This window comes from Sus scrofa, chromosome 9, assembly GCF_054392235.1.
Source record: "Sus scrofa isolate SSC_HxYL_T2T_F1_AM1 chromosome 9, Sscrofa_HxYL_maternal_Yorkshire_Landrace_v2.0, whole genome shotgun sequence".
In the NCBI taxonomy this organism is placed as follows: domain Eukaryota; kingdom Metazoa; phylum Chordata; class Mammalia; order Artiodactyla; family Suidae; genus Sus; species Sus scrofa.
This window is the reverse complement of record NC_139391.1, coordinates 5,459,751-5,529,982: the sequence shown is the minus strand read 5'-3', so window position 1 is coordinate 5,529,982 and position 70,232 is coordinate 5,459,751. Positions and strand designations below refer to the sequence as shown.

The window sequence follows — 70,232 nt, the reverse complement described above, 5'->3', positions numbered from 1 at the left end:
CATCTCTCCACACATCACCATGCAGTTTTGGGGCCCAGAGGGCCAGTAAGGTCATGATCAATCAACTGCCCCCAATGGCAAAAACAGCGGTAGTGGCCACAGCCCTTTTCTTGTGTAGTCATGTGAAATTACAAGGATGTGGTTATCTACAGTATTAGGTATCTTTCCTCTGTAACAAATTACCCGAAATCAACAGCACAGACAACATTTAGAACCTCAGTTTTTTGGGAGTAGGGGTATTCAGGAACCTAGATGTGGCTGAACCAGGTGCCTCTGTCTCAGGGATCTTACAGGCTGTGATGAAGGCGATGGCCAGGACGCAGTCATCTGAAGGTCCACCTGGAGGAGGACTGGCTTCTAAGCTCATTCACTTAGCAGGCAAGCCTCAGAAGAGCCACTTCTGAACTCACCTAGAGAGATAATTTTCTTGCCATGTGAATCTCTTCACAGGGCAGCTTATCACATGGAAGCTGGCTCACCTCTGAACCTCAGAAAGAATGAGAAAGACAGCAAAACAGTTAGCAAGATGGAAGGCACAGTCTGTTGGTACCTTAATCTCCAAAGTGAAATCCCATCACTTTTTTCTACTTAAGAGAAGTGACTGGTTAGGTTGAGCCCACCCTGAAGGGGAGGGGATTACAAAGGACATGAATATCAGGTACCTCCTGATGAATCTCAGTGATGTTGGGGGCAGGGGTTTTGGGAAGTGAGCTTCTGCATCAACTAAGGGAAATAACAAGTTAATAAATACAGATGATATATTCCTAAGGATGGATCTTTTATCTATTTCTGAACACTTCCTTCTCTACCTCGGAGCAGAGCACAGGAGAGCAGTTTGGGGGAAGGGTTCTCTTGCAGGCTTGATGATTGGACGTTCTGACGGATACTAAGCCTGGTAAACTGAACCTAGACCAGCTGGAGAAGGCACGCAGCGCCAGCATCTCCCTTCAAAAGGCAGCAGGATGTCTCACCATTCATGTCACTAATAACTCTGTCTGCTGAGACCTGGAGGACTGGGAGCCTGCAGCATCACCTCTTGATTTTTCCTATTTCCATGTGTCTCTGTGTCTTTTGCCATAATAAATCCCTTTATGTTTTGCATCTGGAGGCTTCCCCCTCTCAGCTTTATTCCTGTCCCATCGTGATGCCCGTGCAAAGGTCAAGACCTCTTAAATATGGCCCATGCACTCCCCTGGCCTCATCTATTTGCATTCTCTTTCAAGTATCCTGCATTCTACCTTCTCTGGTTTATCTTTGGTTTGGAGAATAGTTTGTATTTTCACGTCGTTGTGCTGAGGTCTGTGTCCTTCTCCCAGTTGGGAAAGATTGTTTCTGTGGTCTCTCTTGTATTCTGATGCCCTTTTATGTTCAACTAGGTCTTTATAACACACTGCTAGCAGATATATTTAACCATAAAGCCCGACACGATTGCCCTGGCAGGATGGAGAAGTGGACAAAGAGTGGCCTTTGAGAGATTAAGTATGCTGTCAGTGTGATGAGTTCAACAAAGCTAAATGAATGATGATGGCTAGAGTTTGAATCATGACTCTCTGGCTTACTAGCTTTGTGTCAGTCTAGGCACCTCACTTTCATCTATAAAATGTAGATGTAATCATGGCAGCTTACTTCAAAGGATTGTGAAAATTGAATGAGATCATCTTTGAAAAGAGTTTAGCAGGGTTCTTGGCACATAACAGGGTTTCACAAATCTAATTAATCTCAGGTCTTTTGTTTTCTTTCCAGAATGCATGGTATTCTCCTATGAATCCTCCGAGGACGTAAAGAAATAAGGCCTCTTCATTCACTAAGCATCTGCCTGTGGGAACACTCCAGGGGCCAAAGCACAGAGAAGAATCAGTCTCTGGAGGGGTTACAGTGTTTGGCTGCTGAGCAGAGGCCAAGGAGGCTGGGGTGTCCAGGGAAAGAGTAGGATGGTAGAGAAAATAAAGAGGGCAGAGGGCTCCCAATGGGAGATCTTGAAGGTGACAGTACTTCACCATGACCTCATGTTGTTCACCTTTGATCTTGGGTTGCTCTTCCTGAAGGGTCCTGTATAAATCACCCTTCTTTTGAGCAAAGGACATTGCACTACCAGAGAACGTCAGCCGGAGACACCTCAGCGATGTGGGTAACTGATCTGGCGACTGGTTTTGGGCTTGATGGGGTCTCAAAGCCATCCCCTAGAAAAGAGGATATAGGTCCTCAATCCCGCTAAAAAGGTTTGGCCCAGTGTAGTGGGTGCCGCTTCTGGAAATGATTGGACAGTTGGGGAGAGGAAAGCATCAGGGAACACATGACCACTCTGGTTGAGAAGAGAGAAAAAGGGATAAGTCCAAACTTGGGGTGATGGAGAGACAATTTTCAGGGACCAGGGGGCGCTGAGAGAAGAGCAACTGGACAGTAGGGCAGATTAGGAGCATGTGCTTTTGGTTGTAGAGGAGGGACATAGGGCTCAAATGAACCATGCACTACGGCTTTTGCCTTTAAGACAATTTTACTTTGAATTGTGTAATTCCCATCCTTTAAGTAGGAATTAAAAATCGCCACATGTCCTACGACTTAGTTATTCAAGTTAAGTGCCTTGTCCAAGCTTTTCCTTAGAGATTAGCTCTTCAGGTCTCTGCAGAGTTGAAGACAGAGGTAGGCTCTGGGCTGGAAATGTCTTAGGAGAGCTGAACTTGAGCTTTCTGAACAATGAACCTCATCAAGCAGGAAGCAACCATCTCTGTGTCTTAATCTAGCCATGAGGCTGTGTTCATGTGCTCACCTTGTAAACTTTATCAACTGTACACCTTTTGTGTATTTTACAATGTGTATGTTATATACTGCAATCGAAAAGTTAACCAAAAAATGAGGGGCCAGGTAGGGATGCTAAATGTTTTGGGTAGGTTGAGTAAAATAAAGAATGAAAAGAAAACACTGGTTTGGCCACATGGAGATCATTGATCTTAGCAAGAAAATTTTAAGTAGCAACAGATTGAAGAGCGGCAAAAAAAAGACCAACCAAACTAACTTTCCTGTCCTCTGAAAGGACGAAGATATGTAAACCTTGAGCAGTACTAATCAAGAAGAAAAAGGGATGGAGGGGAAAAAGGAGAGAGAAAGGTATGACCAGCTACAAGGTGTCAGGGCTCCAGAGAGGAGGGCTGGGCGGGCACCAGCTGAGAGTGGCCCCTGAAGAAAGTGGGATGTATACAGGGCAGTGATGCAGAAGAAGACCCTGGCTCAGAGGTGGGGGTGAGGGAGGTGTTCTGATTCCTCAGACTCTTCTTCAACTCGAAGGAATGATGCTCAACCTTGAGTTTGTGGCATCCAGAAAACACACAACAGCCTTAAGGGCATCCTGAGTAATTTTCTTCCGCTTTACCCTATCATTCCATTTCAAAAAGCTTTCTCGCCTCCTCAAATGATCTATCGCTGAAGATGTCATCCAGTGGCTATATGCACTGAGGTTCTCCATGAAACAGAGCTCATTACTGTATTCAGTCTCTTCCATTATAAGGCATTTCTTATGCTTAGGGTTTTTGTTTTTTGCTTGTCTAATTCAATAAAGACACCCAGTTTGCAATCACATCCCAGAAATTTGGCTTTTAAAAAACTCCCAAGGACTTTCGTCAAGGCTGCTATTGGTACCTGGTGTGGAGTCATTTCATGGTAGGTTCTCCAGGAGGGTAAATGGAAGGGGTAAATGTATGTCACCTAGGTAGAATTGAGAACCAGGTAAATGTCTGCCTAGGGCTTGGTTAACAGAGAACATGTTACTACAGCTAAGGGGATTCCTGAGGCCAGTACTCCATCCATTTGATCTATTCAATTTTTCAGAGAGGAGCCAGGTCTGATGAAAAATCAACAAGGGTCAAGAAAGAAAACATCCAAGAATATGGAAGGTTCTTAGCCTGAAATTCTCTTACCAAGAGGAGGGAGAGAAGGTGATAGTTAAGTGCAGGTTACTTTTGAGGCTTGACAAATAAGCCCTCTTCATGTAAGTCTGGACACCCAGGAAACAGTTCTTAGACTACGTATGACTGCTGTAAGGTCAACACAGTCACACAGTGGTGTGACTGAGGCGTTCAGAGTTGCACCATTAGGGCAGTGAGAGTTTGAGGAAGAAGAAGATGCAAAATGTGACTTGTTCAATCTTGGGAAGTTCACTGTTTTATTCGACAACTTTTACATGTTAGGAACATATAGAAACAAAACTTTCATCTGATTTCTCACTCATTTGGCTGTTTGGTATGATGAGCACACACACCTTCTTTTAATGGACTCGTGCACAACAGCTACGGGTCGCACACTTGGTATAAGGCTGTGAACGAGACACACAGGATTGAGTACAGGAAGAGTCCGGGAACTGTCCATTTAGGTCCCTCAGTGGTCAGCATGGGAGATTCCACAAAAGCTCTGAAGGCATCTAGTCTGGTTTTGGCGTGAGATGGAGGAGGAGGTAGAGAAAGGAAGAATGCCCAAAGGACATATCATGAGCTGATCTTTGAACAAGGAATAGGAATTAGCAAAGCAAAGAATACTGAAGATGGGAGGAGCAGGATAACCTTGTCAGATGTCAGTTTTAGTCCCTTCGTCCCCTGAGCTGAAAACACCATCAGGCTCTCCTGACACCACCGCTGGGAATGAGTCTTACAGGACTGCATCCTTTTCTTATATCACTTTATACATTAACAGAAAAGCAGTCTCGTATGTGATGCTGGGCCCATCCTACAACCATGCAATGGAAACCCCTGCAACCTTCATCCTGGTGGGTATCCCAGGTCTGCCATCTTCACATGTCTGGCTGGCTGTCTCACTGAGTATCACGTATGTCGCAGCCCTGCTGGGAAACAGCCTCATAGTGACTGTGATCTGGACAGACTCCGCTCTGCAAGAGCCCATGTACCACTTCCTATGTGTGCTGGCTGCCGTGGACATGGCCATGGCTTCCTCTGTGGTGCCCACGATGGTGAGCATCTTCTCCTCCGGGCACAGCTCCATCAGCTTTCCTGCCTGCTTCACTCAGATGTACTTTGTCCATGCAGCCACAGCTATGGAGACAGGACTGCTCCTGGCCATGGCTTTCGACCGCTATGTGGCCGTCTGTAAGCCCCTACACTACAAGAGAATTCTCACGCCTCGCGTGCTGTGGGGGATGAGCGTGACCATTGCCGTCAGAGCCATCACATTCATGACACCACTGAGTTGGATGGTGAGTCAGCTCCCTTTCTGTGGCTCCAATGTCGTTCTCCATTCCTACTGTGAGCACATGGCTGTGGCCACGTTGGCGTGCGCTGACCCCAGGCCCAGTTGTCTCTACAGCCTGATTGGTTCCTCCATTATTGTGGGTTCTGATGTGGCCTTTATTGCTGCCTCCTATATCCTGATTCTTCAGGCCGTATTCCGCCTCGCCTCAAAGAATGCTCAGCTGAAAGCATTAGGCACCTGTGGCTCCCACGTGGGGGTCATGGCTCTGTATTACCTACCTGGGATGGCATCCATCCACGTGGCCTGGCTAGGGACGCACGCGGTGCCTTTGCACACTCAAGTTCTGTTAGCAGACTTGTACCTGATCATCCCACCCACCTTAAACCCCATCATCTACGGCCTGAAGACCAATCAACTGCGGAAGCGAACATGGAGCTTGCTGATGCGCTGCCTACCGGAGCACTCCAACCTGGGTTTATGAACACAGAGTCTGAGCCGACTTGGAGTGTTCCAGCCAAGTTCAGAGTTGCTTTAGAAGTCTGTGGAGCTGGTCTGGTTCACCTGGCAGCATAAAAGTTCCAAGGTGAAGCTGTAAAGGGTATCTTGGCCTAACTTTTCAATTTCTAGCAAGGATGTGAGTGAAATGATTAATTTTCTGACACCCTGAATGGTTTCAATCAACTAGTATCTGAATCAGAGATAAGTCTGGGCAGAGAATACAGATTTTTCTTCTTTCCTTAGATTCTGACCTGTACTTCCAACTTCGTATCCTACCAGTCCCTCTGCAGAAAACAACAACTGTTTGGTCCCCCCAGATCTGATTTTTCTCACAACTACTCATCTCCTTATGTGATCATATGGAAGCAACTACTAACATACGACCTTGCCGCCTGGCCTAATCCCACCGATGAATCCACTCGACTTGCGTCGTGTGCTCACACCTGGGCCACAGTCCTTCTCCAGCCAAAAGGGATTACAGTTTATCTGACGAGACAAAATTGGGGATCACTGATGACCAATTTCCAACACAGGAACTTGGGAAGAGAAATCTGCTCCACAGCAAGAGAAGCAGATGAGCAGAACGGGAGGAAGAAACTGAGTCTCTGGTTCTTTGAACACCCGGTATACCCGTTATTATGTTCTCTAAGATGAATCTCTGTCCATCTAAGCTGCCCACTACTGTTAAGCTAGATGGAGTCAGGGGACTAACCGCCAGCTTTTTACTTCTAAGCAGCAGAAGCTAAGGCAATGTGGGTTTGGCTGTGAACATCCTTCTCTTTGCTTTTGAGTCCTGCTCATGTAATTTAACTATAAGATACAAAATAGAGGGACTGAATATAACACGGGTCTTTCTTCTTTTGGGTACCTCTAAGGAGGTGATGCTCTGGGACCAAAAGGTGAACAGAGAAGAGTAACAAAAATGACGCCGAAATATCACTACTCACCCCAGGTCATCAGAGATCTAGCTGGGTTTTGTTTTTTATTTTCCCCTTTCAGAGAACCTTAAATTGAATATTCAGTATATGTTAAAACGGAGATTTCATATGTAAGAGACACATATATCTGACTCTGGTACATCCAAAAATCTTAATAAAAGAATTTCCTATTAAGTGTTGACAGCAAGTTATTGTGTCTGAGTCTTTTTTCCTTTCTGCTGATGGAGGAAACAATGCTAATTCATAGACAGTATTGCGATTGAGCAAAATAATGAATAGAAAGCACACACCACCACATCTGGCCTAGTGTGCACACTTACACCAAACCAAGATTGTGAGATGGTCAGGCATATCCCATAAGATTTCCATCAAGTCACACCACTCTTGCTCCACAAACAACTCAGTGAATTGGCTATGCCCACTAAATCCAAGAACATCAGATGCACCAAGAATGTGACGGACTGTGGCAGAGGGACAGCTCAGGCAGCCCTCAAAGCAAACTTCTTCCCAGCATTTCCATCAGAAGCCTGTCCTGCCAGCTTTATGTTTCATTCATGCTGGTATTCACTCAACTAGCTGAGACCCATTGCTGGTCCTCAAATACCGAATGCCGTACTTCCCGAAGGGGACTGCCACGGAGACCCCGGGCAGAAAACCCCATGCTGCCTCTGATGTGTTCAGACACAATCTCTGCCCTTTCACTTGAAGCAAAGCATCTCATTTAACTGGAGCCTAGGACCCAAGGTAGTTTCTCAGTGTTTGGATTTTTGGAGGTTACAGCCAATCCTGCTTGAATGAAAGGGAGACTGGATTTTCCGTGGGGAGTTGGGAGCCTCAGGATTTGCCCTCGGTCTCCACTGTCTCCAGAACCAAGCATTCTGCCCTTTGAATAGCCTTTCCCCTCAAGGCTCAGGCACCGTGCCCCTTGGTTTCTCTGCCAATAAAACAAGGGCAAAGCTCATCCCTGGCTTGTGGAGAACGATCACACCAAGTTAGGGGTAGAGCCCTAGGCATTCCAGCGAGCAGACACGCTACATTCCCCATGGCTGCCTGCCTCATCCCCCTCTGGACCACGTTTGTAAATATCCATCAAATCAGGTTTTCAATAGGATTACAATTAAATAACGTCCACTTTAGTGGCACTCTTTCATGCCACTATAAGGCAAGAGCTTATTTTTGTTTAGATACTAGTTATCTGAATAAAAGTTCCCTCACTGAGTTATTTATACACGCACACAGACACACACAAAACACTAGACTGGGGCTCCAGTGGTGAATCTGACAAATAAGGTCCTTGTCTTCGTGGGGTTCTCGGAAGGGGGTGTAAGCGACTACCCTGGAGAAAAGTTTTTCATACACCTAAGCCCTTCAATCTTCTTGTCTGGTCTTAAAAATCAGACAATATATAACATATAATGTTTACCCTTGTAATTCTTTTAACACTCATCATAGCACCTAAATCAGCTTATAAATGGAAAAAAACAAAAACAAAAAAGCAACCCAAAGAACACAGTACAAATGAAACCATTTCACTCCTTAATTCATTCCAGTCTGAGTGAATGCATCACCGAATAATTTTATTTTTCTAAGGAACTTCCAAAATTCCTAATAAAACCACAGTAAAAGAACAGCATTGATAGAGCCTCTAGCGTTGGATAAGTTTCCATGGACAAAAACTGGAAGCACTTCCTCAAGGCCTATTTCTCAAGTCTGTAAACACCTCCCCAGGCACTTCCCCCCTCCACCCCCGCCAGCCCCACCAAGATATAAGGTCCCTTCAGTGTAGGGCAGCTCAACCCTTTGCCAAGACCAAGTGCGTGACTTACCAGTTCCTTCCCCTCCAAGCAGATGAGGGAAACCTCTCCCCTTCTACTGCTAACGCTTAAGGAGCAACCTGGAGACATGGTGGGTGGAGTAAGTTTGTTTCTCCATTTTGGCCTGTTTTGCCTCCTTTGTATAGAAACAAACAATACAATTCAGGTAGAAAGACAATGTTTGCTATTCTTTATCACGGGAACTATTTTGCTTCTGCCTGTACCTCAACTAGTATCTACTTTGCTGCCCTGTCCTAACTCAGTCACTACCTTCAACCACACCTGAGGCTGTGTCACACAGCATCATGGTGACAATACCTCATGTACAACATTGCAGCTCCTCACAGCAGGCAAAGCCAAGAGCTCTCACATGCTGACCTTGCAGTTTGTCTCCAGCACAATCATCCCCACATCGCGCTCTTAAGACCTAGAGCGATTCATTTCTGCCACACACCACACTCTCTCTCCAGGGCCAAGTGCCCAGATACAGAGTCTTAGTTCCCTTTCGTGATCACATATGGCTTTTGTGCCTAGTTCTTTCTCCCCACACGTCCCATCTGCTTCCCCTTCTGTCACAGATTTAGAGAAAGGCTATACCATGTAGTTACCAGAACCATGAAGATGCCTCTGGTGACATATGAAGATCGAAGCTTCAGCCCAATGAGCCTGGGGGGAGCCTTCCTTTCAGTGCATTTGCTTACAGTTTTCTCTGCATTATTTCCATTCCCTACCCTGTCACAGTCCCTGTTCTAACCCAAAGACAAACACACGCACTAGATGCACAGTGTGTTTCTGTAGCCAGGAGTTCTTGCCAGGGCACAGGCGTCTTTCTGTCTAAAGGGCTCTCGACTGTCAGGAGAGGCCCTACGAAGCTAAGGCAGTGCTGCAAAGACGCTGTAAGGCGAGCTCGGAAGGTCACCACGGGCGAAAGCCCTGGCTTGCCTTCCTCGACCCTGAGAAAGGAACAACAGTACGGGGTGGATCTGAGATCTTCACAACAATCCTGCGAGGTAGGAGACTATGCATTTACTGTACCCACTTTCCCACTGAGGACACTTAAAATCTTGCACACACTGGGGCGGTGCAGACCTGAATGTAATGAATGATTTGCGGGCATGAGGCCTGAGAAGTGAGGTTTGTCGACTGTGTTTCATTGGAATGCGAGAAACGCTTTGTAATGTTTACACCCTTCCTTCCACAGCTTCGGCAGAGACCCTTTGCTGCACTAAGGCTAGTGAAGTGAAGACAGAAACAAAGCTCACGCGTTTTCTGGTCCCGACATTAGAGGAACTGGCAGGACCAGGACACAGGTGGCCTTGGAGTCTGCCAGAGTGACTTGCCAGCTTGTGCTCAGGGAGGGACAGCCCCTGAGGTGGTCTGGGCAGGGGGTGACACGTTTCTCTAGTTGGGAGGTCAGAGCTGGGGTGAAACACGGGTTTCTGAGCAGCAGCAAACCTCAGGTGAAGCATCTTCCTGCTGGCATCAGCATGTCATCTGGCAACGGGAAGCATCCTTTGGCTTGCTGGGGTTTCCTGAAGACCGGATCGATGTCCCCGTCCTCCTGACTCAGCTGCGGCGCTGACAGGGATGGGAAGCGGGTGTGAGCTGCAGAAAGGACTGTCCAGGTCCTGGGACCGCTCTGATACTCACCACAAGCCTTGTCACACTTCCTTCAGGGGAACAACGTTCCCTTGGCTGAGCCGCAGCTTTCTTGTGTGGGTGCTTTATGGGAGACTTGGCCCAGCCGTGACAGGCCACCGGGTCAGGCAGATTCCGGGCTCTGCTCAGTTCCAAGGGGTCCTTGTGGGGGTGAGGTCCTGCAAGATCCCTGCGGGCCAGGCGAAGTGCCGAGGCCTGTGGCTGGAACGGTGGCCCTCCTAGTCCTCCCCGTCCAGGGAGCAGATGGTCAGGGGAGCGGTGTTGTTGGCCCCGATGCTGTAGCAAGGACTGAAATAGGGCAGGAGGCGCCCAGGGAAGGGGTAGTGGGGGAAAGTGAAAATGTGGGCGCCGTTGTCGGTCACGTTGTAGAAGGAGATGTCGTGGGCCTCGTAATCCAGGAAGACCCCCACCCGGCGGGGCGGCACGGGCAGCGACAGGAGCGGGTACTCGTCGGTGCCCGCCCGGTACTCACTGCCCTTCCGCAGCCTGATCACCCAGAAGCCGTAGTGGGGGGACAAGTAGACCACCTCCTTCCGGTCGACGCTCTCCCTGCACACCCCCAGGCCCCACTCGGACCTGTCTCCCACCTCCACCTCCCAGTAGTGCCGGCCCGAGGAGATGCACTGGCTGCCCAGCACGATGTTGTAGCGGTAAAACCGCTCGGGATTGTCGGGCAGTTTCTGCTTGGTGTCTCCGTAGCGCACGCATTTTCTGTCCTCAGACACGATGAGGCGAGAATAAGCCGTGTCCGGATCCAGGCGCACGTCCGCTAAGGAAAAAGATGCTGGTTGGGACCCTGACACGGGGCCTGGGCGAGGTCTCTGTGATAAACACAGCCACCGCTTCCTTGCTGGAGGGTGGCGAGCGGGGCTAGATGGGGCGAAGGGAGGGCACTGGGCCACTGGGCGACCCCGAGAGCGGTCCCACCCCTGCTCCTTGGTGGCGCCCAGCACCGTTACCTGCAAACGTCTTCAGGATCTCTCGCAGCCCCGGCACTCGGCAGTCTGTCTTCAGCTCCAGCGAGACGGGTTCGGGTCGCTGCAACCTCCAGGACTGGCTCCTGGTGGAGACGGGGAGGCCTTGGGGCCAGAAGCCCTGGCTCTGCCACGCGAGCCTGCCCTCAGCACGGGGAGGAGGCTGGGCCAGGGGGACAGTGACGGGCCCTCCCCACAACAGCAGGCAGAGATGTGATGGTCATTTGACCCAGCCCCAACATCTGCGGCCCGGAGGGGCTATTCACATCCCTAGGCTGTGGGAGGGCTGGGAGTGACCCTGACGCTGGAAGAGGAGGAGGTGTGCCAGAGAGGAGAAAGTCGGCCACCCAGACTCACGGCACTGGCCCTAATGAGACGTGTGCACTCTTGCCCCTCCCTGGGCCATGGTCTACTTGAAACCATGCATTTTAGAGCTTTACCTGAAATGCTTACGGGTAATACCTGAAATGAATCTGGCCAAATACAAGGAAGAAAAAAGATGTTCGAAGCTTCATTAGCCAATACAATGGAAAAGGGAGATGACGAGAGGCCAGGACCCACTCGGTCTAAGTTCCTTCCCTACTTCCGGTCTGGCCAGGTCCCACTACCCCTCACGGGGCTGCCCGGGGCTCCAAAGACGGACACCTACCTGTTTAAGACGTCCTGGATGCCCTAGGAGAGAAGACAGGCAGCGCGTGAGGAAGCCCTGTTCTTCAGAGGGACCAGGCAGACCCCGAGCTCTGGGAGGGCCTTTCTCTCAGGTAAAGGGAGGCAGAGAGCAAGGATGGAGAGAAGGCACGCGGTGGGGGGGTGGCGGGGGGTGCAAGCTCAGCGCTGGCTGGACCGGCTGACCTCCGGCTCCATCCCAACGCTCTGGTATGAAGGCAAAGCTGCCGAAGCCCTGCCCGAGCAGGAGGCCTCCACTGCCGTGGGCCAGGTCCTCCACCCAACCAGGGCAGGGCAAGGGCAGCGGGCAGATGGGGTCCGTGTCTGGCGAGCAGAGCTACAGGCCCCCCTGAAGACTCGGGAACCCTCTCTCCTGGCAGCCCGGGCCATCCCGGGCGCCTGCTCCGCGGGCCTGGTGCGCCTCACCTGCAGCATCCAGCGGACGGGCCTCTGAGACCTGTCCTCCAGCTCCGCGATCATCCGCCACAGGACCCGGCTCTGCTGGATGAGCGCGTCGTGATTCAACTCCAGTTTGCGCGCCGTCTCCCCTTCCTCCTGCTCCAGGCTGGCCAGAGCTGCGGCCGCCTCGACCTCCAGCCGCCGACCTGGTGGCTGCTTTTTCTTTAGTAACCGCCGGTATTTCTCAAACTCCCACATGATGCTCTGCTTTCGGGTTTCCACCTGTATCTGCAGAGTCAAGGTCAAAAATCAGCACTGACACTGGTCACCTAAGGGCCACCCAGGGTGCAGGACACACACACACATTCTGGAATGTCTCGGTCCCAACTGCGAGCCAGGCACTGCAGAGGCAAACATGCAGGATATACGTGTTCCTACCTTCCTGTTCCCCAGCTCCAGTACAAGCTCCTGCGTCCTTATTACGAACTCTTATTGCCCCTAGGAGTGCCCATATTACCTTGGCACTGCACGCTCTAGAGCATTTTTCGTTTTTATAATAATATATTCTATTTTCCAGAACAATGACTGGGAGCGTTAGACTTAGGCCTCTAAGGCAGTATTAAAACTACACTGTTGGATGCTTTCGCTTTGCATCAATAGTCTATCAATTCAACATGCCGTTTTAGACTGATTCAGGGCTACCTTCTGGCGATTAAAAGTTCTGATAGTTTGATAGTTATGGGCCCCGAGTTCATTTCCAAAGTGATTTTCTGGTATCTTAATAGCTTAACTTTAGTAAACATGCTCCAGCTGGGGCAAGAGAACCAGAAACTGCTTTACCAAGCATTACACAAGTCATGCCGCCACGAGCTAAAGTGCGTGTGAGGCCCGGGGTAGGTGCTTTTCCCTTCTCACATGGGAGGCCCTAAGCGTCACACTCAGGAAACTGGAACTGAGTGGTTCCAAGGCCTGCCCCAGGCTGCACGCCTGGGAGACGAGGCTGGAATGGGGAGCCCACATTCCACATTCCGCCCCACAGGGATGAGCAGGCTGCCGTGGACAGCTCCGCGACGACACAGGGGCCACAGACGCCTTTCCCCAGGCGGCAACTTGCCTTCCAGTTGGCAGTTCGCTTCCTCTCACCCACTTCCAGCTTCCAGGCCTCTTCGTGCTCTTTCCTCAGATGCTCCAGGGCCTCGTGCAGTTTCCACTAAAGAGAGAAAACCTCATGAGGGCACCCGGGCAGCCGCAGCCGACAGCCAGGCTTCCGGCCTTGGGAGGTGCTGGGCAGACAAGCGCACCCGAGGCCATGGGTGCTGGGAGGCAAGGGGGCGTCGGGCGGCCTCGGGAGTGGACCCCTGCCCACCAGACATTCGAGATCTCTCCAGCCGAGAATCACCTCAACGTCCGGTCTCTAAGCTTCTGTAAAGTGGAAGAAAAGGTCCATTTCCCACCTTTCCAGAAAACCACCTTGGACTTTCCTGTCCTTGCCTCCCTCCCCTCCCCCCATGACCAGTGAAATCACTAAGAATTTATTACAGTGGAATTAAACCAAAAATCAGTAACTAAACTTGGGTGTGACGTTAGCAAGCTTCTTGGCCTTTTGGCTAAGACCAGGTGTAGTATTTGTCCTCATCCGCTGAATATCTGACACGCTCTGTATCCCTTCTTTGTATGCTTATCTGCCTTATTATCGCACAGCCTCCTAAAACCTTGTTATTCAGAGTGTGGTCCACGTGAGTCGGCAGCACAGCATCACCTGGGAGCCCGTCAGGAACGCAGAATCCTGGGCTTCACGAACCCAGACCTCCTGAACTGGAATCTGAATTTTAGCAAGATTCTTGGGCGGTTCATACGCACATTAAAAGTAAGAAGTACTAGCATAGATACTAATGCCAGAGATGACTCCTGGAAAGTATTCTCTTAATATGAACCATTTTATTAAAGATTTACCCACAAAACTGAGGCTTCGAGAGTGACTGATCCAAAGTCATTCAGCTAGTAAATGGCTGGGCTGAGATTTAACCCAGCTCAAACTCTCTCACCTATGTTTACTCACTCTCTATTCTAATACTTGCAAAACAAAGTCAGTAAAACTTTTAATTTTTAAGAAATTCTTCTTGCATAGGAAAACAGCTAATTCAGGGGGTTTATCTTACACTGTTACCCTCTAATCTCAACTTCAAGAAAGAGAACTTAGGCCAGTATGAGATCAATGGATCACAGAATCACTGGGGTTAACGATTCTGATAAAGATACGTCAGCAGGACATCTGAGGAAAAAAATGAGACGCCAGAAAGCCAGTAAGGGTAGGTATAAAAAAGGAGCAGCGGGTGTGCCAGAGATGGCTCTCCCTCCAGGTCCCCCAGTAAATAAAAGGTCGGGAGGGAAAGAACTCTGGCTAAAGAGCAAGAAGACCTGAGTCCCAGCCCTTCACCTTCCTTTCACCGACTTAACCTCAGGTCAGAAGGGACCCTACAACACTGGATCAGACACGCGCACTCAATCCTAAATGCCTCAGCCATGGTCCCTTCCAGCTCTAAACCCAGTGACTGCGACCTCGTTCCTACGCCTTCATCGTGCCTGTGTGACTCAGCTGATGTCAACTGAGTGTCTGTGGCCCTGCTACGAGTGTGTGGGTTCTGACAGGGCAGCCTTACCACCTCACCCAAAGCACCCAGAGCCCCCGCTACCCCAGACTGGTCTCCCTCGCATTCTCAGCAGGAGAGCGAGTCTGGGCCAGGCCCTGAGGCATGCTGGGGTGGGGGAGGGAGGTGGGGAAGTGGGAGGGAGGGAAGTCAAGGTCAAGGAGGTCGTAACTGCAGGCTGAGCGCTCGCTGGATCAGGCACCGGGATCTGCAGGTGTGAGAAGCCCAGGCATCGGTTCTCGCGATGTCTCTGGGGCCCCTGGTCAAGTTCTCGACCTAGAGACAGGCAAGAACGGGCAGGGAAGAGACTGGGGGGTGGGGTGGCCTCCACCTCCCTACCTTATAATCCCAGGCGACATCCTCCATGGGCAGGACCCGGTGGGCCTCGTGCTCGGGGGCCCGGCTGCAGGCCTCGCACATGAGCAGGCCATCCTCTTGGCAGAACATCCTCAGCTGCTGCCCGTGGGGCTCACACACGTCGCCCTTCAGCCCCATTCCGGGGTGCAGCCCTAGCCGTCGGATCTTCTCTGCGACGTTGGCCAGCTGCCAATTAGGCCGCAGGTTCCTTGGCTGGACGGGGGCCCGGCAGAGGGGACAGGAGTAACCCCAGTTGGGGGCTTCCCCTGGCACCTCCCAGAGGCCGGAGAGACAGCTGTGGCAGAAGCTGTGGCCACAGTCGATGCTCACGGGCTCCTTCAGGAAGGTCATGCAGATGGGACAGGCCACTTCTTCCACAACGGCTTCCATCAACGCTGCGGGATCCATGGCTCCTGTCACACCCTCGGAACATGAACACAACCCGGCGGAGGCACTGAAGGCTGAGACGCAGAGAAAAAGGAGTAGAACTCAGTAACAGGGACAAGTAGGGACCAGAAAAAACAACTCCCTCGTTTGGATCCTTTATCGGCCTTGTTTAACGAGCACCAGTCTTCCCAACCGAATCAGACTGGGTCACATTACTCTCAGCACAGAAGGGCCACCTGGGGACCTCTGAGTGTTGGGATGCTGGGGATTTTCAGTTTCCGGTCATCTGGCCATCTCTGACCCTCCTCCGGGTTTGCTTGCCAGGCCATTCTCGCTCTGCCTCCTTCACGTTCTCCAAAGCAGCACTTACCCCAGTTCAAGAGAACCTCCCCACATGGTGTTCCAGTCTCCAAAATAAGGCCAGAAATACCCCAGCCTCTCTCTCTAGAATGTTTCTATGTATATTTACATACGTCAAGGTGAGGAAAAGGTAATTTGCTACCAGCCCACTTTCTGGTGCTGCACACTGAAGTGTAAGGTATAAAGGAGCCAGAAATACTTTTCCCACTTCCTGTAAACCCCCTGCCCACTTCTCCAGCTCTAACACCCACTAAGATGCCAAGTCACGCCCCTCAGTGATATGTTAGAAGCAGTTACGGACAAACACCCCTTGCAAGAAAAAATCAAAGTCATCTGATGATAATTAAGCCTGTGCTGATGAATTCATTACTCTAGGAAGAAAGCTGAGATTCCTGCCAGGGCCACATGTGGGCACAGAACTTCAATGATCAATGGCAGGCTCTTGGCACAGTTTGCAATGCTTATTTGTTCACTTTGCAAGTTTGTTACCAATTAGTCTTTAAAGGGAACAGCCCTGATGCTCTGTGTTGTGTTCCCAGCACTTAGTGCCTGCCATGCGATTACTGCTAAATATTTATTTGTTGAATGACTCAATCAGTGAGACACAGAAAACAGGTCCTAAACCCAAAAGGCTTTTATAACGTGTTAGGTAGTTAATAGCATATTATACATTAATAATAATAGCAAGCACACCACATGCGAGGCCCTGCTGTGAGCATTTTACATGGATTGATTAAGTGCATTTCACAACCACAAGCAGAAACCATTATTCTACTGTTCTCATTTCCCAGATGCTTGGTCCTGGGCTCCACCACCCTATTGTGGGCAAAGCAGTTAATCTCTCTAGCTTCAAGGTGTAATAAATTTCAAGGGGAAACAGAAATCACTGTGGTTTAGGGTAGTCCAGGAAGGCCTCCCGAAGGAAGTGGGGCAGTAAGTAGATTTTGCAGGGCACTCTGTCACGGGCCATCAGCAGGTCCTGCCTTCTCACTGGCTCCCCTGCCTCCTACTTTTCCTCCTCCCACTGTCACTACCAAACTGTAGGATCCAGTATCCTAAAACCTTGTTTTACCAAATCAGTAACCTACTGCAGAGCCTATCCTGGTTCCCCAGCACTCAGTCTAATAGGAAGCTCTGTCTTCACCCTGAACAGCCCAGACAAGCAAGAGGAGAAACTCCCACACCTTCTTGCAAACTCCACGTCGCTTCATTCCACTCCACCTGATTCCTGCTCTTCTCCCAGCATGAAATGACTTCTCCAAATGCCTGCCGGTCAGATCATCGGACATGCATGTATTTACTGTTCTTCCCACAGGAGAAGTTTCATGCAGAGAGTGACATCATCTATTTTGCTCACGACCATATTCCCAAGGCCAAAAACTGTGCTCAAACATTTCTGAGTACATAAGAATTAAATGTAAACGTTGAGGTCGGGCTGGAAGTAGGTGGATGTGGAAGAAATGCTGATACCCTCACCTAATACAGAGAAGCAACAAGCGCTACCATCCAAGGTTGAGACGACAGAGGCTGACAGCTATGACTGAAAGCCACGAGGATCAACAAAAAAAAAATGAAAACAGCTATTGAAAACTGAGTGGCAGTAGGAGCATAAAGAAATACCGAAATGAAAAAGCAAAAAATGCCACGGAAGCTGAGGATTTAGATTTAGTAGGGTCATAAAAAGCTCTAAACACGGCTAAGTTAAAAGTGGAGGCCTCTGCAAAAGGGCTTAGGGGCAGGGAGCTATTGACTTAACGTTTCATTTTTTATTAGGCACAAATTACTTTGAAAAACCTTGAATCACTAAATATTTCATTGCTTCTACCGCGCATGTGACGGAGTGGGGAGTCTTCCAGGAAAGACATTTGGGGGGAAGGGGCGGAGTCTGGAACAGGATGGAGAGGAGGGGCCAGAGTGGGATGAGAGGGAGGCGGTGACCTCTGGGGTTCGGAAACGGAGGGGGATGGGAACCTCCCGGCAAAGGACGCCAGGCAGGGCCCGCGGGCTCCGGGCCGGTGCGGGCAGAGCAAGTCTGGCCGCCTGGCGGGCCCTCTGAATTCGAAGAGGCACAACCGTCTACCCACCTCCCTCATCAGCCGGGACTAGCGCCCCGGGGCGGAAGCCGAAAGTGGGGGCGTCCGGTTCCCAGAGCCGAGGGCCCGCAGCGCAGCAGCAGCCGGCCCCGCCCGCGCGGCACTTACCGCCGACCGGAGACGAGACCCCAGCCGCGGCCGGCTCCTCGGCCTCTCCCGCTGGGCCCCGAGGCCCCGCCCACAGGGCCGGAGCCAATGAAGGGCGGGCAGGGCCCGGCGCCGGGACCCGCCCTGCCGCCGGCGTCCTTGTGGGAACAGCCAATCACAGACAGGGGTCAGGACAACCCTAGCCAATCGGGAGAGCGGACAGGGCTGCACACACCTCTGCGCTTGCAGGCGTATTTTCCGTGTTCTTGGGTTTTCCGGCCCCTTCCCCCACTTGGAGCCCTTTAAACCGTAAAAGGGCCGAGGGCGAGGCTCCTGGATGGGGCCTTTCAGCTGGCCCTCGGCCCACAGAACTCCTGCCTTTCACGCTTCCGCCCCGGATGACTCGAGGCTTTTCAGGGCGAACTTTGTTCCTTCGGGATGGTAGCACCAGATCCCATGCTGTTCACTTGCCATTTTTCCAAGTTAAATTCAGCACCTTGTGAGATCACCCAGGTCTGGTTCTGTGACCCAGTTTAGGACAGGGCTAGGCACTCATAATGCAGCGGACTCCACAGCTCCTGGATGCAGGCTGCAGGTGGTCCCTGCGTTTCCCTGGCAAGCTCTGAGCCTTCATTACCTCAACGGGCAGCGTATCACTGGCCACAACCCCTCTTTACAGCTAGAAGCAGTTGGAGGGAGCTGGCCGAGTAGCAGTGGTCTTCCTGGTCAGAAATTGCTTCAGATGCTAAATTTTTTAAAACAAGGGGTACTCGTCCCTCGCCTAAACACACAAGACATGAACACACACAAAATGCTACTCAAGGCAGAGACTGGTTTTTCATTTGTACTCCCTGCTTCTTGTCCTCTTGCTGAGACTTAGGTGTTTGACTGAATATTGAACAAGCAAAGACATCCTGTCTGCAGGACAAATTACCAGGAAATACTTCAGCTGAAGCCTGGTTGGAAATGATGTCCCTATTGGGACGGGTACTCTTTGAATCCTATGCCCACGTCAGGGCTCAGGCCATGTTTGAAATTCTGAAGGGTGAGGCCCAGAAAATTCCTGAAACAAATGGGGCCGTAAGCAAAAAGAGAAGAAAAGAGTTAGCTGAGGTCTGAGCTGTACCCTGTGCGTCACCTGGATCTGGAAAAATAGCTGCTTAAACAGAAGAGTAAATGGATTAATTAAAACAATCTGCTTTAAACGTTTACGGAGCATCAACTTTTGGCACTTTGTGCTGGTTGCTGGATTTTGAGTTAGGGAACTCTGCATCAAGTTGGTGGTACAGCTGGCCCTTAAACATGTCAGGGGCCAATTCTACAGTCAAAAATCTGTGTATAAGTTTGACTCCCCCAAATCTAACTACTAGTAGCTTCGGTTCACACGAAGTCTTACCAGTAACATAGACAGTCAATTAAAACATATTTGGTATGTATTAAATACTGTATTCTTATAATAAACTAGAGGAAAGAAAATGTTAAGAAAATTATAACGATAAGAAAATACATTTACCGTATGGTTCTTATCAACATCATTAATTTACATCTTCTGTTTATAAGATGAATCATCTATCAGTACCTACATCAATTATGGTCGTATATGATACAAAACACTGTAGATGTTATACATATTATTAACACTAGACATAAAAAATGAAAAGATAATGTGAAAAAGAAATTCATATTTATTTATAGTTATAATGATTCATGCAGTTCCTCCATAGATAATGAAGAAGCAGCAGTATGACTGCTTTACGGTAGCCTAGTGTAATCGATATGATAGCTTCTCCATAGCCTAGCCTACACTAATGAATGAACCATTATAAAATTTTTAAGGCATATAGTACTACAGTCATATTAATGATACAGTATTGGAAACATTGTTACATTTAAAAAACTACTTACATGTGATAATAGGCAGGTATGCAGTCTCTCCAATTATGAAAGAGACATACTATAAGGTTATGTAATTCTTTGAAAACAAAGTTATGAAATAGTAAGAAAACTAACCAAGTATTTATATTAAATATCATTCATCTTATGCCTATGTAAGTATAAACTAATATCTAATTTATGCATTCATGACATATTTAACTTTTTCTTATTTTTTTCAGTATTTCCAGACTACATGGTTTGTCTGTGAGATTCTTCAAATTGTTGAAAATCTCCACAACATTTTCCAATATATTTCTTGAAAAACATCTGTGTATGAGAAGACCCACACAATTCAAACCTGTGTTGTTCAAGGGTCAAAGGAGCTTCTGTGAAGTTAAACCAGTTAAAGGGAAGATCCTTTTCATTTGTAATTTGGCAATTTGTCCATAACTATGATTGTCTTTCAAGGTCTCTAGCAAAAGGGCACCTTGAAGTTGCTGGGAGAGGGGGCTTGTGCTTTTGAGGAGGAAGCTGGACAGAGCACTTCTGAAGACACATCAGCCCACTGCACAAACATAGCAGCTCTCCTTCCCGGCCTCTGTCAGAGAGGTGAGAGGCAGACAGGTATGTCTAGGTGAGGTTCTGTCTTGGATACATCCTATGGCTGCAACTGCAGATCCCAGCTCTCTGGCTGAATCCTGGATGGAACAGGAAGCAAGGGAAGTGGCCACCTGTGGGATGGTCTCTATCTGTGCTGAGGGAGAAGAATGGCAGGGAATTGAGCCCGACTTCCTATGGGATAACCTGCTTGATAATGTACATTTTATTGACTTCCTTTTCTCGCTTCCCTAACACACCTACTATTTCATCCTGGGATCACCTCCCAAATAAGGTACGGGAACTCAGATCCAAGGTTCAGGTTTGTTTCTTGGGCATCCAACCTAAGAGAGGTCAGATTATCTGCTAAGAAAAATCTCAAATAATCTCCCCATGTTATCAGAGTAATTAAGACAGTGTGATATTGGTGCAGGGTACACAATTGGGCCAATGAGTAGAACTAAAAGCCCAGAAGCATACCTGGTCATATATGGCTGGTTATTATATGAGAAAGAAGGATTTTTTAACAAATGGTATTGGGAACATCAAATATACATATGGAAAAAATAAAACATGACCCCTAACTTCACACCACTCACGTATGGATTGTAGATATAACTGAAAAGGCAAAGCAATTAAACTTCCCAAAGTAATTTAAAAGAGTATTTTCATGATCTCAGGTAGAGATTTATTTCTTTTTTTAATTCAGTGAATTTTATTATATTTATAGTTGTACAGCCATCATCACAACTTAATTTTATAGCATTTTCGTCCCAAACCCCAGCCCACCCGTCCCTGCAACCTATCTCCTTTGGTAACTGTAAGTTTTTCAAAGTCTGTGAGTCCATTTCTGTTCTGCAAATAAGTTTGTTGTATCCTTTTTTTAGATTCCACATGTAAGTGATCACATATGATGTTTGTGTTTCGCTGTCTGACTAACTTCACTTAGCATGATAATTTCTAGGTCCATCCATGTTGCTGCAAATACCATTATTTCATTCCTTTTTATGGCTGAGTAATATTCCATTGTATGTATGTACCACATCTTCCTTATCTACTCCTTCGTTGATGGACATTTAGGTTGCTTCCATGTTTTGGCTATTGTATATAGTGCTGCGATGAACATGGAGGGTCCATGTATCTTTTCGAGTCATGGTTTTCTCCAGATAGATGCCCGGGAGTGAGATTGCTGGGTCATATTGTAATTTTACTTTTAGTTTTTTTGGAGGAGATTGATTTCTTAAGGCTGGCTAATTCATCCATGAATATGGACTGAGTGCCTACTATGTAATGGGCACTCTTCCAAGTGCTGCAGATATATCAGTGAACAACAGAAAAATGCTTTTGTGGAGCTTACTGCTAGCCAGTATAATTTGTCATTACTTTTTAGGCATGCCTGTCCAAGTGCATGCCAGATAGTTTATTTTTTACTGAAACTCAGAAATTTCATCTGAAATCATCAAATTATGTATAGCTTTTATTTTATGAATGAATGAGCATGTTATATCCTAGAACTTAGGCTTTGGGATTTTGGAAATTTTTCTCCTAGTTGTTTCCTTGATTGTTGATCTTTCCCCATCTGGCCCATCCCCCACTTTCGTTCCTTCCGGAATGCCTGGATTTGCCCTCCATGCCTCATACCTTTACTTGCCCAAGTCTGTATATTTGCTGAAAAACAAAGAACTGAGCGCGGTCAACTTGAGGGGTTCTTCCAGAATGTTGTGCAGAAACAAAACAGGGTTTCTATTCAGCGATTTGGTTTTGTTGTTGTTCTTACTGTTGTGTTTTAAACCTTAGGGATTTAGGAATTCAAGACAATATTCCTATCTCTTCCTCTTCTTGGTTAACAACCAACCAAGTTTTTCCCATAAAACTTGCACACTCCCATTTTATTGTTATTATTTCAAATATCTTTTTTACTTGCAGATTGTTTTTCGTCTGTAGCCATGTGTTCTTGTTTTAACACGAGAGGATTTTCACACGTCTCACTCATGCTACGAATTTTTTTCTAAGTTCTTTCTTTTCTGCCCGGTTTTTTACTGGGCCAGTAGATATGATTTCTCATGCTTGTTCCCTTTCTCCAAGCTCTGACATTTTCCATATTACTTGCTTTCTTTGTTTGCTCATGGCTGTGAGTAAGGGTTTGGCATATCACTGTTCCTAGCTGATGTAGGTTCTAACAGAGTTCTGCCTCCTCACTGAACAGCAGATTAGGTATCTTCTTAGGAAGGTTAGCACAGGTATAAGTATAGCACAGGTATAGCACAGGTATAAGTATAGCACAGGTTAGCACAGGTATAAGTATAGCACAGGTGAGCTGGCCAGCCCATACTCTTAAGCAAGGTAAGACTCATGGAGACATGAGGCAGAGATCTTTCAACATGGGATAAATACTGGAAGTTCTGAGGTGAGGCCCTCCCAGCATGGTTTCATGAGAGATTTCCTCCAAGGACAGTTGCCTTCTATCTTACTCTCAAGAGAGTCATAGGAATCCCAAATTTTAGAAAGAACTTCTGCTCTTTTTCTGTGACAGGATCATAGGTTCTTACTGAATTTTACTTTCTTACTTGAAATTTTGGCACACAAAATTAGAGAGAATCAAAGATATGTTCCCATATTCCCAGAACCCTATGAGTGCAATGCTGAATCTTTTCTTTTCTTTTCCTTTTTTTTTTTTTTTTTGTCTTTTTGCCATTTCTTGGGCCGCTCCCGTGGCATATGGAGGTTCCCAGGCTAGGGGTCAAATCGGAGCTGTAGCCACCGGCCTACACCAGAGCCACAGCAACAGGGGATCTGAGCTGAGCTTGTGACCGACACCACAGCTCACAGCAATGCCGGATCCTTAACCCACAGAGCGAGGCCAGGGATCGAACCCGCAACCTCATGGTTCCTAGTCGGATTTGTTAACCACTGCGCCACGACGGGAACTCCTGAATCTTTTCTTATCAGTTATTTTATAATTGACTCCCTTTTTGATATATTGCCTTTCATGATCCCAAGATATATAGATAAAAAGACAGAGCTATCCAGGCACAGTCCTGGCGCTGAGGAAACACTGATGATCAAGGTATTCCCTGACGTCACGTGAGTTTATGTTGAACAGGCATAATTACAAAAGAAACAATCAGTACAATAAAAAGGCAATCTATGGGACAGGAAAAAATATTTGCTCACCACCTGTGTGATAAGGGGTGATATTCAAAATATGTAAGGAACTCATACAACTCAATAGCAAAAAACAAAAACAAAATAATCCCATTAAAAATGACTTGGGCAAAGGACTTAAAAGACATTTTTCCAAAGAAGACACACAAATGGCCAACGGGTAATGAAAAGATGCTCAGCATTAGTAATCATAAAGAAATTCAATGAGATATCACCTCATACCTGTAGGCATGGCTATTAAATCAGAAAGATGAGATAACAAGTGCTGACAAGGATTTGGAAAAAAGAAAATCCCTGTGTACTGCTTGTGAGAATGTAAATTAGTGGCCATGATGGAAAACAGTATGGGGGGGGGTCCCTCAAAAAAATCTGAGTTACCGTATGATCCAGAAGTGCCACTTTTGGGTATATTGCTAAAGAAGATGAAATCACTATCTCAGATATCTGCACCACCATGTTTAATGCAGCAATAATTACAATAGCCAAGACATGAAAACAACCAAAATGTCCATTGATAAAGGAAGAAAGGAAGAAGGAAATGGGCTTTCATATGTGTTCATTGGTCCAACCGTCTACCCTCCCTACACAGTTATAATTACTACAGCTTTATAAGCCGTCATGATGTTTGATACAGCAAGTCTTCCCAAACTGGTCCAATTCTTCAAGGGCGTTGTGGCTATTTTCAGCAATTTACATTTTACTATAAATTTTTAATTAAGCTTACCAAGGTCTACAACATGACCTGTTAGGATATTAATGAGATTGAATTAATTCTGTAGAGAAACTGGGGGAGATAATTAAATTCAATGAAATTCTTAAAATTATTGAGTTTTCCAATAAAAGAACATAGTTTATTCTTCCATTTATTTAGATCTTCTTTAGTTTCTTTTAGGGATTCCTTCTGGAAGTTCCTTGATATTTTTTGTTAGATTTATTCTTAGATGTGTGTGATATTTCTACCTTATTATAAATGCTGTTTTAAGAAAACCATGTTTATTTTATAAAAAAATACAATGGATTTTTGTATATTGACCTTGTAGTTAACAACCTTTATGTACTTATTAATTCTAATTATTTATCAATTCTAATTATTTATTTATCTAATTATTTGTCTTTTTATACACATACAATCACTAATCCACACATTACGATTATATATTTTTTTCTCTCACAATGTGTTTCTTTTTCTTGCCTTATTACAAGTTACAAACATAAAGTATCATTTCTACAGCCAGGTCCTCTTTTCACAGGGGCTATTTGTGGTTTTGTGTGGAAATGCCCATTAGTGTTCCCTTGCACAGAACCATGGCGTTACTCATCTGCAAATGGAATTTGGATACCTTTGGAAACAAGACAACACCTTCTTACAGGAAAGATTTCCTTGTAGAAGCAGCCCCTAAAATGGAATCTAAAGATGGTTAGTACGTAGAGAAAGGGAACAAAGAGATCGACTAGTCCAGACAAAGCCAGAATCTGAGCAAGTCCTCAGAAGTGGGTGTAAGGAAAAGACACATTCCCCTTTCATCTGAGGGACTGAAAGAATGCCAGTGTAGGAGCATACTGAGGGACAGTTGGCGTGAGATGGGGCTGGAGAATTATTATCAGCAAGCTCATATAACTCAGGACCTCCTAAGCCAGAAATCTGAGCACATTCCTGGCCAGAGTTCTCCATTATTGGCTGGACCTTTTAACATTGTGCTTACGCTGAATGATTTTTTTTGTTTGTCTCTTGTGAAAAATACTGAAACAAAAATATAGGGATGTACTATTATTTTAAAAGTTATACCTTGGTTCACCTTACTCAGTAAAATGCTACTCTTATTACTGTAACTAGTGAAAAAAAATGTTTGAAGATTCCCCATGAAAAATTTTCGTTCAAAAATTGTGCCAACTTGGTCCTTGATGTTGCTACCAAAAATTTAAGGGGACCTGCCCATTAAACAAGCCTCAGTTGAAGTAACTGAATTGTGAGTTATGAGTGAACTTCAAAAAGAGGTCCAATAATTTCTGCATGAAGAGTGAGTGAAAAAGGACTCTGCAAAGTTCGCTTTTTAAATATACACATACAGTGTCCATCCCCCTACGGAAATAGAATGATAAGATCGTCTTAGAAGTATGAAGAATAATCTCATAATGTTAAAGCCTTTAAGTGAAACAAAGGGGGAAAAAAAGAGAGTAACATGATTCAATAAAAATCATGGCTCAACTATGGAGAACAGTTTGGAGATACCTTAGAAATCTATACATAGAACTTCCATATGACCCTGCAATCCCACTCTTGGGCATCTATCCGGACAAAATTCTACTTAAAAGAGACACATGCACCCGCATGTTCATTGCAGCACTATTCACAATAGCCAGGACGTGGAAACAACCCAAATGTCCATCGACAGATGATTGGATTCGGAAGATGTGGTATATATACACAATGGAATACTACTCAGCCATAAAAAAGGATGACCTAATGCCATTTGCAGCAACATGGATGGAACTAGAGAATCTCATCCTGAGTGAAATGAGCCAGAAAGACAAAGACAAATACCATATGATATCACTTATAACTGGAATCTAATATCCAGCACAAATGAACATCTCCTCAGAAAAGAAAATCATGGACTTGGAGAAGAGACTTGTGGTTGCCTGATGGGAGGGGGAGGGAGTGGGAGGGTTCGGGAGCTTGGGCTTATCAGACACAATTTAGAATAGATAGATTTACAAGGAGATCCTGCTGAATAGCATTGAGAACTTTGTCTCGATACTCATGTTGCAACAGAAGAAAGAGTGGGGGAAAAACTGTAATTGCAATGTATACATGTAAGGATAATTTGATCCCCTTGCTGTACAGTGGGAAAATAAAAAAAAAAATCATGGCTCAGAAAAGATCTTCCTAAGGAAGGATGTTTAAACAGATATCTGAAGGCTACAAATTAATAAAAACATGGACTAGAATGAATTTTTTACCATGCGGGAAAACATATGAAATGCTGAAGGGTGAAAGAAAGTGTGGCACTTTGGAGCAGGGGGATAATTTCAGTGCATCTGACACTTGATGAAACTTGGCATGCAAAAAGAGAGGTAGAATGACTGAAGATGGGATGGAAGCTTACACGGAGATGGCAAAGAGAGCCTTTAAGAGCTGGGTTAGGGAGTATGAACCTCAGCCTTTCATTCTAAGGTCAATGGGAGGATGCTGCAAACTGATTTGTGTTTGGAAGACAACTGGTAGGAAAGATCTTCAATGAGGCCAACTGTGAACAAGTTATTCTGATGATCTAGGCAAGAGGTTATATTGGCTTGGATTGGAGCAAAGGCAAATGAGGTGGAGAAAAGTAGTCTAATTCATGAGATATCCAGCAGGTGATTTAAAGAGGACTTGGTGACTGACTTGATGTGGCCAGAGGGAGGAAAGGGAGGGAGAGGGAAAAGACAGAGGTGATGGCTTCTAGGTTTCTGGCTTGGTAAAGAGAGTCACTTCTGTGACAGGGAGCAGAAAACACACATTGGGGGCATAAAATGGAGTTCACAGATAACGAACTTAGTTGAATGCTTTGGGTTTGAGGTGTCTGAGGGATGCTTAAATGGTGATGCCCAATAGACATTACCTTGTCTGTAGTTAGGATATTGGTTTGCCATGTTTGGGTGATGCTGTGGGAGCAGGTAAGATTTCTTACAGTTACTATCTAGCAGTGGAACGACAGAGTGTCCACCTGGGTCACACCTTGAAGAATTGCACCAGGACTATAAGAAGGAAAGAGCAGGGAGCCGCTCCACTAACCCCATCCTGTTGACATTGATGTGTTCAATCTCTTTAAGCACCAAGATACACATGTTTAAAATCTCTCCTTAGAGCTATCAATTCTTCATGTATTGCCCACTTCAACCCTCTTCACAAACTTCTCAAAAGAGTGGTCTATATGTACTTTCTTCATTTCTTCTAAACCTACTCACTCCCCATTCTGCTGCATTTAAAATTCCATTCCCCCCCAACATACCTCAACACACTGGTTACCTTTTATTTGCAAGCCTTATCCTACTTGACCTCTCAGAAGTCTTCTGCACTGCTGTCCACTCTTCCCCTCCAATGTTATTTTATTCCTCTGGCTTTTGTAGCACTATCTGAAATGGATTTCCTCCTATTTCACTGAGGTTTCCAGTTGTTTTGAGCAATAATGAGAATTGCTAGTATCTCATTTTATTTTTCACATCAAATAGAAGCTAATGGATGGTCAGACCATTAGCAGGTAGTTGGGCCTAGATCCGGACATCAGCCTGTTTCCAGACAGAGTCCCACATTTAAACAATCACCCTACACTGTTGCATTTCTGGCATGGGGTGGGGGACGGATAGACAGGAGAGCTATGATCAGCAGCCTAAGGCATAAAGAGTTGGCTTATCAGGGAGAGGAGAGAGAGAGCCAAGGGGCAGCACCAAGTGCAGAGGCAGGAGCTCAGATTCAAGGTCAGTTAGGTCCTTGGTCCAGCCTCCTCAGAGCCACTGCCCAAGCGGCCACAAAGCTGCAATTCGCCTACATTACCATAAGGGGGCAGCACCAAGAAGCGAGAGGCAGTGCCTGAGCTGGATCCCCTTGGACAGCGCTTCTGAATCCATTCCAGCAGCTCCTTTCTTCCAGCGCCGGCCAGCCCTCTTTTCCACTGCATTCCCCTCCCCCGTAGTCTCCTGAGGTGGCCTTGGAATAGTAACAGGATGCAGCCCCCTTGGGTAGAGGTCGGGTTCAGCTTTCCTTGGGCGCTAAGCAGAGGAGCGGTGCTCCCAGGCAGCCGGGAGTAAGTACTTCACTGTTCATCCTTCACGCTCCCCAGGGCCCTCAGAGAGGCTATATAAGGGCAGCTGCCTGGGGCGGAGGCATTGTTGGTGAGTGTGCCAGCTGGGGGAGAAGGCGAGGGGAGGGGAGCCTTGCACAAGTCCTGGGAAGTTCGCAGAGACCCGGGCAGGGAGGGCGCATTGCCTGGGAAAGCCGGCCCTTGACAGCCTGGTTGCTTGGAGATGTCTGCCAGCCTCATGCTCCCTGATTACAGCGTCTGGATCCCAGACCTTGCTCAGTGACCTACTCCAAGAGGAATCCCTCAAACCACTGTGAGGCTCGTTCCAAACGTTGTCTTGCCCTTGTGCCAGGAAGGACTCCCCGGTTCCAGCTTCCCACCCTTCACGGGGGGGAAAAAAAAACGCAAGGGGGATTAACTTACCCAGAGAAAAATGCTCGTGTGTGGTGATGGTAGTTGGTAATGCAGAAACAGCTTGGGAAGCTGGGCTGGAAAGGCCAGTGGGAGCCACACTGGGAAGAGCTTTGAATGCAGGCTGTGGAATTCCAACTTGATTTTGAAGGCAATGGGAAGTCACCAGTAACGTGGTAAGCAGGAGCCTGACATGTCCAGTGTTGCTGTTTATATGGCAGTAACATGGAAGCTGGACTGGAATATCTGGGTTTGGAAGCAGGGAGTGAGTTAGGAAGTTATTCTCATAATCAGAGCAGAGTGGATGGTCTAATGAGGTTGGGAGGGAGGGAGGATGTGTTAGATAAAAGGAGAGGGCGTCAAAGATTCCTCAGAAAAGGAAAGTCACAGTGGAAGTGAAGGAGCAGAGAAACCAAGACAGGATGAGCTTCCAGACCTCAGTGACTTGGGTGACCCTGTGGTACCGTTCAGAGGGACCCTATTTGGAACAAGATGAGCCTGAGGCCCATAGGCTACCAGGCAGCAGGTTCTATGGGTTTGGCTCTTAGGACAGAGGCTTGGAACAGAGTGGTCAGTGTAGAGAAGGAAGCTGAGCCTGGAGTGTTCTGTGCTCACCAGCGAGGGTAGAGGAAGAAGGCGGTGTGCCCGCGACACCGCACAGTGCTGGTGGCAACACAGACGGACGGTCTTTTCATGTCTCAGCAGCATCTGATTTCCATGTCACACCCAAGCTGACCACAGTCTGGGGCTGACTGTCAAGTGGACCGGGAGCCATCTCAGTGCAAGAATGGCCCGTGCTTTGTTGGGGGCTGGAAATGACAGTCTTACTTCACTCCTGTCTCCCTGCCCTCCCTGCCTTCTAGAACACGAGAGCAACTTCCCCAAATTTCTCTGATTAATTTAAAAAAAAAATCACCTGGAGCCAAGGAATTTACTGGCTTGTTTGTTTGGTTGGTTGGTTGTTTTTAAACCAGATTTCTGGACCCCTTCCCCTGGAAATTCTGAGGCTATGGCCCTGGAGTGGGAGCTGAGGAGAGTGTGTTTTCAGTAACAGTTTCAGCTGATTCTTATCAAGGAAGTTTGAGACATGGCACAGGATGAAATGCAAACCTATCTCTTGAAATCTAGTGTCAGGCCCACCTTCACTTCCTATCTTAAAATCAGATGAGAGTGGGTCTTTTTTTTTTTTTTTTTTTGCTGCTCCCACGACATGTGGAAGTTCCTGAGACAGGGATGGAACCCACACCACAGCTGTGACCTGAGCCACAGCAGTGACAACACCAAGGAACTTGCTGAACAACCAGGGAACTCTGAGAGTGTGTCTTAAAGACAACCACAGACTGAGCGTCAGCCTCCGAACCCAGAGAGACCCTAACCCCAACAGGCACTAGAAAAGCTGGGGTCTAAAAGGTCTGTGGGAGCCTGGCAGTTCTGGTTGAGAACTGGTCAGGAGCCATGTCTGGTCAGCATCATCAGCTCTGGAAATGAAGAGCCATTGCACCTGTGTTCTGAGTGGGCTTCACACTGAGGGTAAAGGGACCCCTGGGGAGATATGTATGTGGAGAATTAGAGCAGAAAGAGGCTGGAGTCAGAATCACCAGAAGTACTTAGTCTTTTTCTTTGCTGCCATCACCATTTCAGTGCCCTTTCTTAAGTCCCTTCTCCTCTCTGAGCCATGACTGACTGATGTCTCTACCCTCTCATAGACCCTGGACTTGCGATGCAGAAGCCTCGTCTCTTGGTTCCTGCCATGGCCACTCCAAATGGAACTCTGGTCCACCCAGCATACTTCCTGCTGGTGGGCATCCCCGGCCTTGGACCTGATGTACACTTTTGGCTGGCTTTCCCATTGTGTTTTCTGTATGCCTTGGCCACCCTGGGCAACCTGTCCATTGTCCTCATCATCCGCGTGGAAAGGCGCCTACATGAGCCCATGTACCTCTTCCTGGCTATGCTTTCCACCATTGACCTAGTCCTCTCCTCTGTCACCATGCCCAAGATGGCCCGCCTCTTCCTGACGGGCTTCCAGGAGATCGAGTTCAATGTCTGTCTGGCCCAGATGTTCCTTATCCATGCCCTGTCGGCCATGGAGTCAGCGGTACTGCTGGCCATGGCGTTTGACCACTTTGTGGCCATCTGCCACCCACTGCGGCATGCCTCTGTGCTCACAGGGCCTAGGGTCGCCAAGATCGGACTGGCTGCCCTGACCAGAGGGTTTGTATTCTTCTTCCCCCTGCCCTTCATCTTGAAACGGCTGTCGTATTGCCAAACACGTACTGTCACACACTCCTTCTGTCTGCACCAAGACATCATGAAGCTGTCCTGTACCGACACCACGGTCAGCGTGGTGTACGGGCTCTTCATCATCCTCTCGGTCATGGGCGTTGACTCCCTCTTCATTGGCTTCTCCTACACCCTCATCCTGAGAGCCGTGCTGGAGCTCTCCGCTCAGGGGGCGGGCCTCAAGGCTTTCCACACCTGCATCTCCCATCTCTGTGCTGTGCTGGTCTTCTATGTGCCCCTCATCGGGCTCTCGGTGGTGCACAGGCTGGGGGGCCCCACCTCCCTGCTGCACGTGATTATGGCTAATATCTATCTACTACTCCCACCCGTGGTTAACCCTCTAGTCTACGGAGCCAAAACCAAGGAGATTCGCTCACGGGTCCTTCAGGTATTTTCAAAGGATGGCGGGTGAGCAGGTTAACCTCCCCGGGGTCCTCAGTCTTTATCAAAGACAGCAGGATTCAGTCCTGTTGAATGTCTTGGTGATTGGAACATCCAACCCACTGGGCAGTCTGCTCCCAGTTATCTAAATAGACCTTGGATATCTGTCTCCAGGAATGTGTCAGTAAGAACTTACGGCCTGGCTCGGGCAGGACATGCTGGAGAATGATCAACTTAGTCTCTCTGCTGTGGTGGCCTGCCTTATTTCTCTCTCCCAACTAGAAAACACGTGTAATTTTGACATGAGAAGGCTGCAAAGGCCATACCTCACGATTCATTCCAGTTTTGATCTATGATTTTAATTATTTCACTCCCATGTATACATGTCAGTGAATCTGCGTTGGCTATAAAGATTCTTTCTTGGACCTCAAAGTGGTTACAAAATCATTTTTAGAGGTTAATGAAGGCATTTGGATGATAATTGGAGGGAGGGCAAAGACAGTAGGGAGAGAGGAGACAGCTCATGTGAAGTGGTTACATTTCTATATGCACAGCGGTGTATTCTGTATGTATGTTGCATGCATGCAGAATCTGCCAACGTGCATCTCTGTGGATCTACTGGAAACTGTTTTCCATAAGGGTGATGTTTATCCTGGTTGTAACTCTGAGTATATAGGTATGTTTATGTGACTATATGTGATTGTGTGTGTGTGTATGTGTGTGTGTGTGCATAGAATATGTGCCAATTCTGTTTTGGTCTATATGGTAGCAGCATCCTGGCGTGTATATATTTCATGAGTAGTATCTCTGACTGTACATTTATTGAGTTTATGTGGCTTCTGTTAGTTGGTATGTGACACGCATCTATGTTAGAATGCTGCCTCTTTTTGCCTTCATATTTGGAATATGTAAATGTTGAATGTAATATGTAAGATATAGCAATGCATATGCAGTAAAATATGTAATATGTATAATGTAAAATATAACATAAAATGTTACATATTTGAAACAAGGTAGAATATATGACAGGCATGAGTGTGTGGAATGTGTACTGTTGGGATGGCTGTGCCTTTTGGCATGTATGCTGTTTATCTTTGGCCATGTCTGATATGTATAGTATTTGTGATAAGAAATCCTTTCATGTAGTGCATATGTCTTTAGTCCTTTGTAGGTGGAATATAACGTCTGAAGGATCAGTGTGTGCAGGTGTGTGTGTGTGTGTGTGTGTGTGTGTGCATTGTGATTATTGTGTTTTAGAGCCTATTGCCTTTGTGCAGTGGGTGTGGATTACATGGCAAAAGAGTGGGTGCAACTTGTGTGTCTCTGGGCACTGATTGATGAGTGTCTTTGTATATTCGGGGTGGGGGCAGGAAAGTGAAGACGTCTTGACTGTATCAGAAGTAATTTCCAGATTTGGGAGCGATGACTCACAGAGGCCCAGTTCTTGGCCTGGGTTCATCCAGGAATTATGGCTCAGTCTCTGAGGGGGACAGGAATGCACAGTCCTTCCTCTCCCTCTTCTCAGTAACCAGGTCACAGCTTCTTACTCCTGGCCGCTGGGCATTCAGATGCTTCTGTGACTTCTTACCATCTTTTCTCCCACCCTTCCAGAGGTACTGACCTTCCCAAACTCCTGGCCTCGCGCGTCAGTAGCAGATCACAGCATCTTCCCTTCTCCCTTCCCTCTGTTGCTAATCTGCCAAACACTTGCAAGAGTCCTTGATTGCAGGGACTTTCTTTTAATCCCTTTGGGGACTCAGTGAACAAGGGTGGGGGTTGGGAATGGAGGAGACCCACATGAGACATTGCAAAGGCTCTGGCACCTGCCAGGGGCCTCTCCCTCTAGGTGCATTCACAACTCCCATCCTTTAGAACCTGTTACGTCAAAAACATTCGCCTTGGAGAATTATAGGTAGAAAACCACGTACATTCACTTGAGGCAGAGGAAAGAATACTGAACTAGGACTTGTAAGGTTGAAGTCCTAGAAATATCATAAAGTGGCATGCTGCATAACCTCTTTGGATCTCATTTCCTCTTCTGTATGATGAGAAACTACAAGAGCAGTGATGTCATAAAGCTTAAACACCATGCATGGCCTTTCCAAACTCAGAGTGGTGTAAAGTGCCATCCGGGATCACGCTTTGGGGAAACGCAGTCCACATCACGGCCCATTTGAGTGATGCTCCCAGACTCCGCAGCGCGTCCCCAGTTTGGCCCGGGTGGCTGTCCTGACATATTGTTATTAATTAAAACAACGCTTTATCTCTGAATACATTGTTGTCACAAAGCTTCAGAGAACTTTAGATTTGTTTTCCTGTGCTGGTGTCTGATCGACAAAGGATGTTCAGATTTATAAATGAAATTCAAGGAAAGCAAGACCTTGCCAAGAAATTCCTTCAGACATAGTTGATAACTATATCTGGAAAAGAGACACTGTAGGATTGAAATTAGAAACAATATAGCCTTGGATCACTAGCTTTCATATTTGGGCAAGTTAGCCTACTGCGCCTCAGTAATTTTCAAAACTGTAAGTGCTATGACAAGGAAATAGAATATAGCTCTTTTTGGTTGGTTTTGGGTATTAACGTAGGATAATAGGTGTGAAAACACATGGAAAATAGAAAGCAGTCCATGAAGGTTGATGGCAATGGCTTTAAATAATAAAACTCATGAAGTAAGATATGTTTATTCCATTACAGGCAATAATATTCAACATACAACAGACTTCACCTTTGATAATGACCTACGTGCCGAGGCCAGAAGCTAGTCCAGATCGGGTGTCACTGATTTTAGACTAACTCACAGGGATCTTGAGATATCCTTGAGTCCTTTAGAATCGCTTTACTTGGTAACTGTAACTGGGGTAACTAGCTGGCTAATTGTCAGACAAGACTAAGGGCTTCCCCTGGACTCCTGCAGGTTCTGTACTTCCTCCTATCATATGCCTTAAAGCTCTGCTTCCAACGAGAGCTGTAATCATTTTACGATAGCTGTCTGTTTATCTTTCATTCTAGAATGAAATGTTCATATACACAGTTGTCCTAGAGGACAAGGATCAGGTTTCTTTGTCTCCGGGGCCTGATGAATATTGTGCTCCATGGTTGTTTGGCTGGGGCCTCGCAGAGACCGGCGGCTGTGTGGGCTCCGGTTCATTTAAGATAAGCACATTCACTTCTCTGCCCCCTCCACTCTAGTCTTTTGTTTCTGTCTCTATAAATTATCGTCCTTGGTTTGACCTGTGCCATCTTATAAAGTCCACAAAGTACTTTCCCTACCCATTCATGATCAACTATGATCTAAAACAAACACTCGACTATAGATAATATTTGGTTAATCATTCCTCACTATGGAGGCAGGAGCCTTCTGTATTCTCTACCCAACGACCTGTGACTCTTGCTTTCCAGTCTGGCAGGTGGGCACAGTCCCTGTCCTCAGTCCTGTGTGCACCTTGGGTGGTGCTGCCTCTCATCCATCCAGGTGGCTCTTTCTCCAGCTCGAGGTGGCTTGTTCTGCATGTCCTGCTTGGTACTTGGCTGACGTCTTGCGGACTGCCCTTTGCATGTCTCTGGAGCTCCCTCTGTGTGGATCGCTCAGCTGCAATCCTCTGCCGGCAAATTGCTGGCGCTTCCCCCCCTCTCGGCTTCACATCCGTCACTCAGAGTGATCTCCAGACTCAGCCTGGGTTCTCCTTCCCTGGGCGGCAGCACGGAAACTCTCTCAGGGCAGTAAGCGGGGGAAACCCCAGTTTTGCCTTATTTGTTCCCCGCACTTCAGGGCTCATTGTCCTTCATTGCCTGATATCTAGTATCTGGCAAATCATGGTTCTTCATGTATATTTTCTAGCTTAAAATTTTTTTTCAGGTGGCTGTTACTTCCTGTTATCCCATCTTGGCTAAAAGTAGAAGACCTTGGGAGCTTATTTATTTATTTATTCATCTAGCTTCACAGCCTCTAAGTCTGTGGGAGGCTGAGGCAGAGACGGCACATGGATGCTGGCAGTGAGGGGTCAGGCTGCAGGTGCACAGGTACTTGGAGGTCTTGTAATCACTGGCTTTGTGGTCTGAGTTGGAATGACCTGATTTGACATTGTCTAATTTTGCAGAGCTTCAATCCGCATGCCCTGCGTTGTGAATAGAATACTTGAGTTGTGAAATGCATCAAAAAAAAAAATTGTAAGGAGAAACCAACTAAAATGTGCTTGGCTTTATTCATAGATTTGGGAGCATATTTAAATATGTAAGATACTGAGTTTCACATTCAAACTGTCCTCTAACTCACCAAAATGCTTTCTAACTATTTTTGCCCTTAAGAGAGAAACCAGATGGCACTGGTCTATGTGGCTGGTGCTGGAGGTGGCGGGGGGTTGGGGAAACCACATCCTCCTTCCTCAGCAAGAGTCAGAAACTCAGGGTCAGGGAGTGGAAGGCAGGGACCTGGTCCCCAGGGATCCCTGTTATGAGTTAGCTAGAAACAGGCCCCAGAGCCTGGGGGACAAAGAAGATGCAGCCCTAGAGCTCTGGGGAAAGGCAGATGGTTCCACCGGGATCCAGGCTTAGCAAGGACCAGGCAGGCCCCACCCACGCGTGGAGAGAAGGCAGAGGCCGGAGAAAGCTCAGGAAGGGGTGAGCTGGTACCTAAACACGGGCTCCCCGGAAAGCATAGCCTGCTTGTCCTCCGAGTTTGACAAGCCTGGATGCAACCTGGAGAAAGCTCTTCCTGAAGGCCATGCCACGCACACAAGTTTCTTATAGCTTTTCCTCACGCGTTCACCCTAACCCCATGTGGGGAGCTGGCATCAGTAACCCAGCTGGCAAAGGGCCCATCTGGGGGGGGACCCCAGGGACCTCTCTACCCACAGCCCCTCCTTCCCCATCCCCCCAGACACCCCTTCCCAGGACATGGAAACTAAGAAGGACACCAGACCTGCAGGTGGCTGCTGAGGGGTACCTGCTGATAGACTCTCTGGGCAGAAGCCCTCCCACCCCGCCCCCCCCAGAAGGGAGAAGCCCAAGGAAGAGGAGGAGGGACAGAGAATAAATAACCCCGACTAGGAGGCGCGAAGGAGGGGGCGGAGACAGAGAGGGCTGCCCTTCAGAGCAGGCTGCCAGACCGAGGGCCTCTGCTGCCAGAAGAGGACTGCAGAAGAAGCCGTGCCCTCAGTGCAGCTGAGGTGAGTGCAGGAGACGGGGTGTGTGTTGGGGGCCTGGGCTTCCTGCAGCTGGGAGCTCTCATTAGACCTGCTGAGTGAATGAGAAACAAGCCAGGAAGAACCAGAGCCTGGGATGCGAAGGGGGCCCGACTCAGGGAGAGGCAGTTTCTGTTTGTGAGTGAAGGGAAGCACGGGTCGTGCTGGCTGCTTACCATGGAGTTTTCATGAGCTATTCCAGTGGTTGGTCTATGGGGATGCCCAGCTAGAGCCTGGCAGGAGGAGCCGGCCTGAATGAAGGGGATGGGGGCAGAGAAGAGATGGGGCCGGACTGGGCTAGAGCCGGACTGGGGTTCGGTGTGTGAAGGGGCCAGTCCCACCCAGTTGTGAGTGTGGTCGAACTCCGTTTGTCATCAGGGGCCAGGCGCTAGCTCTGTTTGGGGCGCGGGCTCCGAATGCGTCGGGCTCCTTCCACACTTGGCTCTGGAGTCAGGCTGCGGCCGCCTTGGGGACTTCACCATCTTCCCAGTCTGTGCCTAGGATCAGGGTGCACCCTCCAGCCCATTTAAAAAGCAGGTTTGTGTCCACGCGGTGCCTCCCCCTGCCTCGTACTCTTTAACCCACCCCCACCGTGTCCCCTCCTTCCACTGAAGCGCTTGCAGCTTTTCAAAGATGAAAGCCTCTTCTCTTGCTCTCTGGGTCTTTGCATTTGCCGGAATGAACTTTTGAAAACGAATAAGATCAGGTCTATTGCTTAAATTCCTGCAAGTCGCTCAGAATGAAATCAAAGCTGGCCATGTCTTGCCAGCCCCTCCGTGGTCCGGCCCCTGCCCTCCTCTCTGCTCTCACCTCCGACACTCTCCTGGGCCCCTGATGCTCAGGCCACACCGGCTTTTTCCTTCCACGAAACCCTGGCACAGAAGGCCTTTCTCCCCCTGCCCCTTGGCCTGGACCGCTCCTTCCCTAATTTCGGAACGGTTGGCGTTTTCTCATCACACGGCTCTCAGCTGGTAAGTACCCACCACAGAGAGGGTTTCCCCGACCCCTCTCTCAACCATGGGTGCCCTGTCCCTGTCCTTTTCTGTCTCATCTCTCTGTCTTATCTTCAGCACCCTTATCTTTATCTGAAACGTTCTTATGTGTCTACTTCCCTTTATGGCCCTCCTGGGGCTTGAGAGCCGTAAGAGCAGTCATCTTTCCTGTTTTAGCCACAGTTTTATCTCCCGTTTGGGACACACAGTAGGCATTCAATATGTTTTGTTGTCTGACTGACTGCTGCCGTCCCTGTGTTCCCAACCCTGTCTGGTGAACCGGGACTGGCTCTGCAAGTCTTGGCTCAGATGCCACCTCCTCAGGGAAGCCCTCCCAGCCTGATGCGCTTGAGGAGCTATTGTTTGCTTTGTTCCCGAGCCTCTTGTATTCACCCTTGCCCTAGCGTTTATCACAACATGTGATGATAGCTGCATATCTGTCTCAATTTCTCCAGCCACTGGAGAGCTGAACCGTTTTGCTGATTCTGTGTTTCAATATCTCTGGCACCTAGCAGAGTCTGGCATACAGTAGGCAATCAATAATTGTTGAAAAAAAAAATCAGTGTGTCAGTCAAAGTCCCAGATCGGGCTTTCCGCCGCATGTAGGAAACAGAGTAGCTCTGAAGGGCCCTGATAACCAGGTCAGGCTTTGTAGGTGTGTGGGAATCTAATGGCCTCTGGTCCCCCCGGGAGGGGGAAGCCTGGGCCCTGGAGCTCTACCTGGGCAGATTTCAGAGGGCCGGTGAGTGAGTACAGCGGGGCTGGCAGCTTCACTCTTTGTTTTGTGGGCGAGACATGGCACGCTCTCGTCTTTCCCATCTCATTGTGGCCATTCTAAAAAGAATGTCCAAGGCCTTCCCAAGGGTCACGGGCTTTCTCAAATCCAAGCAAGGTCTGAGGGGGAGAAGATGCAGAGGACCTGGGGCGGATGTGTGTCTGGGGCGCCACCCTTCCTTATGTTAAGTAAAGGGCTCCGTCTTGGTGAAGTCAGTGCTGGGCCCCGACAGACCTTGCCAGCCACAGCGTTACCCCTGAGGCCTGCCCTCCTCTGGGCCTGGGAGTAAGAGCCAGAGGCTCCCAGGTATTCCTGGGCTTCCCTCCAAGGACATTTTCTTCCAGATGTCCCCACAGAGGCTGGCAGGGCCACCAGAGGCCCCCACCCCACTGCTCTAGGCACGGAACGTTCTGTGTTTTCAGCCCATACAATGACAGTGACCACAAAGCCTCTGTCCCAGTTCCTCCTAGTTCCTCCTCACCCCCGAACATAGTGGGGAGAGCGCTGGTCAGGTGTCCTGAGTCCTAGAGAGGCCCTCTGGATTCATGGGTCTTCAAAGTTTGGGTTCCATGGGGATTAACATTGAAATAGTCCTTATAAAGCATCGGGTCATTCTAAAAGAGGCTGGGACAGGAGTCGGCAGCAGTTTGGCCTGTTGGAAAGTGCATGGATTTGGTGCAGAGAGACCTAGCTTACCCTCAGCATCCTTATCCGTCAAATGAGGTTAATAACACCTGCCTCACAGCTTGATGAGCAGCTTGTGTCGCATAACAAAGAAATGCTCAGTAGAGGATAAAGCTTTTTACAGAGGCCTAGGGGCTAAAAAGGGGAGGGTGCCCACCCCAGTCCAGAAGGGAAAGAAGTAAAGACGCTGCCCTCTTGGTTTCCTTTCCAAGGCTCTAGCTGGCCCAGGTGTCCTACTTACCAAGGCCTTCTTCTCCCCTGTCTCTTGGCAGATTTTGTTAGCTTTCGCAAGCTGCAGCACCGTTAAAGGCAGTTACAGGGGAAAATGTACAGGCATTGGAGTTGAACAGTCAAGGTCAAGTTTCTGCTTTACTAGCCACATGCTAAACCCTGGAAACGTTATTTTCCTCCTTGGGGCCTCAGCGTTCTCAACTACAATGTCGAAAAGATATGTAGAAAGCCGCATAGCACTGGGAACTATATCTAGTCACTTGTGATGGAACAGGACGGAGGATAATGTGAGAAAAAGAATGTATATATGTAATCACTTAGCTATACGGTAGAAAATTGACAGAACACTGTAAACCAAGCATAATGGAAAAAATAAAAATCTTTAAAAAAAGACATGTAGAAATCCTATTATGCAGAATTGTTCTTGGGCTGGACAATATTTATAGGTGTCTGGGATTTTGTAGGCATTCCCTGATTGCTGTTATAATTGTAACAACAGTAGAATCAATGTTGGGAATGACTTTGCTGTCTTCCGGGGTCTGTGTCTGTAACAGCTTTGCCTGGGTCTCTGAGGAGGAAGGTTCAGAGAGGGCTGAGGAGGAGTGTGAAGATGGGTGGGCAGGGGGCTGGGCTGGCCCTGGGGGAGGGTCCTGGAGTGTGAAGATGGGTGGGCAGGGGGCTGGGCTGGCCCTGGGGAAGGGTCCTGGAGGCCCGGGGGAAGGGGCCAGGAGAAGTGAAGGCCTCAGAGTGATTCCTCCTCTGTGTCGCTGGAGGCCTCTGCTCCCCCTCCTCAGGAAGGGCCAGCCATGTCCATCATGCTCCTGGGACTTGCGAAAACAGTGGGACTTTTTCAGAGAAAATCTCCAGCACAGGGCTATTCCCTGGGAGTTAAGCAGTGTAAGCTTTCTAAAAATAAAAAAGAAAAAGACCTCTTTCTTTGTTTATTTTTCCTTGATTATGTTTTGTTTTCAAAAGAGTGCTTTAGCTCCAATTTCCTTCAGAGCTACAAATGTTCTCTCTTTGCACACGTGGTTCTGACTACTACCAGCGGCCCAGGCTGGCCGTCAGTGCAGGACGTGGGGCACTCGGGGCCGGACCGTCTGCAGGGTGATGCTTGGGTCCTCGGGCTGGCTCTCCTCTGCATCCTCTCCTTTCGCTCCCGCTGCCGCCTCCTGAGATCCAGCCTGACCTTGCCTTCAGTGACAGCCGTCGAGGCAGCTCCCTTCCAGGCCAGCCGAATCCTCCTCTCTGATCTGTGGCATCTTCCATCTCAGTGCTTAGACTTTGCCCCTGTGAGAGGCTGACAGTCAGTCAGTGCATGCATGCGTGTGTGTGTGTGTGTGTGTGTGTGTGTGTGTGTGTGTGTGTGTGTGTGTGTGATTGAAGCAAAGTGGCAATGGCGGGGGGAATAAAAAGTTTTTGGGAACTTCAGACATTTTCATGACTTGGTGTCCCATTTTTATGGAAATGCGAAAACCAGTGCTTTGTACACGGTGATGCTATTTCTATGCTGTCTTTGCCGTTCCCTTTCCCATTAGTTTCGTGGCGGCACGATGAGGTGATTTTTGTCCTCTGCATTCACTTACAGCCGAGACTTGCGTTCCGAGTCCCGTGACTGTGCTCACACATCACTTTACCCTCAGGGGTAGGAGCGCTGAGGGTGCCAACCCACAATCCTTTCCCAATGTGCTTCCTAAGGCGGGAGGTTTTTATCCCGGGAATTTCCTGCCTTTACAGTGTCTGTCCATGGGAACTTTCCGGGTGGTCGTGACCGTCGGGCTTTCTGGACCACGAGAGCCTGCACCCTATGGTTTCCAGACCAGGGACCCAAGGTCCGCCCTGCCTGGTCACAAACCGCTCTGTGTCCACTTTGCCCTTACTTAGAGCCGGGGCTTCGCACCTGCCCGCGTGTCCATGTGCCCGTTCTCATGCCCTCGGCTCCCTGGCCGAGAAAGCTCTTTCCTGTTTGACTCCAGAGATTCTTCTTCTGAATGTATGGACCACCCCGCCCTGACCTCCTGATCCCAAACCATCTTTCTTTCTTCTCCAAAATCTCTGTAGTTCTGACACCTGGCAGCCCTTCCCACCCCTCAGCTGTGCTGCCCTCATTAGCCCTTTATTGAGGAATTCTTCTTTTGATGAAACTCACTTTTATCTCCAACAAACATCAACTAAACACGAATGAATACACAGGGTAAGGTCCCTGCCATTCAGAAGTTAATACTTTGGTGAGAAACAAATATAGCAATTATTTCCGTTCATGACGGTAAAGGCACAGAAAGAGGGGGCAACAAAGTTTTTCAGGAGCACAGAGCGGGAAACATCTCACCGCGGAGAAAGAGGAAAAGGGGCTTGGGGAAGTGCCTGGAGAGGGACAGTGAGCCGGGATGTGAAAGATGAGTAAGATGCTGCCTCGAGTGCAGTTGAGGAGGGAGAGCCGTCTGGGATGGTGCTGACAAATGGAAGGACGTGCGCAGACAGACAGACACGGAGGCACAAGAGCAATGCCACATCTTTGAAATGGCATGTCTTCCAGTGTGCCTGGAGCCTAGGGCACGCAGTGGGGGTGGCGAGAGAGAGACAGGAAGACAGACCTTTGCTCTACCCTCGTAGTTTAGTCTTTATTCCAGGGTTAATTTTGGGGATTTTAAAGTGTGTGTATGTGTGACTGGGTCACCTTGCTGTACCGTAGAAAATTGACAGAATTACTGCACAGCAGCTGTAACGGAAAAAAAAATCATTTTTAAAAAGGTATTTTTTAAACAATAAATAGCGACTTGATTTCATTTGGGTAGAAGATTATGGGGACTCTGCTGCTGCTGCTGAAGTTTATACTAGGGGCCTGGCCATCAGAATCAGGGTATTTAGTTTATGTGACTGTTGAGGCCACCATGGGAGACCCGAAAACACCACAGGAAAACAGTTAACAACAGACACATTCTTGTTCTTTGTACAATTCGTGCGTGCCAGGTATTGTGTTTAAACCCTTTTGCTCGTCATCTCATTTAATCCTCACATTGGCTTCTATTAAGCAGGACTGTCAACCTCTTTTTTTGTTTTTTTTTTTGTCTTTTTGCTATTTCTTTGGCCACTCTCGCGGCATATGGAGATTCCCAGGCCAGGGGTCTAATTGGAGCTAGAGCCACCAGCCTACGCCAGAGCCACAGCAACGCGGGATCCGAGCCGCGTCTGCAACCTACACCACAGCTCACGGCAACGCCAGATCCTTAACCCACTGAGCAGGGGCAGGGACCGAACCCGCAACCTCATGGTTCCTAGTCGGATTCGTTAACCACTGCGCCACGACGGGAACTCCGCTTTGCCTCTTAAGCTACAGAATTTTGACTTCGTTTAAGTATTTTGGGTTTTTTTTGGTTTGTTTTTTGTCTTTTTGCCTTTTCTAGGGCTGCTCCTGTGGCACATGGAGTTCCCAGGCTAGGGGGCCAATCGGAGCTGTAGCCACAGCAATGCGGGATCTGAGCCACGTCTGCGACCTACACCACAGCTCACGGCAACGCCAGATCCTTAACCCACTGAGCAGGGGCAGGGACCGAACCCGCAACCTCGCGGTTCCTAGTCGGATTCGTTAACCACTGCGCCACGACGGGAACTCCTCAACCTCGTTTTTAAGATAAGGAAACCAAGGCTTAGAAAGCTCACACGATTTACCCAAGATCACCCAGCAAACAAAAGTGCTGGCTGGGATATGAACCCAGGATAACTTTCAAAGCTCATACTCTTAACAGCTACACAATCTGCCTCTGGAAGACCGACTTTCCAACACAGAGAGTGTGATATGCTTGAGAAATAACTAGGTGGATTCCTAGTGACTTTATTTTTTCCTCCTTCCTTCCTTCCTTTCTCTCTCTCTCTTTCCTTCTTTTAGGGCCGCACCTGCAACATGTGGAAGTTCCCAGGCTTGGGGTCAAATCGGAGCTACAGCTCCCAGCCTACACCACAGCCACAGCCACACCAGCTCTGAGCTGCATCTGCAACCTACACCACAACCACAGCTCACGGCAACACCGGATCCTTAACCCACTGAGCAAAGCTAGGGAGCAAACCCGCAACCTCATGGTTCTTAGATTCGTTTCCGCTGTGCCACAACGGGAACTCCTCTTAGTGACTTTAGAATTATGACCAAGAGAAGCACTAGAACAATCAGGTCTTTCTCTCTGGTCTTCTGTGTCAGTCCCACTCTCTGAAGCCTGGTTGGTCCCCCAGAAACAGAGCTTGAGATAGGAATTCTTGTTTAAAGGATACACGAAGGGGCAGCTGTCATGAGAAGAGGAGCGAGGGGAGCAGCAGAGAGCGGGGAAAGAAAGCCGGAGACCAGCTTCAGCTGTGGGTCCCCAGGAAGCCCTGGAGCGCACAGTGCATCACGGCTTTGGTCCCGGCTGGAGGCAAGGAGCCTGGCCTTTTGTACCTTTGCGTCAGGTACTCACTGACCTCTAGATGGTCCCTGGTGGGGACAGCAGAACTTCCTGGGTGAGGTGCCTCTCATTTGATCTGGGGAAAGGGAGAACCGAGAGTCTTTAGCCCTTAACGCCCATGGCTGACGGGGTTCAGTAGCTTTGGCTCGGTGAACGGGGTCTAAGTGGGACACCAGCGGCATCCGCTGCAGCCACTGTTCCTTTTGTGGTGTAAACTGAGCAGCCTGGACACGTGGAGGGCTTTGCACAGACCTTTGGGCAAAAGTGAAACAGAGAGTTCAGGATGAGGTTAGCGTGTCAGGTATTTTTATTGAATTAGAGTTTAGCATAATGTAAGAGGTGTTATTAAATTTTAGTTTACATTTGAAGTAGTTACCAGAGTTAAGTCAGGTTAATGTTAAAGTTCGTGTTAAAGCTAGAACTGGAGAGATTAGGATTAGTGGTAAGGTTTCAGTGTTAATCTACGTTCGTCTTAGTATGGCTACATCAGACTGGAATTAGTTTTAAAGACAGTCCAATGGTAGAATTTCAGTTGGTATTAAGCTTAGGGGAACATGGGGTTAGGATAGAACAGAAGTGATGGGAGTTTTTATCATTAAGTTTGGCGTGCATTTAGGCAATAACCTGTCCTTGGTGACCTAAATGATTTAAAATATACTTAGAATTTTTGTCTTAGTGTTTCATTTGTTTTCAGGATTAACTTTATTTTTTTTAATTTATTTTTTATTGTTATTTCTCCCAACACACCTTTTTTTTTTTTTTTTTGTTCCACTGTAGAGCATGGGGACCCAGTTACACTTTAAAGGTGGGGTTGGTAAATAGGACTGGGAGAATGTTCACTTGGGCCTTGAGTTATGAAGGGTGGCGAGGTTGCGTTTAGGATAGAATCAGAGTTTAAGTAGGCAATGATGTTAGATTTGGGGCAGAGACTAGGACATCAGGGGGGAGGGACAGAAGAACAATGTGGGAACTCCGGAGGACCTGACAACGGCTTATCTTTGTGTTCCAGCCTCTACCTGCCCGGCTCTGGCCGCAGCTCAGCTTCGTCACTATGGTGGGCCCCAACGGCAACGAATCCAGCGCCACCTATTTCATCCTAATAGGCCTCCCCGGCTTGGAAGAAGCTCAGTTCTGGCTGGCCTTCCCACTGTGCTCCCTCTACCTTATTGCTGTGCTCGGTAACCTGACCATCATCTACATAGTGCGGACAGAGCACAGCCTCCACGAACCCATGTATATCTTTCTTTGCATGCTTTCCGGCCTCGACGTCCTCATCTCCACCTCATCCATGCCCAAAATGATGGCCATCTTCTGGTTCAACTCCACCACCATTCAGTTCGATGCTTGCCTGCTACAGATGTTTGCCATCCACTCCTTGTCTGGCATGGAGTCCACGGTGCTGCTGGCCATGGCCTTTGACCGCTACGTGGCCATCTGCCACCCGCTACGCCATGCCACCGTGCTAACATTGCCCCGTGTTACCAAGATTGGCATGGCTGCCGTGGTGCGGGGTGTTGCCCTTATGGCACCTCTGCCTGTTTTCATCAAACGGCTGCCTTTCTGCAGCTCCAACGTCCTTTCCCATTCCTACTGCCTCCACCAAGATGTCATGAAGCTGGCCTGTGCTGACATCCGCGTCAACATCATCTATGGCCTCATCGTCATCATCTCTGCCATTGGCATGGACTCGCTTCTCATCTCTTTGTCGTACCTGCTTATCCTCAAGACTGTGTTGGGCTTGACACGTGAAGCCCAGGCAAAGGCATTTGGCACGTGTGTCTCCCATGTGTGCGCAGTTTTCATATTCTACGTGCCTTTCATTGGACTGTCTATGGTGCATCGCTTTGACAAGCGGCATGACTCCCTCCTGCCGGTCATCATGGCCAACACCTACCTTCTTGTTCCTCCTGTGCTCAACCCCATTGTCTACGGAGTGAAGACAAAGGAGATCCGGCAACGCATCCTTCGTCTTTTCCACCTGACTACCCACACCTCCCATCCCTAGGGGTCGGGATCAGACTTCTTTTTCATGCAAAGTACTTCAACTCAGATGTTCATATCAATATTTTGGAGGACAGTATTAGGAAAAAAAATCGTTACTAAAAACACAACCGATCCTTCCAAGATGAAAGTGATCAGAGAATCTCCACGTGGGCAGAGGCAGTGGAACTGTATGCTCCTAATGCTATTTGTCAACGTGATTTTTCCTTTTAGTTCTTTGAGGTAGTTGCGGTTGGAGGGTGATTACTTCCCACTTAACTATTCGGTCCAGTTCTCATTTCCATATCATTAAGGGGATTGCTTGCACTGATGGTCCACAGTGTTCTGAGGTACATCTAAAAACACTTACCAAAGGCTTAAGCATGGCAAAACTAAAATGAATACAAGAATGTACAACAAATTTAAGCCAGGTAGGCAAGCTGGCTCAGAATTATGATTTCCTCTTCAGAATCCCCAACCATTTCGGATCATAGGACAGAGATGTAGCTGGATCTCCTTCTTCAAAAGGACCTCCACAGAGAAAAAAGTATTTCTTTTTTCCTTCCGAGTGCCAGTCCTTAAGAAGAGGATTGCAAGTAAAGCCATGAAAAGGTTATAGTTACCTAAGTTAATGAAAGATGATGCACTGTATTCTGAAAGTTTTAACAGACCGTGGGCACTTTCCCTTCTTTAACTTTCTTATCAACATTGTGATTTAGGCAGGAATATGGTTAGTACCCTACTATACCAATGGGTGTATCCATTACAGGGATGGGGGACTGATCTATAGGCTCAAAACATTACGTCTTTTGGCACCCACTCCCACGTTGGTAGGAGGGACTGCGAGGCTAGTGGGGTAATGAGTTAGACATTCCAGAGTTTTGAATTTTATGGGAGGGGGCTATTTAAGTTCCTTTCTTGCTCATCCAGTATTGTATTTAGGAATTTCCTGTTCATGTTCTTCCGGATGTCTTTATTTCTATTTTTTTTTTTCCTTTTTAGGACCATGCCCGCAGCATGCGGAGGTTCTCAGGCTAGCAGTCCAGTTGGAGCTACAGCTGCCAACCTACACCACAGCCACAGCCACATCAGATCCAAGCCGTGTCTGTAACCTACACCACAGCTCATGGCAACGCCAGATCTTTAACCTACTAAGCGATGCCGGGGACTGAATCCGCAACCTCAGCGTTCCTAGTCAGATTCATTTCCACTGCGCCACGATGGGAACTCCATTCCTGATGTCTTTATCCCAGTAGTTCTTGGCCTAGTTGCCATTGAACTTGGGTAGTAGCAGCAGGAGTATGTCTGGGTTATTCCCAAATAGTGGCTCGTATGGAAAATACTATAGTTAGCAGTAGGGATAGTCACTGGATATCTGAAGAGACACTTTATGGGGAGACGCAGCTGAGGAAGGCTAGAAGTCGTGGCAGAAATGGTAGGGCTGATTACCATAGCCCTGGGGGTCAAGAGTGGGAAACATTATGAAACTGAATAGGGCTGGCGGCTCTCTAGTGCGAGCATAGCACTAGAAAATGAACAGAGCATGTGAGTGGACACCACATATTCCCAGGCCTCAAAGCTACCCTTCAGGGGATGCCCAGAGCATCAATGCTCAGAGAACAAGACCTTAGGCAAGCCCAACAACGACTGCATCCCGATAGCTGTACTTAGCATGAATATGGGTTCCACAGGCCGATGCAGGACCCATAAAGCCAAGCACAGCCCTTCCAGAAGGGAGCAGAACGAGTGTGGATTCTACAGGAGTGCAGTAGGAATGAATGGGGCAGGAAGGAGATGTCCACCCACAGGGGAGTGCTAGTGAGGCTTAAAGAGAAGCAGGGAAGGAAGCCCCCTGTGCCACTGGTGTTGCTGGAGCTGTGGTTCAGGTTGCAATTGTGGTATGGGTTTGATCCCTCACCTGGGAACTGCCACATGCCACAAGTGTGGTCGGAGGAGAAAAAGAGAGAGAGGTAGGTAAGTGTGATATGCAGGTAGTGTTGTGGAGAACACCACACATGGCCAGAGTTTCTGGCCACAGAAGCTGCACAGAACTACTTGACAGAGGCGAGATAGGGAGAATATATCCAATTTCTTGGACTGGAATCCAGAAGATGGTAATTATAAGCAGTAGAGAATCTGCTATACCCAGGCAAGCGGTGGTCTACAGAACAAGGCATGTGGACTAGAGGCAGTGGTGGCTTTGGTGACTTTGAATGTTATGGAGGATCATCCCACATCCAAGTAGTGCCCTGACATTGACATTGAAAGAAAGGAAGAGACAGATTTTTTTTTCTTATGTGAAAGCAATATATGATCACTGTAAGCAAAAATCTGAGACACTCTGAAAATATAAAAGAAATAAAAATATAATAAATACTCCAGAAAACTTGTCTTAAATTAAAAGAAATTATTTTTGGCATTTTGATGTTTATTCTTCCAGATTCTTACATGTGTTTGTGTACATGCCTCTGTATGGACATATGATGAATATGTGTATCTGTTTTATATTTGAAATCCCATTGGGTGCATAGATAGATGGATAATAAAGAGATAAATCAGACAGACACATTTTATATTTTTTTTCTGGAGATGCAGCCATTATCCTAGATTTTAAAACGGATACCAAGTCTATGAGAGTTGAGGTTAAATTTTCATAATTTTGATTCTAGAGGGCTAGGGACTGTAAAACACACATGCATCACCACCACCACTTTCCTAAGTTTCTCAATAAGTACTCAATGCCAGACACAGAAACAAAACTCTGTCTTGTCATTTACTTCATGAATACTTAATGGATCGCTCAGAAGGGCCTGGCGTTAAGAACCAGGAGGAGAAGGAGACGCTAGGTCTTGTAGAAGATTTGGCTGGAGTTAAGGTAAGTTCAAAGGCCTTCCTCATATGTCCTTTCCATGGGCATCCATTTACTGCCCCCGTTTCCTTTGTTGGGATATTCTTGTCTCTTGTCCTACTGTCTCAGCTCCTTGGACCCTTTGCTGGGTCCTAAAGATGATGGAATAGTATGAAATCTCACTAAGTCACTTGCTAACTTTTTCTTTAAGATATTACCTAGAAATGTTTCATAAACACGCCTTGTATTCTCCACTGTGACTACAAACACCCCAGTCCAGATGCTCCCCGCTTGCCTGGACGATTGTCAAAATCTCCACACGGGTCTCTTTTCTTGAACATCTTTTGCTCCAGTCCTGAATCCCACACAGCTTGTAGGAGTTTCTCAAAACACAACTCTGATTAACATCCCTGCCTAAAAGCCACCAAAAATCTTTTATTACTTCCTATAAAAAGTTTAAACATTTCAGAATGACAGTAGGCACCTCCTTTTCCCTTTTATACCTGTCCCCATCTTACTTTTCCAATGTAAGATCTCTAATTTTTCCACATACCACATTACTCAGCTACTTTACCTGGTGTCTTATGGATTTTATATACTTTTAAAGCCTGTGGTTTGCTCTGTGTGCTTTGTCTGAATTTTTTTTTTTGTTTTGCCATTTTTCTTTAGTAACTTTATAAATGAAGTTCTTTATGCTTTATCAGGATAAAAGAAGTATTCTCTCTCCCCTCTCTTTTTTTATGGCCACACCCATGGCATGTGGAAGTTCCCGGGTTGGGACTCAAACCCAGTGACCTGAAGCACTGCAGTTGGGATTCTTACCCCACCCTGCCACAGTGGGAACTCCATGAAGTCTCCTCTTTTCAGTGTTCCCAGATTTCTTGGCACATATTTTAGAACTGGACCATTTCCAGTTCAGAGAAGTTTGGACGAGACCTCTGAGTTGTATCTAAAAGGTTAAAGGGAGGTATCTTACATCACTCAATTAAGTTGAGATAAGATTCTCTTGGAGGCAGTGAACATACATGTGGAAGGTCATTCCTTTCCATTACGTCTGACCTTGAGATGGGAAGATCTATATTTGGGCAAGGGTTTTGTTGTACTTTCAATCGTCTTCCCCTGGCACCTTGTAGCTTTTTATCTTCGATTTGATCCAAAGGGAGTGAAGCAGTTGCAGAAGCAGATGGCAATCTGCCTACTCCATTGCTAAGAAAGCCAACAAGAATGTAGGGCTTTGAACTCAAAGAAAGTTGAAGAACAAAGGTAGAGAATCTGGAAGAGATCAGAAATGGGACATAGAAGAGGATGCCTTTGTCAGGGTCAGACATTGCGTGGAATCTGCCAAGTAAGGGAGTCTCTTGGAGAAAAGGACATTCCTGAGAAGGGGTTACAGGTAGAGTCACTACTGAGGCAGGTGGCACCTTATCACTTCATCAACACATTTATTTATTCACTTGTTCAATAAAAATCTAAGGGAAAATTAAACACCTTTTTATATTCTATTTTATCCTAAATTTTTCTCTTTCTTAATTTGTACTTTACATAGAAAAATCCTACACATTTTTCAAGATGAAATAAAAAGGATTATCTCTTTTGTAGAGGTTTGTCCAGTCTTCCCAGAAAAGTTCTGGCAAGTATCAATTTACAGTCCCTAGTAATCTCTTGCATATAAATTTATTATGGTATGTATAAGTCTACATTATGGTTGTGTATTTATATGCCTTTATCTTGTGAGTTTCTAGAAAGAAAGGACCATGTTTAATATATTTCTCAGTCTTTAATCCTCAGCACTGCTTCCAGTTCTAGGTAAATGGTGAAAACATCCATTTGTAATGTCAATAAGCCTGATGGGTTTCCCACTGTATTAGCATAGACTAGGAATTTTCAGTGCTTGCTGAGGGGACCAGGTTCCTACAAGGCTACAGCATGTATCTTTATGGTTCCCAGATCCTCTACTATTTCATAAATACATCAGCCTTGATCTCTCCATCTCAGCACCCGGAGCATGGCCTCCCTGATGGGCTTGGATTTGACACTGTAGATGATGGGGTTGAGCACAGGGGGCACCACCAGGTGCACGTAGGCAACGAGGGCATGTACCACGTGGGGCAGGTGCCTCCCAAAACGGTGGATCATGGACATGGTGATACCTGGGATAAAGAAGGCAAAGACAGCCAGGATATGAGAGACACAGGTGTTGAGGGCCCGGATGCGCTCCCTGGGAGAGGCCAGCCCCATGACCGTGTGCAGGATGAGCGTGTAGGACAAGACAATGAGCAGGGAGTTGAGGCCCCCCCAAAGGACAGTACCACACAGAGCCCATAGCGTATATTGATGGTGATGTCAGCACAGGCTCTTCTCATCACATCAGGATGGTAACAGAATGAGTGGGACAGGAAGATGTTGCCACGGCAGAAGTTTAGACGCTTAATCAAAAATGGCACAGGGAAGAGGCATAAGGTAGCATGGGCGACAATGGCCAGCCCAATTCCGATGATGACATTGTTTGTGAGGATAGCTGCATAGCGCAGGGGGTTGGAGATGGCCACAACGCGGTCAAACGACATGGCCAGGAGCACCGAGGACTCCACCACAGAGAAGGAGTGGAGGAAGAACATCTGCACCAGGCAGGCATTGAAGCCGATGAGCCGGTGGTCGAACCAGAGCACAGCCAGGGTGGTGGGCATGGTGGACAAGGTGAGGCCCACATTGGTGAGGGCCAGCATGGACAGGAAGTAGTACATGGGCTGGTGCAGGCTGGGGGTCCTCCTGACGGCCAAGAGGATCAGGCCGTTTCCAGTGAGGGCCACGGTGTACATGGAGGAGAAGGGGATGGAGATCCAGCCATGGACGGCCTCCATCCCTGGGATGCCCATCAACAGGAAAGCAGGTGGCTGGAAGAAGGAGGTATTGGCTAAGGACTGGGAAGAGAGCATCCCTGGAAGGAAGAAAGATGTCAGCTCTTCAATCTGGGCAGACACTGAGAAGATCCAGCGTAACAGGAGAGGAACCCTAGTACTGAATCCCAATATTAAAAATCAAGTTCCAGGAGTTCCCGTCGTGGCGCAGTGGTTAACGAATCCGACTAGGAACCATGAGGTTGCGGGTTCGGTCCCTGCCCTTGCTCAGTGGGTTAACGATCTGGCGTTGCCGTGAGCTGTGGTGTAGGTTGCAGATGCGGCTCGGATCCTGCGTTGCTGTGGCTCTGGCATAGTCCAGTGGCTACAGCTCCGATTCGACCCCTAGCCTGGGAACCTCCATATGCCATGGGAGAGGCCCAAGAAATGGCAAAAAGACAAAAAAAAAAAATCAATTCCATAACTGGTTGTACTATTTATCGATATGTTAAACACATAATGACGATAACAATTTAAATCTTTTCTGACTCCCTATTATGTTATATTCTGTGTACTATGCTAGTGCATTTGCCTGGATTTTCTCATTTCGTGATAAAAACCATAAATTTCTTTTTTAAGCTGCTGTCTCTCACCCACGAGATTGGGCCCTAAGAGTTACGTCACCGCTACATAATCTCATCTATCCTGCAAAAGTTCATCATCCTATAGCATTGAGCCTTGGCAGGAGCTGACAGGACGAAGTTCCCCTGCAAGAAGTAGTGACTGGCGCTCAGAGAAACGAGCTGTCATCCACTTGTTCCCTCAGTCGAGGGTGTGTGACGTCCCTGTGCCCGGGGACAAAAGGAGAATGCCTGTCAGGAAAGAGGTAAGAGTCATTGCATCAGATGTGCCGAGAGAGGCAAGGATGAGCGTCCATGCAGTCCCATAGAGAGAAGGTCTGAAAGAGTGAGAAGCTGCTCCCCCCGCCCCATGGAACTCTCTTCCCATCTCCTGAACCCAGTCTTTCAAAGGCCACACACGTTTCTTGCTCTTGGCTTTTGTACGATACACTTTTGAGTATAAACACATTGCTTGATGTGCACTTAAGCAGTTTAGACTGAGTTTTCCCATTTCAGATCCACTGAGACTTTGGGCAAGGCCCTCTCTCCCCTAAATGAGGAAACTTGCTCAACTCTAGTGGCTGACCCCGGAATGAACGGCTCACGTGTTGGAGCCCTGGACACTGGATCCGGGTCTGTCTGATTCCAAATCCGATCCTCTTTGCTGTGACCTCTCCTTTCAATGAGACAAAGGACATGAAAAATTGTCTTACGTGCAAAGCCCCACAGAGAGGATTTTTGCTATTATTGTCTACTATGTTGCATTTCTCTAAATCCTTCACTCTATAGTATTCCCTTAATGGTTACAGTTATTCCGTGATGCAGATCCTGAAGGCATGACTATTCCCAGTGGAGGGTGGATGTAAGTGGGGTTCAAGGGGGGACTGGTTTATGTCACTCCACTGCTTAAAACCCTTCGGCCATTCCCCAGTGTGCACTGAGAGAAAGCCTGCATGAGATGATAACACGCCACCCTTATCACGTAAAAGGCTACTCTTGCTCAGTATTCTTTTTCTTCTTTTCCTGATTTTTAGGGCCACACTCACAGTATGTGGAAGTTCCCAGGCTAGGGGTTGAATCAGAGCCACAGCTGCCAGTCTACACTGCAACCGCAGCAACATGGGATCTGAGCCACATCTGCGACCTACACCTACACCACAGCTCCCGGCAATGCAGGATCCCTGACCCACTGAGTGAGGCGAGGGATCAAACCTGCAGCCTCACGGATGCTCCCCCGGTTCGTTTCTGTTGCGCCATAACAGGAACTCCTTGCTCAGTATTCTTGAACCACACTGACATTATTTCAGTTTATTAAAAAAGCCAAGTTGCTTCTTCACTTTGGGGCTTTCATGTTCATCCCAAATCCCTCTCTTTGCTCTTCACATGGCTGGCTCCTCATTCTTTAGATCTTAAATATCAATTTCTCAGAGACCATTTAGGATGTAGGCGCCTGGAGCCACATACCCCACCTGCTCTCCCTCCACCACACCTGCTTAGTTTCCTTTATACCACTCAACATGCTTTAAAATTTTATGATTGCTCCTTTCCTTGAAATCTTTTGTTCTCTCTCACTGGACTATAAGATCCATGAATCCAGCAGCCATATGGGTTTATTTGCTGACACACACAATTTGCTCTTGCATTGTGCAGTACCTGGAGCAGAATAGATTTCTAGCCAATATTTGCTTGTTTGAATAAATAAATGACAGAATTAATCACTAAGTCTGTAAACTCATGAAAGGAAAGGAAGTAAAATAAATTTTCTGCCCCCCCCCATCCTCCAGATACTAGGATCAGTGGTTGATTTTAAAGAGGAGGGGGGCTGAGATCTTACACCAGGCAATAATGCATTATAGCATTGGAAACATGTTTGATTTATGGGTGACGGAGCATAGAAGAAATTTCCAATGAAATGTTTGGTTACACTTCTGAAACATGAATTCATAACAGGTCAACGATGAATCTCAAATATTTAGGTCTAGCCATACACTGCTTTGAGGAGAGCGATGGGAGGTTCTCTCATACATATGTGTACTTACAGCCTTACTATTGGAGGATCTGCATAGAATTAAAGCTAATGGATGTCTTTTCATCCACCTGCTGCCTTGCACCTGTGCTCTCCTTCTCACTGTTCAGTCTCTAATTCAGTTGCTCCTAATCTCATCATTTAGTTTCTCAGGGCCGCCACTTGGCTGGTATCATGTCTTTCAACATACACCACCACTTCTCTCGCCTTGCAGGTTTCTCAAACTGCTTCAATCAACTCAGTTTTCCTAAGGCACCACACTGAAATTGCTGTATCCTTGCCCCACGGCATTTCAATCATTTTCTAGGCCAGTGGATCCGTGCGTCCAGCTGAAGCTCTGTACTATCGCTTGAGTGTACCTCCCTTCAAAGCTCTAGAATCTCTGGGACGACTGCAAGGGCAGGGACCCTCAGTTCTCTCTCCAGGCTTTGTAATTGCTGGAGTAACACTAACACACAACATGAACCAGATATGAGGCATTTCAACTTATTTTGGTGTAGAGGATGAGAGAGGAGGTTTCTGGGTCCAGTTGTGCCACTACATTGTTGTATTATGAGGGTTAAATAAGGCACATATTAGAAATTAGTCAAGTTTTGATAAACTTGATAAAACTCCCTCAGCTCTGAAACAACATTGAGAGAGAGATGTAGCTTTCTCCACGGACATCAATGAAGGCACTGAGGCTTGGATAAATCATGTTTCTAGCAAGGAGACAGTATGGAATGCTCTAATCTTTGTTGTTTGGTATAAAATACCTTCTTCTCCCAAATAAGCTGCACTGGTGTTACGCATTGTACCTGCAAAAATTCCTCAGTTTCTTCTTATGGTTCTCAATTTCCTCCTCTGCAAAAATCAGAGACCTGGACAAGATTAGCCTCTCTTTCTAATGCTGGCATTCTACGATTACAAGACCCAGTGTTCCTGAAATAGAGTTATTTTTCACTTTCCCACCTCCTCACTTTATTCTGTTCCCTCACCCCCAAATCTCCTTCCCCTAAGGTTTTCTTGTTATTAACCTTTTATTTTCTCTGCAGAACCTTCCCTAAGTCCAAATATATTTTCCTTCTGTCTGTCCATTCATGTCTCTTAGAAACCCCATTCAATCATTCAATCATTTATATAGTAATTTCTACTTTCTCTCTCCTCTCAACCAGCTTGAGCAAGAACAGCAATTCTAATGTATATTGATAAAGCTCCTCTCAGCACATGTACAGTATATCTTAGGAATTCAGTGGTTTTGATAAACGGTTGAGTGAACAAAAACTCTAGAGAAATCTGTGGACTATGCCTTTACGTTGTCAAGCACAAATATTTATATTTTTCTAGAATGGAAGCTCAGTAGAGAATTGGATACTCTTTTTTTTTTTTTTTTTTTTTTTTTTTACTATTTCTTGGGCCGCTCCCGCGGCATATGGAGGTTCCCAGGCTAGAGGTTGAACTGGAGCTGCAGGCACCGGCCTACACCAGAGCCGCAGCAACGCGGGATCTGAGCCGCGTCTGCAACCTACACCACAGCTCACGGCAACGCCGGATCGTTAACCCACTGAGCAAGGGCAGGGACCAAACCCGCAACCTCATGGCTCCTAGTCGGATTCGTTAACCACTGCGCCACGACGGGAACTCCAAATTGGATACACTTAACCATTACCACACTGGATCACCAAGACCGGCACCATTCTGGGAATTCTGAGCCCTCCTCTGATCTAATCCAAAAGCCACAGTAAGAGATTCTGCTTGATCCCCGCCTTCCACAGAATATGAAGCTACCACTGGGGGTACTCAATGCTCCCATCTCCGTATTTCTCTGCCACCTCTGCCTTCTGTCATTTATTTTGCTTTGACTCCTATTTTGGACGAGGACACGCGGGGGTGACAGAGGTGCCCTCCAGGACTCTGGCCGTAGAGAAGGGTCTGAGTCTGAGCCGTGGCTACTCACCCCAGCAGCTTTCCCTGGCTGTATTGTACCAAACCAAACAGGATTTCCCTGGCTGTTTTGTTGTACCACATCCTTTAGAGGCCTAGGAAGACTCTGCGGCCAAGATATGACCCTTTTATGCTGCTGGGGGGAAGGCAGCCCATCTCCAGGGACACTGGGCTTTGGGTCACAGAGAAACTGCTCCCTGCTGAGCGTCACCCCTGGGGTGGGAACATGTAATGAGAGATGTGAGCCGTCAGAGCTCTCTGGAACATAGAGACTCTTTGGTTATCCATCCTAACCCTTTCTAAGACATGATCTCAGCATGTTTTCATGCTTTGGTGGCCTGTCAAACTGTTCACTTCATCTTTAAAAAGAGTACTTTTCTATTTGCTGGGAAGAGGCAGAGTTAGCCAACACAGGGGTGAGACTACTCGGAACTAGTGACTAGATCAGTATCTATGTTTGGACATAGACACTGAGATCACGGACCGAGGGTTGGGAGACCAGGACGCGGTAAGTCCTCTGAATGCCCTGGTGAGACATACACACACATCACAGAGTGGGAGACAAAGTCCTCAAACATTTAAACAAATTTTTATTATAGTTGATTTACAAGGTTCTGCCAATTTCTGCTGTAAGCAAAGTGACCCAGTTTATATATATATATATATATTTTTTCTTTTTCTCTGGCATTACTCCTAAGATTCTGATATCTCCACTAGAGTCTTTGTTCCGAAAAACAGGTGCTGGGGTGTTCCTGGAACTAATAGGGATTAAACACCTGCTCATGGGACATCAAGTGAAGGGACTAGGTAACTAAAATTGCCTATTTTACATGGCTATTGTCAGGCCCACCCATGTCATAGGGAGGGTATAGACAGTAACTATCGATTATACTGGTACAGGTTTCGCAGGCACAAGTGGGTTACATGAACAGGTGACCTGGACCTCCTGTGACTTCTCTCTGTTACGTCAATGCCTCTTGCTCAGCTTGCATGTATGGTCTCTGGGAATCTCCCTCCCTCTAGCTGATGGAGGAGCAATAACCTGGGCCTGATCCATGGTTGGGCGGCTCTATGTGTTGGCTGAAGTAAAACAGGTAATGCTGCCTCACTTCAGCTTTATTCAGAGGCAGTCTCAAGGAAGCGAGGAGGCCTAGAAGAAGAAATACTGGAAGACTGAAAACCAAAGAGTCTGGGGGAGACATGTGAAAGGCTATATGGGGAGGTAATAAAATGTGAACATCAAGATGTCTCGAATTACTGCTCAGCAGAGAGTCTCAGTTTGAAAGGAAACACTGAGCAACCAGGTAAACTTGGTGACAGGATGACACAGCTAGTGCTCAGCAAGCTTCTCTTCTCACTCTTCCCAGGGCCTGCACAAGGAGCCCCCAGCTGAGTGGCCAGAGTGGCAGGGATGGGGTAAGCGAATGCCCCCTGGAATGGACACCCTTTCACCAGGGCATATCTGGTTCCTGCTGCTGAGAATGTCTGACTTGCCAATATTAGAGACCACACAAATAAGCTTGCTTATAAAGGAAACTTTGTAAGTTTGGCCTCTTCATTAAGGAAAAGGTCTGGGTTGCTTGCCTTTGTCCAGCAACCTGAAACTGATCATGAAAGGGTGGCATCTACCACGGATGATAAATGAGGGAAATTATGAATATTCATTTTATGTTGGGAGCGATCACAGAAATGACGCCTCTAGATTGCTCATCTCTAGTTTTAGTTATAAATCCTTTTTCCTTTTCTTTCTTTTTCTGAAATTACCACCATCATGAAGGATCAGTGACAGGTCTAGTTAATGTAGTGTAGACCTAGGATCAGCGTGGTGCAAGGTGAAGAGGGTGGCACACACCCTGAGTGCCCTAACCTTCAGCACCCACAGTTCTACCTCAACAGCATCCTCTTGTGTCCTGAAATGAGCCCCTACCTGGGGGATTGCTATCCATCATGCAGGGTCAGACAGGAAGCCGGCAAGAGCAGCTCCCAGCCAATGAAAAATGGGAGGATAACTAACTCACCTCCCGGGCCTACAGGTGGAATAACTCTGAAGTATATTCTCCACTATGTTTCAAAATTTCCCACTGGGTTTTCACCCCCACTTACTCACAAAGGTAACATGCTCAATCACTCACCCTTACTGGTTTTCTTATTTCCCCCTCAATATTTCCTGGAACAATCCCTCAAATGAAACACTTGCAATTAAGTCCTATCTCAAGATTTGCTTCCGGGAGAATTCAGCTTAAAGAGTCATATACACAGTCCTATCAGTTTTACAGTTTAGGGAGAAGATATTTTCCAAACTCTCTGACATTTAACTTGTCAACTTTCCTCTTCTTATGTTCACCCTAATTTCTCTGTCCAAGGGCAGCCCCCAAGACTTTGACCAAAGATCATGGGGCTGTTGTCCTTAAATTTCATCACAAAATATAAAAAGTTGGAGAGGAAATAAAGCTTTAGGAACTATATTTGATTAATCAAATGTGTTCTCATCTATTTTGAATTTCAAAAACCTTATTATTACTTTTCCTGAGTTTATTATCTTGTCTCTCTTGTGGTGGAATGAAGAAAGTATTATTATTCCTATATTTCAATTGCAGAAACTAATGCTCAAACTTGAGAATGTATCTTTCAGAAGAGCAGATGGGAAAATAATATCAAGGTCAGTGCTAGAATCTGAGTCTTCTGATAGCCCAGTCTGATATTCTTTCCATCTCTCCACAGCCTGTTTCAACTTAACAGAAGGCTCAGTTAGGGTTTTAGCAGACCTAGAATATTGAGTTTTCTCCTGGGGGTGAGTCTGCATTTTAGTCTTTGGAAAATTCACTTGGCAAATGTTCACCAGGCACAAATTCTCTGCTGAGCCTTGTACTTCTAGGGAATAAATGGAAAAAAAAAAAAAAACCTTGCTAATAGAGTGGTAATTCATTATTTATATTCTAGTGATAACCCATTATCACTAGGATATAAAGTAGGAGACGGTAAGTGCTATACAGAGGTACAAAGACCCCTTTAAAATCTCACTTTAAAGTCCCGTTTGCCCTTTAGAGTGGGGCGTGGCCCATGGAAACAGCACTATACTGGTGCTCAGGTTCGGATTCATCTCCCTTTGCCTACGCTTTTTGATGTGTTTGTGAGAGAAGGTGAGCACGACGTCTTACTCCTCAGCCATCTTGATCCTTCTCCCCTTTGCATATTTCCCCAATACATTATTTTTTTTCCTACTGTATGGCATGGTGACCCAGTTACACATGCAAATATACACTCTTTTTTCTCACATTATCATGTTCCATCATAAGTGACTAGACATAGTTCCCAGTGCTACAGCAGGATCTCACTGCTAATTCACTCCAAAAGCAATAGTCTGCATCTATTAACCCCAAGTTCCCAATCCATCCCACTCCCTCCCCCAATTTCAGCTCTATTCACAATAGCCAAGACATGGAAACAACCCGAATGTCCATCAACAGATGATTGGATAGGAAGATGTGGTAGATATACACAATGGAATACTACTCAGCCATAAAAAAGAATGAAATAATGCCATTTGCAGCAGCATGGATGGAACTAGAGACTCTTCTACTGAGTGAAATAAGTCAGAAAGAGAAAGATAAGTACCATATGATTCACTTATATCTGTAGTCTAATATATGGCACAGATGAACCTTTCCACAGAAAAGAAACTCATGGGATTGGAGAACAGACTTGTGGTTGCATACGTTTTTTGAAGTTCTACTTGCTTGATCCCTGCCTTCTACTCCCTCCTCTCCCTCTGTCACTTCAGTCTCTTCTCTAATCGCCGTGATTTTTTCTCCATGAAAGAAACCTACCAATTTCTCCACTTGCAGTATCTTTTCCTACTGTTTATCCACTACTCCACAGTCTCTCATCTGCATGATATATCTTTATTTTTCAAAGAATCTAGCCCAGACAGAGCCTCCAGAAAACACATAAACTTGACATTTTTCCTGTTTTTTTTTTTCCCTTACACACCCCTGTGCTTGTCCTATATCAATGTCATCATAGTTGCCTACCTATTTTTCCTCTATGCTCAAATATGAGGATATAAGTTTCTCAAAGGCACAAATTTAGGTCTTGCTCATTTACGAGGGCTCAGAACTCTGAGGTTAAGTATTTGGTCCTGATGAATAAATCAGTGATTAATACAATAACAAGAATAGAAAAGCTTTATTGGCATTTACCATATGTTATACATCACTTTCCACATATTGATCCTCATAACGACATTATAAGATAGACTCTACAATATTCCCACTTAACTGTAGAGAAAGCCAAAGTATGCTGAGGTGAATAATTTGTTCCTGTGCTTACCCATAATTCTGCACATACCTTTAACAATGCACTTATTACACTGCATTAACCATTTTCCTATTTGTGTATTTTTATATGTATTCAAAGGTGAGATTTTTGAAGGGAAGATCATTTATAAATCATTTCTGTGTTACTGTAGCTAGCATAGCACCTGAAAGAAGTTAGCAGTGAAAAAATATATGTGAAATAAATGAGAGAATAAATAAGTGAAAGTTTCTCATGATTATTTTTCTTTTTTTCTATTTTTTTTTTTTTTTGGCTTTTTAGGGCCATACTTGCGGCACATGAAAGCTCCCAGGCTAGGGGACGAATCAGATCTGCAGCTGCCAGCCTACACCACAGCCACAGCAATGCCAGATCCAAGTCTCTATGTCTGCAACCTATACCACAGCTCTTGGCAATGCCATATCCTTAACCCACCAAGGATTGAACCCATGTCCTCATGGATGCTAGTTGGTTCATTACTCCTGAGCCACGATGGGAACTCTTCTCATGATTATTTTTTGCCACTCTTCCCAGATGCCCAAAACAAAGTATGGGTGGGACTTAATCTATCCAGGAGTTGAATTTCTGGTTTACCAACTTCTTTTCAGGGCCCTGTTCCTGCAGCATCCTGCATCATCAGCTCTGGCCTCCCCCCCTGAGGACCCTGAGCATGGCCTCCCTGATGGGCTTGGATTTGACACTGTAGATGATGGGGTTGAGCACAGGGGGCACCACCAGGTACACATAGGCAACGAGGGCATGTACCATGTGGGGCAGGTGCCTACCAAAACGGTGGATCATGGACATGGTGATACCTGGGATAAAGAAGGCAAAGACAGCCAGGATATGAGAGACACAGGTGTTGAGGGCCCGGATGCGCTCCCTGGGAGAGGCCAGCCCCATGACCGTGTGCAGGATGAGCGTGTAGGACAAGACAATGAGCAGGGAGTCGATGCCTCCAGTGGACAGTACCACATAAAGCCCATAGAGGATGTTTATAGTGATGTCAGCGCAGGCTCTTCTCATCACATCAGGATGGAAACAGAATGAGTGGGACAAGAGGGTCTTGTTAGGGCAGAAGTTCAGTCGTTTCAGCAGGAACGGCACAGGGAAGAGAGACAGGGTAGCACGGGCGACAATGGCCAGCCCAATCCTGATGATGACATTGTTTGTGAGGACAGCTGCATAGCGCAGGGGGTTGGAGATGGCCACAAAGCGGTCAAACGACATGGCCAGGAGCACCGAGGACTCCACCACGGAGAAGGAGTGGAGGAAGAACATCTGCACCAGGCAGGCATTGAAGCCGATGAGCCGGTGGTCGAACCAGAGCACAGCCAGGGTGGTGGGCATGGTGGACAAGGTGAGGCCCACATCGGTGAGGGCCAGCATGGACAGGAAGTAGTACATGGGCTGGTGCAGGCTGGGGGTCCTCCTGACGGCCAAGAGGATCAGGCCGTTTCCAGTGAGGGCCACGGTGTACATGGAGGAGAAGGGGATGGAGATCCAGCCATGGACGGCCTCCATCCCTGGGATGCCCATCAACAGGAAAGCAGGTGGCTGGAAGAAGGAGGCATTGGCTAAGGACTGGGAAGACAGCATCCTTGGAAGGCAGTTGAAGTCTCCAGAAAAATGTGACCTTTTTAATATGGACACACTGAAAGACACTGACTGGGCACCTGTCATCAAGAACATATTTATTTATGCTGTATAGGCTTTTTCATTAAGGTTTTTTTCCATTTCTCACCTTTTACTTTGTATTACTAACTGTTCTAGGAATGTACATTTATAAGATAATATGTCCTCAGAACAAGTGCAGGATGTCAGGGCTGGTTTAAATTCTCCATGATTGCCAAAATAAATAAATGACTGAAGTAGATTTAGAATTTACTGCTTCTAAATGTAAATACTATACTGCTTACACTCAAATATGTGGTGCCTTCATTAAATAAAGTGGAGTTTGTTAACACTGTTTAACACGTAAACCACTCTCCCCGTATTCGTCATCCTCATTATCCTCTTCCTCATCACGATTTTCGCCAAGTCTTTGTCCTGGTAGTTATTTTTATCTCATTGTAATGCATTTCGTGATATTTTACATGCTTTCACGTAGTTATCTCATGCCGTCTCACAGTTACCTTGCTAATAGAGAAGGGAAATGTTTTAGTTAAAGTGAAAAGGGAGAAATTCTGAAAGCCTATCACAGAAGGAGAAATTTCAGCTTTCCACTGAACCAGCTATCAGAATATGAGATCTTTTTGTGTTTGGAGGGTCTTAGTACAAATATTAGGAAATAGCCTTTCGATTAAAGCCCCAGTAATGATACATTCCTAGGTTGAAAAGTAAAATAAGAACTCAGAAGGTTTTGCTAAATTAAGGGATCCTTGATTCTCACAAGGTCACTAAGAACACAAGTATTTAGGGTCCATGTATGAGTTGCCCAGAGAATATCAGGCAAGGTCATTGGATGCCCTTGAAATCCAGGCTACACATGGCTTTTAGGGAAATCACGCCTTCACTCTGTTTGGTTGACATCCCCCACATTCACAATGCCAGCTGAACATTTGTTCAGCCCGTTCACACACTCATCTATGATCTGTCCTTGAGTATGCCTCCCTATAAATGGCTTAAGCACTGTCACCTGTCCTAGCTGGGAGGGCCACACCTGCAGGGGCCATGGACCCCAAGGTCTTCTTCTCAAAGTTTGAATGTCCACAGACACCTACTGAAGGCATGAACTGAAGACATAAATTTAAGCTCCTTTAGTGTTCAGTGGGATCTGTCCTGGTGCTGTCACTAATTTTAGTGTCTGATGCTGGGCCAATAAATTTACTAATTCATCAATTGTTGAAACTCTCTAGAGTTTCAGATATTAGACGCCTCACTTTCTTGTTTGTAAATAATAAAGCTCAGTCTCAAAAAGAACGACGTAAGGTATTACTGCATCTTTTTTAAACAAATAATTAGAACAGCAATAATAGGGATGATGTTAAAGAATAAAGCTGGAGGGAGGGGCTTAGAGAGTTCCTCTACGCCATGACGGGAATGAGTCCAAATTCAAGTCCAGGTCAACTGGGCTTACACACTTCCAGCATCTTACACTGCTTATGTTGACTGCGGGCTGTACTACCTACTGAAGATTTGTCAAGTACAGGGCTGGACAGCTCTGATTGTTAAGAAGAGCTTCTTCTTCTTTTTTTTTTTTTTTTTGTCTTTTGTCTTTTTTTGTTGTTGTTGTTGTTATTGTTGCTATTTCTTGGGCTGCTCCCGCGGCATATGGAGGTTCCCAGGCTAGGGGTTGAATCGGAGCTGTAGCCACCGGCCTACGCCAGAGCCACAGCAACGCGGGATCCGAGCCGTGTCTGCAACCTACACCACAGCTCATGGCAACGCCGGATCGTTAACCCACTGAGCAAGAGCAGGGACCGAACCCGCAACCTCATGGTTCCTAGTCGGATTCGTTAACCACTGCGCCACGACGGGAACTCCAAGAAGAGCTTCTTCTCTTCTGATGCCCTGTGATGACAAGGGCATGTTCTACAAATGAAGCCCCTTCCTGTTTCTCCAAAATTCTTTTTACTCCTTGCTGTGACCTTTGGGGTCCTTCTTAGAAAGCCATTTGCCTTTTATTTGCTAATAATCTCTTTACTCCTGCTTTTCTTTTCACTAATCCAAGACCCATTTCTTCAGAAACCTTATTCAATCGCATTGTTCTGATTTTGATGATTTCATAAATTTGCCTTTTTTTTTTTTGGTCAGGGATAATCAATGAACGAACAAGAAAATGAATAACTGAATGGAAAGACCTTAATTTTGTTATCCAGTTCCCCTCCACCGGAACCCTAAATAGTGCCTCCTAGGTGCATATGTTTACAGCTTAAACTATATATTTTGTGTATCATAAAGACCAGTGGCTCCTTTAGAGTAACAGAGTTAATACTTATTATTATCCATTTTTATTTGGATTTACTTAGGATCAACTCAGGAAATACTCTTGGTCATTTATAGCATAAATCAAAATAGAATGTGAAGGTTCTCCATTTATTTATTTTTTAATCAAAATTTTTTTTAGTGCCACACCTGCAGCATACAGAAGTTCCCAGGCTAGGGGTCAAATTGGAGCTGCGGCTGCTGGCCTACACCACAGCTACGGCAATGCCAGATCCGAGGAGCAGCATCTGCAACCTATGCCACAGCTCATGCAAATGCTGAAGCTGGATCCTTAACCCACTGAGCGGGGCTAGGGATTGAACCTTCATCCTCATGGATATTAGTTGGGTTTGTTTCTGCGGAGCCACAATGGGAACTCTGAGGCTCTCCATTTAATTTGCAGGAATCTGAGAATTAATTTTACCTGGGATTCATGTCACAGTTCTCTTTCTTTCATCCTGCATTGATCTATTATTGAGTTATTCACAAATCCTCCATATGTTATCTCAGAATTTTCTTTTGTCCCCAGCCAATATGTAGATCCCATGCAACTCTGGGTATTGAGGTGATTTATTGCCGTTGGCTGTGGTAGAAGGATCCAAACAGTAATTTAGGCTGAATATTATAGGAAACTTAGAGCTCAAGGGGATAAAATTATAGGGTGTCATTTAAGACAAACTGCCAAAATTATGGGCAATCTCGTACAATCAAACCAATTTCTCCCTTGCATCCAGATAAGGATCTTTCAATCACTTTTGTAAATATTGCAGTGTAATGAGGAGTCTGACATTGGAAAGGAATTCTGTGTAGTGAAAGGATAGTTCTTTTTTTCTGTTCCTATTTTAGTAGCCAAATTGGATTGACATGTTTCTTGCTTCCCATGAAGTCCAGAAGTTTTACAGTAAATCACTTTAACCTGGAATCAGACCAGGTTTGGTCTTCTATTATTATCTCAAGGACACTGAAGGGCAAGTGATATTGTAAATTATAGCTCTCCCCTGAGGCATTCAATTCTTTTCATTTTAGGTCTCCAGGATCTGTTAACTTATCTGGGAAAGTCACATTGCCTAGAAACAAAAGACTGAATCCAGCATGATTTCTTTACTTTCCCTGAAAGCCAAGTGCTTTTCTTTTCTTTGTGTTTTCTACAAAAAGAAAAAAAAAATCTGGTAATTTTGTGACTTGGTGGAAGCACTGTCTGATGCTATGGTGTAATAGTTTTGCAATATACAAGTCAAGTGCTTTTCTAAAAGGCTCTTCTTAACTCAGAAAAACATGAAGGACAACCTCATAGTGAGAGTTGAGACATCAAGCAAACAATCAAATCACCCACAGGATGCTCTCCAGGATGGGGTTTTAAGATACCTTTATACTGATGCCGTAATTAGAGAAACAAAAGGGCATTAATCTGCTTGGACACTGAGTCTGGCTCACTGATAATGAATTATCTGAATGGGGAAATCTTTGCTTTGGGACTTTGGGAAGTAGCCTCCTTCATGTCCTCTCCCTTATCTGGGGGTACAACAGACCTGCCATTTATGGAAGTCTAGGCCTCCTTGGTTTGCTTCCTGCTTCTGACACCTGCTCATCCTCCAACCCACTGTCTCCTCCACATGACAGCAGCTGACAGAGAGGGAATCTGAGACTCACTCACCAGGCCCTCGTCCTTCTAAAGAGTGTGGAAAGGGTTGTATCTGGGCCCCGAGTTACTCACTCAGCTTGTTGTTGCAGCCTTCTCTACTGCTCCACATTCTTCTGCAGGAGACCTGAAAGACTCTGCAGCTCACCTATTACTAAATACCACCGGCGGGTGCCTTGGTGACTGCTGCTCCCCAGGGACATCTAGGCCAGAAGCCACAGAGGGTATTCTCTGCTTAGTTTTTCCTGGGCAATGGAAAATGTGCAGGATTTGTGTGTTTGGGTGGAAAATGATGAGGCACACGGGATAGTTCAGCAACTGAGTTATGGAGGAGGGGTCTAGAAGCATCACCCTCTCCAGGCTCATCTGCTCTACCAATCGGTAGTAAATTTTACTGGGCGTGTCAGTCTTTTCTGTACTCTGCCTTTCAGTGAGATAAGGTCTATTATCTGGGTCATACAGAACACCTTCCGGCCCCTCCAACCCTTCAGACGCCCAGGCTTGGTTATGTCTATTTCCGTCCTCTCTGTCCTCCATCCCCAGGGTTGGTTTCACAAGTTAAGCAGCCCCACTTCCTGTGTCTATTTCTCGTGTGACATTGTGAAAGCCCCTTTATGTTCCACAGCATAAACATATCAAGCTACCTGAGGAGACAGATGGGGAAGAAAGGGCCCTAAGAGAGAGAGAGGAATAGGGGTAGACGTGTCTCCTGGGAGAGCATCCCTATCTCTGGATTTGTCCTTTTAGAGATGCAGCATGTCTTCCAACCTCGAAATGGTCCTTGCTATCTTACTCCATCCCCAGGGAATCCCTTTGCTTCTAACAGAGCGAAGTATTTTGATCCGTTTGATCCACTCTGTGAGGAGCTGTATCCTCAGCTCTCATTTGCTTGGGATGTGATGTAAACTTAGCAGGTAGTTGTTCAATACATAAACGAACAAACTTCAGGGTGTTTATTTAGGACGTATGATTCATACATAGGTTTATTGAAAAATATTCCTGAAACCAGCTCTGGGCCAATTCCTTTTTCAGATAACAAAGGCATTCAATGTGAGTCAGGTTTCCGTGTTGCAAAGGATGGTTTCCACAGCAAGGGATACGTGCTCTAAGACAGGTGTTTACAATCTGCAGAGGGAGCAGAAGAGAGATCAAGGAGCAGGACACAGAGGACATGATCTTTCATTGCCTCTTGGGAGGACATGAGTTCCAGTTAAGGAGCAGCGGAGTCCTGCAGCAATAAGGCAAGCTGAGAAGTCCACTACCCAGGGCTGTGGAGCTGCAGGGCCATCCCTCTGCACCTAAATTTGGAGCTAATCTGGGGGAGGGGTATGTGAGACCCCGCCCTGTGCTACATTCTCTCACTATCTTCATTCATCCATTAAAATATTATGTATTGCATAGTAAGCTTTCATCGACATTTATAATTACAATATAATGTGTTAACTACTACAGTTAAAATAGTAGAGCACAGGGTGCTCAGTGCACAGGGTGGAAACCTCTGATTCCGCTTGGGGTGGGAGTGGGCAAAGTCCCAATTCCAGTCAATAGGAAGTATAATTGTTTTGTTTTCTCTGCATTCTAATTCTGTATTCTTATCACCAATAGGTCAGATTACCCAGGCTCAGTCTTAGGATCTCCCCAGCACTCAATAATTATCCAAGAGAATGTCTCATCTCTCTTGAATTACGAGACCCTACGCACAAGGATGTCTCTGTCTCTATCGCTTCGTCTCTGTTTCTTTTTCTCTATTTTTTTTGATATATCCCACTAACACTTTTTCTTTTTTTTTTTTTTTTTTGGTCTTCTTCCAGGGCCACACCCATGGTATATGGAGGTTCCCAGGCTAGAGGTCCAATCAGAGCTGAAGCTGCCAGCCTACGCCACAGCCACAGCAACACGGGATCCAAGCTGAGTCTGTGACCTACACCACAGCCCACAGCAACGCCGGATCCCTGACCCACTGAGCGAGGCCAGGGATCGAACCCGAAACCTCATGGTTCCTAGTCGGATTCACTAACCACTGAGCCATGACGGGAACTCCCACACTTTTTCATCTTTATAAGCTTAAAATGAATGGAAAAGTTGAAAGACTATTATAATTATTCCAGTCACCTAGATTGATAACATTTTTCTATACTGTTTCTCTCTCTCTTTCTCTCTGGCTCTGTCTCTCCCTCTCTCTCCGTACACACCATGCACACACATATTTTTATGACTGACTCATTTGAAAATAAATTGTAGACCTCACAACCTTTCTTAATAAATACTAAGCATGCACCTTCTAAAAAATAACTTTTCCTGCATAACCACAAAATCATCTTCGAACCCAAGCAAATTATGCAGCCTCATGATACTATCAACATATAATACACATTTGAATTACACTAGTGCCCTAATAATGGCTAATTAATGCCAGCATTTGGTTTCTATGTCCCTTTCATCTCTTTTAATTTAGATTAAATCCCCCGACATAGTTTTTTTTTTTTTTATAACATTACACTTTTAAAAGATTGCAGGCTAGTGTGTGTGAGTGCATGTGTGTGCTGCTTCCTATATCAGGGCTTTCCTGGTTATTTCCTCATGGTTAAATTTAACTTGAACATTTTTGGTAGGAATTTTACATGTATGATTTTGTATCCTAACTATTCATATCAGAAGGTATATAAAATCAGATTACCTCTGTGTTGGTTAAGCTAAATTCAATCCCTTGCTTATGGTACTATTTATTGCCAATCTCTTTCTTGCTAAGACACGTTCATCCTTTTCGATTCGGAAGCAGCTGTGCAACGTACTTAGAGACTGTATGAATGTTGCTCCCCACCACTCTCTATGCATTTGTTGGTTATTTTAAAGTTACATTAAAAACTGAGAAAGAGGTAATCTTCTAAATCTATCAAATGTATCATTATGTTTGCATTTATTATATGGCACTCTTCTATAAAAATGTTTTCTTTTTTTCCCTCTCTCTTCATTTTGAATATCACTAGGGACTCACTCTTTCTTAAAGAATTCCATCTGCTGTAATGGATTGCTGGCAAACTTATTTTTAATGTTCTAATTGACTCACATTTGGTCCCTAGTAGCTTCTCCAAATGCGTTTCTGTATATATTTGTTAAAACATGGTTCTATTGTTTTTATGTTCTTTATTGCTTTAAACCATTCCATATTGTCACGTTTTCCTACTTCACACCTGGATACATAAAATTAGCAATTATCCATTGCAACAAGAATCCTAGGTTGTTGGTAGTGGTGAATAGTATTGAGAAGCCAAAAAATAGATGCTAGCTTTGCTCAGTGCTACTGGGATCACTGCTTCCAGGTACTTTCAGAAGACAAAGAAGAGAAATGTAGAGATGAAATTAAAAAAAAAAAAAATCTACTTTTTTCCATTACTGGCTTAAGTTTTAGCTCTCATTCTCTCTTTTCTTGACTGTTACAACAACCTCCTAAACGCTTTCTTTGCATGCTTTTTCCCTCCATTTTCACCTTCTTAATTTGCAATACACAGTTAAGCCTGTGCAACCTCTTACAAGGCAATAGCCTTTCCAGGGCTGACTTCTAAACAAGGAATGAAGGCAAAATGTTTCAGGAAGATCTGAAAGGCCTGGAGAAGTCTCACCACCACCCATTATTTCAAGCTCATCTCCTGTTGTTCTCCCTCTGACACACACACACACACATTGTACAGAGCCCTCTCTGACTCTTCGCCTTTCCACAAGCAACCACAAAATTCTACATCTCAGTTTTTTTCATTTTAAAAATTATTTTCTACTTATTTGATGTGCCTTCACCTTGCCTAGCTTTCCTACCTGACAAAAATCCTTCTCACCCTTCCGTCTCCTCCTTAGCTGAGTCCTTTCTCATTTCCTCCTAACAAGGCAGCAGGCCCTCTTCCTGGTTCCCACAGCTCTTCTGTGAGCCTCTCACAGCCTCCTTACACTTGAAAACACCTGTTTGTTTAGAAGCTTCTGTCCTCCAGCGGGGGGAAGACACTACATATGGTTCGTTTTAATATCATCTCCTCTAACGACCACAGATTCTTCCACAAGTAAATACTAAGTAAAAAAGCTGAAGTTATGCATGTAGGAAAGAATCAGGACAGTTTTTCAGCCATAAGTCTGAGATATGCATTTGCTTGTCATTCTCTTGATAACATATTTGAGTCAGGGCTCAGAATAAGGGCTTTCTGGGTATCAGAGATGCATATTTGTCTTTGTTTTCTCAGATTCTGAGGTTGTTTCTCAGTTTCA

At 46.4% G+C, this 70,232-nt stretch overlaps 6 protein-coding genes across 13 annotated transcripts; 3 read left to right on the top strand and 3 right to left on the bottom strand.

Annotated features, from left to right (window-relative positions):
• The first annotated feature begins 4,558 nt into the window (after positions 1–4,558).
• LOC100738212 (olfactory receptor 52I1) lies at positions 4,559–10,714 on the top strand. The gene has a single exon (XM_003482551.5). It carries the CDS (start codon positions 4,559–4,561, stop codon positions 5,672–5,674), a length of 1,116 nt encoding a protein of 371 aa, XP_003482599.4. The 3' UTR covers positions 5,675–10,714.
• Positions 8,170–18,154, bottom strand: TRIM68 (tripartite motif containing 68). 4 transcript variants are annotated; one of them, XM_084975020.1, is made up of 7 exons: positions 17,978–18,154; positions 15,129–15,607; positions 13,256–13,351; positions 12,169–12,429; positions 11,726–11,748; positions 11,062–11,162; positions 8,170–10,871 (listed from the first exon to the last, which is right to left on the bottom strand). In XM_084975020.1, the coding sequence occupies exons 2-7, from the start codon at positions 15,552–15,554 to the stop codon at positions 10,321–10,323; spliced, it is 1,458 nt and encodes a 485-aa protein (XP_084831146.1). In that variant the 5' UTR covers positions 15,555–15,607; positions 17,978–18,154; the 3' UTR covers positions 8,170–10,320. The 4 variants fall into 4 exon arrangements, 2 of the variants coding, with proteins under 2 accessions (XP_084831146.1, XP_003482598.3); XM_003482550.5 differs by having other exon boundaries at positions 18,095–18,154; XR_014814527.1 differs by lacking the exon at positions 11,726–11,748 and having other exon boundaries at positions 11,062–11,181.
• A 10,228-nt stretch (positions 18,155–28,382) lies between these two features.
• LOC100737577 (olfactory receptor 51D1) lies at positions 28,383–34,008 on the top strand. The gene is made up of 2 exons (XM_084975015.1): positions 28,383–28,494; positions 30,609–34,008. Exon 2 carries the CDS (start codon positions 30,623–30,625, stop codon positions 31,595–31,597), a length of 975 nt encoding a protein of 324 aa, XP_084831141.1. The 5' UTR covers positions 28,383–28,494; positions 30,609–30,622; the 3' UTR covers positions 31,598–34,008.
• LOC100737531 (olfactory receptor 51E1) lies at positions 28,383–48,411 on the top strand. 5 transcript variants are annotated; one of them, XM_005656617.4, is made up of 2 exons: positions 28,383–28,494; positions 44,877–48,411. In XM_005656617.4, exon 2 carries the CDS (start codon positions 44,919–44,921, stop codon positions 45,870–45,872), a length of 954 nt encoding a protein of 317 aa, XP_005656674.3. In that variant the 5' UTR covers positions 28,383–28,494; positions 44,877–44,918; the 3' UTR covers positions 45,873–48,411. The 5 variants fall into 5 exon arrangements, with proteins under 5 accessions (XP_005656674.3, XP_084831143.1, XP_084831145.1 ...); XM_084975017.1 differs by having other exon boundaries at positions 28,383–28,582; XM_084975019.1 differs by having other exon boundaries at positions 28,383–29,078.
• A 2,020-nt stretch (positions 48,412–50,431) lies between these two features.
• LOC100738133 (olfactory receptor 51I2) lies at positions 50,432–51,631 on the bottom strand. Its single transcript, XM_084978226.1, is given in 2 exon segments — positions 50,432–50,993; positions 50,996–51,631. Coding segments are annotated over 2 exon segments (963 nt in total). The 3' UTR covers positions 50,432–50,666.
• Positions 51,632–61,051: 9,420 nt separating this feature from the next.
• On the bottom strand, positions 61,052–62,050 carry LOC100737488 (olfactory receptor 51I2-like). Its single transcript, XM_003482539.3, has one exon. The coding sequence runs from the start codon at positions 62,012–62,014 to the stop codon at positions 61,052–61,054; it is 963 nt and encodes a 320-aa protein (XP_003482587.3). The 5' UTR covers positions 62,015–62,050.
• Positions 62,051–70,232: the final 8,182 nt, after the last annotated feature.

Bases quoted from the DNA above. Each gene is read 5' to 3' on its own strand.
- LOC100737577 (XM_084975015.1), top strand. From the start codon at position 30,623: ATGCAGAAGCCTCGTCTCTTGGTTCCTGCCATGGCCACTCCAAATGGA.
- LOC100738212 (XM_003482551.5), top strand. From the start codon at position 4,559: ATGTCAGTTTTAGTCCCTTCGTCCCCTGAGCTGAAAACACCATCAGGC.
- LOC100737531 (XM_005656617.4), top strand. From the start codon at position 44,919: ATGGTGGGCCCCAACGGCAACGAATCCAGCGCCACCTATTTCATCCTA.
- LOC100737488 (XM_003482539.3), bottom strand. From the start codon at position 62,014: ATGCTGTCTTCCCAGTCCTTAGCCAATGCCTCCTTCTTCCAGCCACCT.
- TRIM68 (XM_084975020.1), bottom strand. From the start codon at position 15,554: ATGGATCCCGCAGCGTTGATGGAAGCCGTTGTGGAAGAAGTGGCCTGT. The intron at 13,352-15,128 runs GTAGGGAGGTGG...TTCTCTCTTTAG, and splicing joins ATGTCGCCTGGGATTATAAG to TGGAAACTGCACGAGGCCCT. The intron at 10,872-11,061 runs GTAACGGTGCTG...CTTTTTCCTTAG, and splicing joins GATCCTGAAGACGTTTGCAG to CGGACGTGCGCCTGGATCCG.